The sequence below is a fragment of the Nuphar pumila genome, chromosome 2 (assembly GCF_984573655.1).
Source record: "Nuphar pumila chromosome 2, dmNupPumi1.hap1.1, whole genome shotgun sequence".
Classification (NCBI taxonomy): Eukaryota; Viridiplantae; Streptophyta; class Magnoliopsida; order Nymphaeales; family Nymphaeaceae; genus Nuphar; species Nuphar pumila.
In genome coordinates, this window is record NC_143250.1 from 94683476 (window position 1) to 94755564 (window position 72089).

The 72089-nt window shown below is 37.4% G+C and overlaps 1 protein-coding gene, 1 non-coding gene and 1 pseudogene across 4 annotated transcripts; all 3 read right to left on the reverse strand.

The window, feature by feature from the left end:
- Positions 1 to 19770: 19770 nt before the first annotated feature.
- LOC149846201 (pentatricopeptide repeat-containing protein At1g50270 pseudogene) lies at positions 19771 to 20889 on the reverse strand (annotated as a pseudogene).
- A 1996-nt stretch (positions 20890 to 22885) lies between these two features.
- On the reverse strand, positions 22886 to 22956 carry TRNAG-CCC (transfer RNA glycine (anticodon CCC)). Its single transcript has one exon. It is a non-coding gene; the product is annotated as a tRNA-Gly (tRNA).
- A 1909-nt stretch (positions 22957 to 24865) lies between these two features.
- Positions 24866 to 52732, reverse strand: LOC149846203 (electron transfer flavoprotein subunit alpha, mitochondrial-like). Of its 3 annotated transcripts, none has more exons than XM_089997877.1 (8): positions 52634 to 52732; positions 51501 to 51683; positions 50395 to 50606; positions 48658 to 48809; positions 47731 to 47889; positions 26491 to 26543; positions 26250 to 26390; positions 24866 to 25380 (listed from the first exon to the last, which is right to left on the reverse strand). In XM_089997877.1, the coding sequence occupies exons 1-8, from the start codon at positions 52718 to 52720 to the stop codon at positions 25303 to 25305; spliced, it is 1065 nt and encodes a 354-aa protein (XP_089854003.1). In that variant the 5' UTR covers positions 52721 to 52732; the 3' UTR covers positions 24866 to 25302. The 3 variants fall into 3 exon arrangements, with proteins under 3 accessions (XP_089854003.1, XP_089854002.1, XP_089854004.1); XM_089997876.1 differs by having other exon boundaries at positions 48652 to 48809; XM_089997878.1 differs by lacking the exons at positions 24866 to 25380; positions 26250 to 26390; positions 26491 to 26543 and adding an exon at positions 35407 to 35561 and having other exon boundaries at positions 48652 to 48809.
- Positions 52733 to 72089: the final 19357 nt, after the last annotated feature.

The following is a 72089-nucleotide window of genomic DNA, read 5'->3' on the forward strand; positions in this document are numbered from 1 at the left end:
TACATCTAGAAAGTATCACAATCTTCTTAGAATCTCTATGCCAGACAAACTTGTTGATGAACCTTCCATTTTAGTTGTGTTTGCTCTAAACGCATTCCTTTGTCGTCGGAACGGATGGTCGCTGGGTAGAAATCGACGATGGCAATTAAACCAGCAAGGCTTCCTTTCATGCATCAATCTAAAAGCTTTGGAATCCTCCATGTAGTACGGACATGCCAATCTCTCATGTGTGCTCCAACCAGATAGCATACCATATGCAGGAAAGTCACTGATTGTCCATAGAACAACGACCTTCATATTGAAATTTTGTTTTTTGTGGGCATCATACGTGGTAACACCGTCATCCCACAGTACTTTTAGTTCATCAATCAATGACCTTAAATATACATCAAGATTTTCACCAGGTGAGGTCGAACCAGGGATCAACAACGATAAGAAAAGATTTGAATGTTTCATACACAAGCTTGGTGGAAAGTTGTATGGAGTTACAAATACTGACCAGCATTAGTATGGAGTTGATCTACCCCCAAATGGATTAAATCCATCTGTATATAGACCGAGTCTAACATTTCACACTTTCATTGCGAAGTTCTGATGAGTACGATCAAAGTGCTTCCAAGCTTCAACGTCAACAGGATGTGTGATCTTGTTTTCATCGTGTCAAACTTTATTTGCATGCCATCTCATGTGTTTAGTTGTCTTTGAAAATATATACAATATCGTTGCAATCTAGGAGTGATAGGAAAGTAGCAGAACGACTTGTATGAAACTTCCTTTGATCTTGTGCTACCATTGCCTCTTGTCTTTGACTTGAATCGAGGATGCCCACATGACGGGCATGATATGTTGTTTTTCTGATCCTTGAAATACAACATGCAGTGATTTGGACAAGCATCAATCTTTTTATACCTCATACCTAGAGCGTTGACCATAACTTTCGCATGATAGAAATTTTATGACAATTTCTCATCTTTGGGCAACATACTCTTCACAATCATGCACAAACGGTCAAAACATGATTGACTCAAATTATACTCGGACTTCAAATTCATTAGTTGAAAAACTGCAGACAAGATAGTGTGACTCTCGCAACCGTTCCAAAGTGACTCATCAACATCTCTAAGTAAATTGTAAAATCTACTAGCTGCATCGTTTGATGATTCTTCATCGACGACAATTCTTACATCACTAGGACTCATAGCAGAACCCAGTTCTGTTCCTCTGGCATCAAATATCAAATCCATATATGGATTATTGTGCACCACATTCACTCGTGCATCAAAATTGTTTCTAAATTCTTCTCCATGAAACGTCCAATTCTGATATTCACTCACAAAACCCTTCCTGTATAGGTGATGTCTGACGCCATGAGGTTCTACAAATCAATTATTCTTACAAATCTTACAGGGACACCTAATCTGACCTGTGGGATCCACTGTACTGACACTTATTGTTGCAAATTCAATAAAACCTTCAACACCATCCATATATTCATGCGATAACTCGTTGTCCACTATCCTATGGTACATCCATTCATGGTTTGCAGTCATTTTCGAATGATGTTACGAATAATAATCTAACCAATTAAAAGAGAACCATCAGAATGCTATGATGAAGAAAATATCAAATTTATCATGCAATATATGATTTCATACAATAACAAGAATTATGATGCATGCATTGATAACTTAATATTTTCATGTGCAAACTATTAATGACACGATACATTCATTTGAAGCATGCTTTCATTATACAATTTTACATGGAAGCCATAATCAAATTGAAAGTAACTACATGCAAGCATGGATACAATTACATCAAACATTACAATACACCGAAATCATTCATATCAAACAAATGTCAAACATGTACCTGCAGCAAACACATTTCAATATTTCACTAACTACTACCATGCCTAGCATGGAATCCGTACTCCAAAAATAAGAACACTTTTATTCTCATACATTAAAATCATGCTCAGCATGATCTCCGAACTCCAATAAAGCAACCTTAGATATCAACAACTAAGTAAGTGTGTGAACAATAAAGTGTTACATCTAATAAATTAAATAACATGTGATGTGCTTACATCACTTACTTATCATGGGTATTTACCCGATTTGCATTGTTTTTGTCACTTACTTACCACGGGTGGCTGAGTACAAGCGGGGTTCGTTGAGAAATCTGCAAAAAACACTGCTTTAAAATGAAGTCACCACCTACCGAAAAAAACCCGAGGCAAATGAAAACATCTTGCATAGGCCTTGAGAAGCCCAACACCCAATGACCTACCGAAACGCATGGGGTTGACCCCCTGTCGGAATGCAGGGGGTCGACCCCCTGCCAGAGTTTTAAAATTTACCTGCGCATCTCCGGGTGGCGGCGAAAGGCTGACGGGGATCGACAACCGACGATGGTGAACGGTGGGGGGCGGAGAGAGGCCGACGGGACGGATAGGGCGGCGGGTGGGAGCGGGAGCAGCGAAAGAAGAAAAGAAAAAGAGAGTCGGGATTAGGGGTTATGCGACATTTAGTGATGGATTAATTCTGTCGCTAAGCCGTCGTAAATCAAAACACGAAAATGGCGACAGAATATATTTCGTCGCCAATTCTGCCGCTAAATCGCGACAAAATATTTTCTGTAGCAAAAGACGTTGCTAAATGGTGCGTCCATTACGACAAAATATTCCCTTGCAAAATCTGTCGCTGGGGTCGACCCCCTGCCGAAACAGCAGGGGGTCGACCCCCTGCCGAAACAGCAGGGGGTCGACCCCCTAGTGGAGTTTTAAAATTTACCTAAACGTCTCCAGGCGGCGGCGGAAGGTTGACGGGGATCGACAGTCGGCGACAGTGGACGGTGGGGGCCGGAGAGAGGCCGACGGGACGGATAGGGCGGCGGGAGGGAGAGGGTGGCGGGCGAGAACGGGAACAACGAAAGAAGAAAAGAAAAAAAGGGTTGGGATTAGGGGTTATGCGACATTTAGCGACAGATTAATTTCGTCGCTAAGCCGCCGTAAATCAAAACACGAAAATGGCGACGAAATATATTTTGTCACCAATTCCGTCGCTAAATCACGATGGAATGTTTTCTGTCGCAAAAGTCGTCGCTAAATGGTGCGTCCATTACGGATTTTGCGACGGGATATATTATGTCGCTATTTTTGTAAATTTCATTAATTATAGTGACGGATGTGTTTCTCTCGTTAATCCGTCACTAACTAGCGATGGCATAATTCTGTCACCAAATTTCGTCGCTAATCACCTATTTTCTTGTAGTGTTCTCTGTGAAACATGACCACAATAATCAACATCTTTCACTCGGCCATGTGAAACAAAAACTAGATGCAGGTTTTGGCCTCCCATTATTGGAGTGTTTTTCTTGCATTAAAATCCTGGAATGAGTTATATATATGAGTTTCTCATCCAGACATATGTCTATATTAGACATATCTTAATCCCATACATGATACATGTTTTGAAAACATTTTCTCTTATATACCTTTTGTTAAAGGATCAACAATCATATCAGATGTAGGTAAGTAGCTAACTTTGATTTCATTTCTTTCAATCATATCATGAATGTAATGGTATTTTACCATTATATGTTTACTTTTTGAATTATCAGCTCCACTTTTCATAAGAGAGATGACAACCTAATTATCACAATAAATCTGAATTGGCCCGTTGGTTATTTCCTACTTCAAATCATTAATGAAGTGGCTTATCCAAACAAAAAATGTGGCAGCTACATTGCATGCAATATATTCAGCTTCCTAAGTATGTTGAGCTATGCAACCTTATTTTTTATAAGACCAGGAAACTGCTCTTCCTCCTAGGAGAAAAACATATCCAGAGGTGGATTTACTATCATTCCTGTTGCTTGCAAAGTGAGCATTAGAATATCTAGTTAATTCTAAAGAATCACCTTGGAAACATAATTTTAAATTTATAGTCCCTTTTAAATATCGAAATATTATTTTTACTGCTTGCCAATGTAGCCAACCAGGATTACTCTGGTAGCGATTAACAAGGCCAACAACAAAGCTGATATCCGGCCTAATGCAAAGCATAGCATACATCAAGCTTCCAACAACTTAAGCATAAGGGACATTTAGTCTTTCTTATTCATCACCTAGACTATCATTTTTACTCAACTTGACACCTCTTACTACAGGTGTTTTAACTAGCTTACAATCACTCATTTTAAATTTCTTGAGTATATGATTTAAATATCTTTCTTGACTCAAGCTTAATGATTGGAGCTTCTATTTCGAGTGATTTTAATTTCAAGAACATATGATGCTTCTCCCATGTCTTTCATTTTGAATTGTGAATTTAACCATGACTTGGTTTTGACAATCATATAATTATCGTTTTTAGTAAGAAGAATGTCATCCACATATAGTGAGAGAATAACAAATTTATTTCCACTTTTTCAGACATAAACACAGTGGGCAAACTTATTTGCCACAAATCCTAATGACATAATAGCCTTATGAAACTTTAAGTACCACTAACATGGTGATTGCTTGAGTCCGTATAAAGATTTTTTCAACCTATATACCTTATCTGCTTTGCCTTTTATTATATAACCTTCAGGTTGCTCCATAAAAATGATTTTCTTAAGCTCACCATTAAGAAAAATGGTTTTAACATTCATTTGATGTAGATCTAGGTCATAGTGAGCTACTATCGTAAGAATTATTCTTATCAAGACAAATTTTGCAACCAACGAATATGTGTCAACATAATCTAATCCTTTTTTCTGAGAAAAACCCTTAGCAACTAATCTTGCTTTAAATTTATCAATGATACCATTAGATTTGAACTCCTTCTTTAATATCCATTTACAACCAATGATTTTTCTTTCTTCAGGTAAATCAGTCAATTCGCAAACCTGATTTTTCTCAATGAACTCAATTTTCTTGTCCATGGCTTTTACCTACTCTCTTGACTCATGTGAATTTATTGTTTCACCATATGATAGGTTATCTTCCATGCCATCTAAGTCTAAAGCATAACATAATTCCTCCGATAGATAGACATAATAGTCATCTAAGTAAGACGGAAAAGCTCTAGACCGCTTGTGTCCAACCTGAAACTGTAGAGAAGGAGTGATTTCAGAAGGTCAGTTGTTACTTATATGTTCTTGTATGTCATCAGAATCATATTGTAGATCAAGAGAATCGTCTTTATTTATTTTTTGAATAATTTCTTTTATGTTTTGATCTTACAAGAAGATAACATCTCTACTTTTGATTAAACCCTTATCTGGGTGGTAGAATCTATAGCCTTTAGATCCTTTGGGATATCCGATAAAAATACATCTTATAGATCTGGTATCTAGTTTATCCCTTGATCACTCTATAACTTTTATATGAGTTATAGAACCCCATCTACGAATGTGACTTAGACTAGGTTTTCTTTCTGTCCATAACTCATAAGGGGTTGTGACAATAGCTTTACATGGAACTCTATTTAGGACATATATTGTATGTAAAGCTCTCTTTAAAATACTTTAGGTAATGAAGCGCTAGATAACATACATCTAACCATATAAAAAAGAGTCCTATTAAATCTTTCAAATACACCATTTTGTTGAGGTGTGTCCGAAATAGTAGTTTGTGGTCTGATCTCATTGACTTTGCAATATTCAACAAATTCATTTGAGGTATTATTTTCTCTCCAATCAGATCGTAAAACTCTAATCTTCCTACCAAATTAATTTTCGACTTCTTGATGATATTCTTTAAATTTATCTAATGCTTCAGATTTATAAGTTATAAGATAAACAAAACTGCATCTAGAAAAATCATTAATAAATAATATAAAATACTACATTCCATTATGAGTTGAAGTCCTGAAAGGACCACATATATCTGTGTGTATGATTTCTAATAATTAGAATGCTCTAGTGACATTTTGTGGGAATTGTTTCCTTATCATTTTTCCATAAATACAAGGATCACATCTATTAAATGACGATCCATCAAAGTCAGGTATTAATTATAATTCAACAAGTTTTTTCATCTTTTTTAAGTTAATGTGACCAAGTCTTTAGTGCCATATATTTACATCCACATTAAAGATAATATCAATATAAGCAGAAGTCAAAGTAATTTTATTCATGTCTGAGTCATAAATTTTGAACAATCATTGGTTCTGATCAAAGACCCCATCAAACAGGACTCGACCATGTTTTCCTATAGTGACATTCTCTTATAAAAAATGAATTTCAAAACCCTTGGCAACCAAGGTCGGGACAAACACTAGATTATGTCTCATGGATGATACAAATAGGACATTGGACAACAAAACAATATTTTTAGAGGTTTCAATCTGATAAGTCCCAACACCCATAACATCAAAGTAGGTGTTGTTGCCCATATACCCTCGATGTTTACCAGGTCTATAGTCGATCATGTCCATCATCCCCTCCTTTGTCATAGAAATATGTTGTGTTGCCCCAAAGTTCACCCACCAACTAGAAAGAGCTTGGTCTGCATAAGAGCATTCTGATATCACACAGATAATATCTTGTCTCTCCTTTTGATGATTGCTTCCATTGTTTCTGTCAGAGTTATTATGTGTCCGGCTCCTGCAATCTCTCTTGAAGTGTCCAGGTTTTTCACACTTAAAACACTTCACTTGTGAGGCGGCTGCCTGTGGCTTGCAGAATGTTGGACCATTTTTCTTATCAGATTTGCCATTTTCTTTAAAGTATTTCTTCTTGAATTGTGGGTGTCTAGAAGCGTTATAGCCCTGAGAAGGTCCATCTTTAGCGAAGTGTAATTCGCTCTTTCGATCTTGTTGCATGTGTTGTTGCTCAATTTTTAGTTGAGCAGAAAATTCTTCCAAAGTTAAGTTTTTTGAATTCAACCTAAAAACAGTTTATACCATCTTCCAAGAGGACGGTAAATTATGCAGAATGGTGGATATCTGCATCCGTTCAAGAATTACATTCTCAACAATTGCCAGGTCCTTAGCCATAACCAACATTTTGTTGACATGGTCAACAACATTGTCATTTTCTTGCATACCACATAAGTTGTATTGTTCCAAGAGAAGTTAAATGTGTGTTTCTGAGGTTGTATCATATTTCTTGGATATGGCTTTAAACATTGACTTTGATGTAGGATAATCCTCAAAAACCCTAATGAGATCATCATCCATATATGTTAACATGATGGTTCTGGCCAACATGTTGTTCTTTTTGTATTTGGTCTATGAGGTTTTAACCTCGTCAAAAGCAATGGGACCAGGGTCACTCATCTTAATAGTAAGGGCATTCTCGATGCCCTCCAGGGTCAAAACAAGAGGAATCCTCTTTCAAATATAAAAATTTGTGCCATTGAGTTTATCAGTTTTAGCTAATTTAGTAGCACAAACTCTACTTATCATTTTTTTGTTGTTGGTTATTTAAATATGGCATAACATGATAAGTTTAAGTCAAACAATTAACAACTAGAAAGACAGAAGAATACCAGTCATGAATGCATAAAAAAACATGTTCATAATCAAAAGAAAATTCATGATTAATTTCACTATTTTATGCAAAAAAATGTATGGCAATCAAGCTCTTTGATTTTAACTAAAATTGAGCTAATTTGCACACTTTGACATCGCCAGGCGAGAAGAAAAAGAAAAAAAAATAAAAGTAATAAAATTTTTTTCCTGCTCCTCCCCTTTCTTATCCTTTATTGTCATGGGCAGACCCGAGGCGTAGACCCTAGTTATTTGAAAACGGGAACAGTGGTCGTCGGAATCTGGTGGTCGCCAAAATTCGACGACCTGCAAGATATGTCTAAAAAAGCATTGACTTTTTTTTATCTAATTTTTTCGGTGACGTTTGCTCGGTGATTCAGAGTCGGTGTTGCACACACCACTGAAACTGGCTCTGATACCACTAAAAGATCATGATTACCGAGTCAACATGGGGATTGAGATCAATTTGTAAGTTTCAAAGGGGGTTTTAACTTGTATATCAGTGAGTAATCCCTCATCCAATTTATAGAAGAGGGTTGTTGGGAGTTTACCATCCTCTAGATAGCCGTTTATCCCAGCAACTGTTACGTTGTTTCACTTGGAGCTTATTTAGAATGAGGAGATCATTCTAGATAAAGCCCTGATTCCGGGCAATTTCATTCGTTAAAAGAAGACTGGTCCCTCCTCTTTCTTTAACGGGTGAATGTTCTTCATGAAACATGGCCACAAATATCAACATGCGAGACTGTCGCCCCGAGCGGCCGACGACTCATAGGTGTTGAACCAGATGGAAAAGTTCCATGAGGGGTTCGTGCCGTCCAGGTCGATGAGGTCCTCTGCGGGTCGTTGCTCAGCCATGCCACCACGTAGACGTCCATTTTGCCGATGAGGTTGTCGTCCTTGATATCCTTGACGGAGATCACTGTCAGATCAAGGAGGCGGTACTCAATCTTCGTTGGATCTTGCATCCAACTGTCAGAATCACACGATTGTGTTCATAAGAAGAGAGGGAAACATTGAGAGACGATGAGAAAGGAAATCCGACGATCTTGATGCAGGAAAATAGTAAAATTGGCCTGATTTTTTATAGTTTCAGGCAGAGAGGGCCTTTAATTGCTTGAAAATTATGCAGATCAACTTAAAATTAGATGAAAAAAGAGGACTCTGACGAATTTAGCGCCAAAGCGAGCTTATCTCAAGATTCTCAATGATCTTTTCTGCAAATTCGTCGGAGAATGTATAACTCCGTAGAATGATATACACAACGAAAAAAGATCTCAACTTTGACATCAAATTCATCATGGAACCCTAACTTTCACCTCGAAGCTTCAATGCATGAAATCTTTCTCTATCACTCATCGAAAAAAAGAAGAAAAACCAGAGATTTTCAGGAATAGTGTGGCAGAGAGATCAAAAAATGAGAAAGTAGGTTTTGTGTGCAAAGGAGAAACACGAAGAAGAAACAATCGACTCTTTCAAAATGAAGAGAAGGGGGACTCTTGGTCCAAAATATTTACATGAAGAGATTGAGAATCAAGAGACTGTTAAGAAAATTAAATGTGACCGGATCGACTAAAAATTGAGAACTCAAACAATTACATATAAAGAGATTAACTGGAGGATATAGAAGGATTGTACCTAAATTTGATCACCCTCCTCACCCACTAGAGCGGGGAAACGCGGAGAGGAAGCGTCTGTGAGGAAGGGGACGACCACCCTCCCACTAATCTTAGGAGGCCCCACCGCGAGAATCAAAAGGGGCCTCTGTCCTCCTATATATGATTGTCAAAAGGATCAATGTTTATCCTAGCCATCCAACTGATGCATCTGGGTGGTTAGGATTAGCCCACATTCGCCTGAAAATATGGATTAATACTATTGGTTGGACTACTAAGATTGATTGTAGGATGGATCTAGGGCTGAAACAAAGAGATGAGCAGCTTGTTGTTGGGCGCAGTTCGATTGAGAAATTGAGCTCTGCAAAGCCGAGCTGAGAGCCAACTCGTTTAGATGTCAAACTTGGCTCAACTTGAATAGGCATGTTTTGCATTTATATATTATATATTTACATATATTATTATATTTTGGATATATTATATGTATTTGATATATTATTAAACTTAAAAAAAATGAGTCATCTCATGATCGGCTTGCAAATTTCAGCCCGACTCATAACGAGCTCATGAGTCAGGCCCGAGCATGGGTGTACCCTTAGGTAATGTTTTATGGCTCATCTTGTGCGTCGCATGGGACAAAAAAGACATCAAGAACATGTTTTCTAACAAACATTGGACGTGGCGGACGACATTCCGCACATCCGCCACATTCATGTTAATGTGTTAATTTTTTATCCACCTCCCCCCATTGTTACAAAAGGAACATGAACAGAGGGAACATTAAAAAAAAGCATCGACGGGCGCGGCGAGGCTGGTTGGGTGGTGGTGCTGAGTGGATTTAGAAGGAACCCTCTCTCTTTGTTTGTGTGTTGGGTGGTGGCGCCGACGCCGAAAGATCACTGCTCGTTCTGTGAAACCCTGTCTCCTCTTGTCGAGTTTTAATCTGCACCGATGAGGTTCATATTTTTGTTGAAACATGATGGATGGATGGATGGATGGATGGATTATTGAAATATAGGGTTAGGAAGGATCAGGCGTCTCAGCGCTCTTGTGTCGAGCTTGTTGTCGTCAATGATCCCTTCATCAACACCGATTATATGGTTCGTGAGTATGCAGTTTTGTTTGTGGTGTGATGCGTGAGATTGAGAGCTCTTTGAAGTTTGTCGGTCTAGGGTTTTTATGATACAAATTTTCTTAAAAAGAATAGGAGTTCTGTTTCTTTTATCTATGATAAATTTCTTGGGGTTTATCATGAGAATGAATCTTGTTTAACTGTTTAGATCAGTGCAAGGCATACATGTGGTATGTTATTTAATCAAGCCATCATTCTGAATACTGCATTTATCCTACTTTGGACTTCCCATGATTCTAGCTTACATAGTTTTGTGGTTACAAACTTGATAGCATCAATAGGCATTTTTCAAAAAGAACAGATATATCCTCTTGTGAGTACATGCTAGAACAAATTAAATATGTGTAAAACTTCATTGGTTTAGTAGTCAGACTCATTTCACTATGCTTCTCCTATTTGCTTACTTGTAACTCTATTTCTTAAGCACATATTATTGGTATTGTAGGAGGGGGAGACTTCAAATGGAGTAGGGGTGGGTTTCTGCTACAATTCAGTCATTGAACAAAGCATCACCCTTGAATCTTGAAATTTTCCAGTGATCAGTATGCATTCTTTGAACCCCTTAGCGTAGTTATTTTGCAACACCTTTATGTTCTTCTTTTGAAAAACAACCATGTTATACCAGCCATACTCATATTGTACCAGCCTCACCCTCAAACTCTTATTTTGAAAAGAAATCGTGATACCAGCGATACTCATGTCATGGCACCTAATAGCACTCATATATGTGTGGCATATGTTTGCATTATAATATTTGAGTTCAGTTTAGGAAGATTTTTTAGCTTCTTTTTAGATACCTACTACTGGATACTAATTAAGGTATTTTTGATGTTTAGGATTAAATATTGGTGTTTTTAGGTTGGAAGACAGTTGCCAATTCGATAAATTATCTTAGTTCTCTTATGTCCTTGGTCTGTTCTTCTATGTGTGTATAGCTTAAGAGTTTATACTTTAGTTGATTATTTTCTTTCATGATTAATTGCATATAGTCTTTACTCTTGATTGAATCCATGTGTAATTGGCTAAAAAATCTTGTTTAGTATAATTTGTGGTTTTCTTTTTCAAATTGTTAGGCATTAGTTTGCTACTACATACCAATAGCAGCTTTGACTATTGAATATGTAAACAAGGGCAGCTTGCACGAACCCTCTTCTTAGTAGCACTTGCAACTTAAATTCTGATTGGAAAAACTTCTCCCTCACATTACTTTATGATTGTGTTTCTTTAGAATAACTTTATGTAAAGGTTTATTTTCATAAAGTAATTTTTGCTCTTCTTCAAGAACGGTTGAAATTTGATGTTTGCTTTAGGACCAACTATTCTCTTCTACAAAAACAAACTCATAACTACATGAAAAGTTTTGCATTTTATAGTTAGCCTTTCATATCCAGTTTAGATTGAGACACTTCAGAGTTATGTCACATGGGTGCAGGGGTGCGACTAACATTATAATATATATACATGTGTGTGTTCTAAGGCAAGCCTAAGGATATTTTTCTTGAGGTAATTTTTTGTTGTCATTTTGTAGGTTGTCTAGTTAAGGGAGGTCTCCGATAAAGCTCATAATATAGAGCTGAAGTTGTTCTTTGAGGTTGAACTTTGACCGATAATCACCTTGCTAAAGCAGTTCTGCCATCGATTTTCAAGAATATTTCCTTGTAATTCCTGTTTGTCTTTAGTAATGTTTGTAATTGATCATGTCTCCTTGATTCTCTTGTGGTAAACATGGTTGTGGGGTTTCATGCACCTCCAGCTAGCAATTGATTATTATCTTAAGTGAGTTCTTAAATTACATATTTTATGCTAAAAGTGTTGAGGTTGTACAATAGTTTGCTTCTACAGGCAATTCATATTTAGTCAGCACTGAGCACCATATATGACAGCTAATTATTCTGTTTACATAGCATCAATATATTGTTTGACTGAAATGTATTACAAGTATATTCAGGATCATGGCCGACATTGCTTTTCTTCATTAAGGAAGTGTTTCAATGAACCTATCGATTAGGTTCTTAGTTGGTAACTGATTTGGGTACTAACTAGAATATATGCCAATATTTGTTTGACATATTTGAGATACTTCTAAGCTAAGATTCTTTCATGCCCCCTTATCCATGCTTCATGATTGTCATCATGTGACATGAGCATGTAGATCCTAAACAGGCCTTGGCCATTGTATCCATTTTATTCCAAAAGTGTTTGCCAGTCTTATCAGATGCCAAAGATATGTTGTCCAGTGGTATTTTTGGTCTCAAATTGTTGAGGTGTTGATCTTATCACTGAAAATGGGAGTTTGGCCCCTTTTGGCACTCATCAGGCTTTCATCTTCTGGCTTAGCAACAACCGACCAGTTCAGTTTTTATTAAAATTTATTTGTTTTGATGTATGTTTGTTCTTAGCAAAAACCAACCAATTTAGCTTAATTCAGGAGGCTGGAGTGGGCTTGGACCCCTTTGTTGATTAAACAACTCAAGTATGAACTGAGATAAGATGCCACGGTACATGTTGGAAACCTAATGACCACACCATTGAAATGGATGTATATGAACACGTTTGATAGTTTTTTCTTCTTTTCAACAATAGACAAGAGTGCCATGTTATTGCAGAATTAGCATCCAATCATTAGAAATTAAAAAGAAAAATCAAAGAGTGCAATGGAATTGCCTTCCTAATGATTGGAAATATGTTCTGCAATACATAACCTGCATTCATATCTTACCTTTTTTTTCTTGTATCGCAGAATATTTTAATATGACATGGCTAACTACTTTCCATACTTTTTTGGGGGGTTTGTATGCATCAGTCTATGTGAGGAAACACATGACTACATGTATTTTCTTCCACTATCCGCTTGAAGACTAAATGTTGATGACAATCTTGTGCTGCTATAAACCAATTTGAAAATCATATTCAGGGCAAAAACCAATTTAATATCTATATTCGGAGCAAAATCCAACTAGAAACTCATATTCGGGGCAAAAATCTAATTTAAGATTCATATTAAGGAAAAAAATCTAATTTGAGATCCATATTTGGGGGCAAAAATCTAATTTGAGATCCTTATTTGGAGCAAAAATCTATATTCGAGGCAAAAATCCCATTCGAAATCCATATTTGGGGCAAAAATCTAATTTTAAATCCATATTCAGGGCAAAAATTCATGATTTTAGATATAATTTCGTAATTGGATCCATATCCAGGCAAAAAACCATAATAAACTTGTTAAAACATGTAAAATGGTGGACGGATTGGGTCATACGATCCAAAATATAGTAAATGAACCCATTATCCATGATTGTCCAAGTTGTCCACACATCATCATCAAACATCAGACATTTGGAACATAGCATTTAAGTATGGACCAAATAAACCTTGGACTTGAACAAATGTTACGGAAAGAAAAAAACCAATGTTCTGGTTTGTTCTTTTTGTTCATTTCATCCAACCCTGGACGAGCCATTAAACATACCCTTAACAAGCTAAGCCTGAACAACTTACCAGCCTAGATTGATCCCATGAAAGATGATGGGACCCATTTGGAATAAGAATCTACAAAGTGAGAGAAGAAAGAGGCAAAACTTAAATTGTTTCACTTCATGTCAAGGGGGCACAACATTTTGGTCGTGACAAAGGCAGACACATGGACAGGGACACTGACATGTACGAACAATATTTTAATATTTTAAAGTATGTTTTAATAAAAACGTATTTTGTTAATATTAAAATATCAAAAACCGTTTATTTTGACTTGGACTTAATCAAGCCTGGCATCTGAATCAAGTTGGCTTCATCTAGAATAAAAATTGGACTAGAAGGCTATAGATCAATACCTATGTGTTAATTGATCTGATAACGCAATGGACAGAGAAAAGAATACTCGTAGATGATTGATTTTATTCAGCGTGTAAGTGTATTTATATACAACATTCAGTTACAACGTATAAGTAAATAACAACAAATATGATAAGGATGAAGTATAAAATTCAAAATTTGAATCCTGCGATAATCTTGGATTTCCAAAGATGCTAGTAACTGAAATTCCATCCAAGGATCACGTTCAGGATAGCCCTTTGATAGTTACCATTTCTGACACTCCCCCTCAAGTTGGTGCTCCTATGTCGATGAGGGCCAACTTGCGTGCTAGGTGGGCAAATTGCTCTCGTCCAAGGGACTTGGTAAAAATATCGACAATTTGATCCTTCGATCGTACGAATGTAGTGCAAATCTCTCCTGCCTGAATTTTTTCTCTAATGAGATGACAATCTATCTCAATGTGTTTGGTTCGTTCATGAAAAACTAGATTTTCTGCTATGTGCATTGTTGCTTGATTATCACAGCATAGATTTATTGGGCCTTTATGTCCAATGCCCAAGTCTTTAAGCAAATACCGGATCCATGTTAATTCGCAACATGCTAATGGCATTGCTCTATATTCTGCTTCGGCTGATGATTTTGACATTTTGGTCTGCGTCTTAGTCTTCCAGGATATGGGGCTTTTATCAATCATAATACAGTAACCAGTAGTGGATCGCCGAGTCATTGGGCAAGACGCCCAATCAGAGTCAGAGAAACTCGTTATATTGACCTTGCTTTGTGATGACATCATGATTCCATGTGATATGGTTCCCTTTAAGTATTTGAGGAGTCTGTACATTGCATTTTGGCGGGGAATCCTTGGCTCCTTCATGCACTGACTCAAGATATGAACCAAGTGAACTATATCTGGATGTGTAATGGTCAAATAAATGAGTTTGCCCACTATTCTTATGTATGACGTAGGGTCTTTGAGAATTTCTCCACTTTCATTGTCGAGTTTCAAATTTTGCTCCATGGGAAACTCACATGGTTTTACTCTTGTATATCTAGCGCTTTCTAAGATGCCGAGTGTATATTTTCTTTGGGAAAGGAAGATGCCATCCTTGGATTTGGTAACTTCAATTCCTAGAAAATATTTGAGCTTGCCCAGGTCCTTTAATCAAAATTGCTCATTGATGCGTTCTTTTAGATGTGATATGCCCTGCAAATCATCTCTTGCAATGATGATGTCGTCAACGTAGATTACTAAGAAAATTCTTCCACTGGCCGTGATTTTCGAGAATAGAGAATAGTCGGGTTTGGATTGGAGGAAGCCCACGTTGACGAGAAAATATGAAAGTTTGGCAAACAAGTTTCGTGAAGATTGCTTGAGCCCATATATGGATTTGTTTAGTCGACACACAACGTTCTCCCCCTGTCAACTGAAGCATGGTGGAAGAGTCATATAGAATTCTTCTTGGAGGTCGCCATGCAGGAAGGCATTATTGACATCAACCTGGTAAAGATGCCAATTGTAGATGGCGACAAGGGCTAAAATACAGCGAATGGTGGTGACCTTAGCCACAAGAGCAAATGTTTCATTGTAGTCAACTCCCTTTGTTTGTGTATAGCCCTTAGCAACGAGGCGTGCCTTGTAGCGTTCAACACGTCCATCCGAGTGGTACTTGATCTTGTAAACCCATTTGCATCCAATGGGATATTTGCTGGGAGGTAAAGTCGTGAGGGTCCAAGTATTGTTTTCTTCTAATGCTCGAATCTTAGCTTGCATGGCGTTTTGCCACTGATCATCTTGCATGGCTTGGTGGAAAGTGGATGGCTCAAAATCCTTGATTAGGTTAGTGAGAAAACAACGGTGTTTTAAAGAGTACCTATGTTCATACAAACATGAAACAATCGGATAACGTGTTCCTTTCTGCTTGCAGGGAGCAACACTCTTGTGATTGGTGTCAGCTTCGGGTAAGAGAGCAAGGCAGTGGTAATCCTTGAGATGAGTAGGTGGATAATGATGCCGTGTAGATCGGCGAACGGGTTGAGCCGAGGTTGGAGAATGGGCAGGTTCAGGCGTAGACTCAAAATTGATAGGTTGTGTTGGAGGTTTGATGGGTGTATGGCTTTGGTTGATATTGGTGCCTGTATCTGGAAATGGATTGGAAGCAATTTGTTCATCGAAAGGTAAATGGAGTATAATGTGAGATTCACCTATTTGGGACCCATTATTTTCTTGGTATAGAAATTATTTTCATAAAAACGAACATCTCGACTAGTAAAAATGATGTGGTTTTCTAAGTCATATAATTTGCATGCATTTTGGCCAAATCGGTAACCTATGAATATGCATTTTGGGGCTCTTTTGTCAAACTTATTGGTTTTATGGATGTTGTAGGCATAACAAAGGCAACCAAAAATGCGGAGATGTTCATATTTTGGAGGACGATTATATAAAATTTCATAAGGAACCTTGTTTGAAATCGCATTAGTTGGTAATCGGTTGAGAAGAAAGGTTGTAGTCATGATACTTTCTCCCCAAAATTTAATGGATAGGCCGCTTTGAAAAAGAAGAGCATGAGCAGTGTTCAAAAGGTCGCGATGTTTGCGTTCTACGACTCCATTTTGTTGGGGTGTGGCAACGCAACTATGTTGACGTTCTATCCCCATGTCATTAAAAAATAACTGCATTTCTTGTGAAAAAAACTTGGTTCCATTGTCACTTCGTATTTTCTTGATTCGTACTCCAAATTGGTTTTCAATAAGTTTCACAAAATTTTTAATGATGGAAGAGGTTTCATCTTTGTACTTCATTAAATAAACCCAAATGGCTCTTGAAAAATTGTCAACGGTTGTTAGAAAATAATGAGCACCATTAAGGGATGCAGTCTTATATCCTCCCCATACGTCACAATGAATCAAATCAAACACTTTAGAAGTAGAAACTCCACTGTTGGGAAATAGAAGTCTAGAATCTTTAGCTAGATGGCAAACATGACAATTGTCTATGTGTTTAAAATGTTCAATGAAATTAGTACCAAGTAGAGAAGTGGTTCTAGAATTTGATGAATGGCCGAGGCGACAATGCCATAAACTGGACTTATCAATGATGGAAGTGTTGATGACTTGATCGGCTTGCTCAAGGATATATAGGCCACCTTGCAATTTACCCGTTCCAATCATAATCGTCGAGTGTTGGTCCTGCAAGATACAAGAAATATCATTAAATATTGCATCACATTTGGAGTCAGCACACAACTTGGGTATGAAAATAAGGTTGAATTTGAATTCTGGCACACATAGGACATCTTTAAGAATGAGACTGGGAGTGATAGTTACGGTTCCTGTATAGGTGACATTAGCACGGGTTCCATTAGGGAGGCCGACGGATGGATGGAGGGTTTTTTTTGTGACTCTATCATTGTCAAGTTGTTGCATATGTGGTCGGTGGCTCCGGTGTCCAAAATCCAAAGTTTGTTTGAAACAAGACAACAAGACAAGTTTAGGTTCATACCTGACACATTCGCAAGTGGTTCGGTTTTACCTTGGTTGGCCTTGGTTACGAGTTCAACAAATTGTTTGAGTAGTTCAGGACTCACTTGATTGTTGTTGGGCTCACTTATGGTCTGGTTTGTGTTTGTCGATGTGGTAGCATTTACCTTGGGCCTTGAATGAGCATTAGAAGAATTCGTCCTACTTGGGAACCCCACCAAAAAATAACATTTTGCCTTTGTATGTCCCAATTTACCACAATGCTTGCATTTCATTCGAGGTTTCCCTCATCCTCATCCTTGATATTCTTTGTAATTGTTTGGCAAAGTGATATTGGCAGCAATAGAGTCTGTTACGGGTGTCACCACACTCAGTTCTTTATGCTTTTCTTTCTGCATTAGGAGAGAATAGGCTTTGGCCGTGGTAGGCAATGGCTCCATCAATAGGATTTGGCTTCGAACTTGATTGTAACTTTCATTCAACCCTATTATGAATTGAATTAGTTGATCACGTTGTTGCAATTCATACACTTTCTTCATAGCACTGCAAATACATGCGGGCAAGGATGTGTAGGAAGCGAGTCCGTCCCATAATGCTTTGATCTTGCTGTAATATACGACAATCGATTGTTGCCCTTGTCTACAATTCAAAATTTGATGTTGAATTTGGTACACTAGTGGTGCATCAGCTTGAGTGAATCGTTCACTCAATTTGTCCCATACTTCAGTCGCAGATTGTGCATAGATGACGGTTGCAACAAGATCCTTATGTATGGCATTTAAAATCCAAGACTGAACGAGGTTGTTGCACCAATTTCAGGTTGCAACTAAAGAGTCTGACGAATCTGGTTTTGGGATTGATCCATCAACAAATCCCATTTTGTTTTTGGCGCTTAATGCCATGATCATGGCAATCCGCCATGTGGGGTAGTTATCTTCTGTTAAACAATGAGAAACGAGCATGGAACCTGAGTTGTCTGAATGATGGATGTAATATGGGCTATCTTCCGCAATTTCTTTGTTTTGAGGTTGAAGGTACGTTTCAACGTCTTCGCCTGCCATAGTGCCCTTGGGATGTAGGTAATGCAGCTTCCTTGGTGCAATACGTATCTGTGATCTTGGAGTATGGTGGGCAGATGCCTGATTTCACAGACCTTAGCAGAAAACGTTCTGGGCCGCTGTTGTGATCGCAGCTGAAGCAGTAGAGATGGTTCAGCAACACGCGTAAGATCCAAGATGACGACGGCAGAAAAGGGAGCTCAAAGAACCAGATGCTCTAATACCATGTTAATTGACCTGATAACGCAATGGACAGAGAAAAGAATACTCGTAGATGATTGATTTTATTCAGCGTGTAAGTGTATTTATATACAACATTCAGTTACAGCGTATAAGTAAATAACAACAAATATGATAAGGATGAAGTATAAAATTCAAAATTTGAATCCTGCGATAATCTTGGATTTCCAAAGATGCTAGTAAGTGAAATTCCATCCGAGGATCGCGTTCAGGATAGCCCTTTGATAGTTGCCATTTCTGACACTATGTCACATGGATACTACATTTTGACACTTGTTTTGTATCCCTTTGTATGGTTACATTGAAAACTAAATAAAAATGGCCGAACGTGTCCTTGGAAAATAGGTCAGCAAGAGACACAAAATGAGCACTTGAGCACTTTGGTGTCAAGATTTGATGCAGTGATCAAAAGGATCGCTCATGAACCCTACACGAATCAGCACCCTAACAAGCTAAAAAACATGGAATTAACAAAAAATTTAAAGATCTCTGTGAGCACAGCGAGAAATAAGGAATCCTAGAAAAAAACGATTGAGACTCCCTCCCTAGCAGCGAGTGCAGCCTGTGTAGCCCTTGCTCCACTGCAGGTGTGAGCGAGCTTTTGCACTTTCGTAAGTGCTCACATAGACAACTCCAGCACGGCATTGACCTTCTTTACTCACACGAAACACTAAAAATATATCATAATTCATTCATCTTTGTCTTATATCTTCTCTACAATGAAAATATACAGCAAACAATAAAGCAACCCTAGAAACCTTGATCTTAATATGGATCTAAGATAGATCCAATCTAAAACTATTATGATTCAAATATGACTGAAATAAGATCCAAAACAAGACTCCAAACTAAATAATTACAAAAAAATCTAATAATAAAAAATGGATCCGATAGACCTTATGGAGCGCTCCCGCTCCTGCATCAAAATTTATGATCAGTTATCCGAATCAACATATAGCAGGCATTGTTTTTGCTCCTTCAATGAAGAAGCTGTATCCAGGGTCTTTCACTGATCTCTTCTGGTTCATCAACATCCTCAACTTCTCAGCATCACTCCATCTGCCCATCTCTGCATACAATCTAGACAGAACAGCAATGTATGCACCATTCCACGGCTCCAACTCCACCAGCTTTCTTGCTGCAACTTCACTCAGGTGCAGATCACCATGAGCTTTACACCCCCCAAGCAGTGCTCCCCAAATGACGGTGTTGGGCTCAAAAGGCATGCTCTTTGCAACTTCATAAGCTTCTTTAGTGAAGCCGGCTCGACTAAGAAGATCAACAATGCATCCATAGTGTTTGATCCCCGGGGGCATGCCGTATTTTCTCGCCATTCTTCGGAAAATCAGGCTACCCTCCTGCACCAATCCTGCATGACTACAGGCACACAGAGCTCCAATGAATGTCACTCCGTCTGGTCTGATTCCTTCTTCCTCCATCCTGTAGAACAAAGAAAGCGCTTGCTTCCCGGAATCGGCCATGGCTAGCCCGTTGATAAGCGTGTTATACGTGAAGACGTTCTTCTCCGGCATAGAATTGAAAACCTTCACACCCATCTCAATTTTCCCACACTTTGCATACATATTAACTAAAGAAGTCCCCAAGACCACATCCAGTTCAATCCCTTCTTCTCTTATAAGCTTATGGACCTGGGAACCCATCCACAATTCGCCTGACCGCGCACAGGCAGACAGCACATTCACCATTGCAACCGCATTAGTGGTCACACCAGCAAGCAGCATCATCCTGAAAAGGAACACCGCGTCACAAAACCTCCCGTTCTTGGTGTAGCCAGAAATCAAGGTGGTCCAAGAGACAACATCTCGTTGAGGCATTTCGTCGAACAACTTGCGCGCGGTTTCGATATCACCACAAGAACAGTAAAAATCAATCAATGAATTCTGAATATAGATGTCATTAGCATGGTGGACGGTTTTGATGATGTGGGTATGGACGGAAAGGCCGTGAAAGACCAGTTCGAGGTCGGAACAAGCCTTGAGGACGAAGGGGAAGGTGAAATTGTTCGCCGGAACGCCGTTTCTAAGCATATGAGCGAAGACCAACATGGAGTTTTGGGGTGATGAGCTGTGGGAGAAAGCCTGGATGAGGGTGTTGCAGAGGAAGGCATGGGGTTGGAGGATTTGGAGGAAGAATTTGAGGGCGTGACTCAGAGACTTGAGCGACTCGCAGACTCGAACGAATTGGGAGGTGATTCTTGTGTTGCTTTGGAGATTGTTGGTGATGATTTGGGATTGGATTTGTAGGAGATTTCGAGGGGAGGGAGAAGCGTGCAAGAGATGAAGGATCGTGCCTTCGAGATCGGAAAGAGTAAGGCTCGAGATCGCCTTCGGTGGAAGCAAATGCATGATTTGTCACATATCCATTTTACTAAAGGATTTTTGATGTTTGCCACAAACATATGCACTACTAGAATATGTTAACTGAAAATATATGAACTTTATCGGGGTTTTTTTTTTTTTTCTCAAATTTCACTATAAGAATGTGGATTTTATAAAAACAAACTCTTTGGTAATCTGATAACGATACTATTTTTTAACTTTTACATTGAACCCCCGCCCCCCCGGATCTTAATGGGAACTCGGGTATGGTATGAAATTTCACAAACCATACCCTGCTCAATATATTAATCAGATCTTTTGGGCCTGACCCGGATTCTAATTGGGCCTCCTTTATTACCAAACCCTGACCCTATAAGTAGAGGTGTCAACTGGTTGGGTTTACCCGGACCCGACCTATGCCAAACCCTATAGGGTCCGAGTACGATGATAAATAAGAAGACCCGATTAAGACCCAGGTCTGGACCTGAAGGTCCGATTAATACATGGAGCCGGGTATAGTTTGTGAAATTTTATACCAGAACTGGGCTCCAGTCGAGTTCCAATTAGGACCATGAATTTTTCAATGTAGAAAATGATAAAAAATAGTATTTTACCAATTAGACCCGGATCTGGTTCATGTAATTCTTATTGGGTCTGGATATGGTTTCTCTTGTGGTGGTCCGATTAGATCTGAGTCTGGACCTTATACCATACCAAAAAATTGGGGCCAGGTCTGGTTTCGCCCGGGTCCGAACCAAACCCGACCTGTTGACACTCCCTACCTATACGGTTTGGTACAAATTAGGTCTGGCTCAAACCTGATTCATTGACACCTCTATCTTTTCATATAACTAAAGGAATTCCAATCCATTAACTTGAGTGATGCCAATGGATTGGATTTTATCCAATATCTGACACCCTTTAATCAGATTTGGTAAGCCAAAAAGCATATTTGATTGTAATCGGATGCAGATATGGTTTTGAGTTTTGCTACCTACATATAAAAAAATGGGATTCGGTACGAGTTTTTCACTTGGTTTAGGCAGTATTCGATCAGCCGGATCTGGTATTGGCCACATCCAACCTCATTATGAGTGGTTTACATCCCAAAATATGAGAAAACCCAATATCCATGAAAGCCTGATTGTAGACTCGGCAAGTTCCACAACAAACTGGCCCAACTTGTTGTGGGTCCGAGTATGGCATTATGAATAAAATAGGCATGGGTTGGAGTGGTACCATATACCGGATCCCTATTGGGATCATTACCCAACCCATTCACTGATTACTTAACAAGAAAATTGGTTTTCTTTCTTTCCATTTTTTTTTGTTTTTCCTGAGCGAATTTTGAAGGAAGTGCTGGAAATTTTTTTTTAAGAGGACGTTTAGAACATGCCCATAAATGTCTCCCATATTTTTTGGAAATATCATATGATTATATTATAATATTTGCAAAGGGCAATAAAAACTTGAAGAAAATGATATCATTAAAAGTATTTTTTATATTTAAACGACAACTCCCCTAGGGGCAAGACTAGGTCTCTGATCCCAATGGCGGTTTCCCCGTCCTTCATGAAAAAAAATATTTGAACTTCATGATGTTATCTTGAGGATAATGCTAATTAGTTTCTATATTTTCTTATTTTTTTATACATGTTTTCCTGGGTTTCTGAATTTTATATTTGCCAAAAAAAAAATTACGGGAATAAAAAACTATGACAAATGCGCATCCGGGGAATCGAACCCCGGTCAGTACCGTGGGAGGGTACTATGATACCACTACACCAGATGCGCTTGTTGTTGCTAACTATCAATTGTTTTTATATTGTAATTGTTTTACACATGTGCTAGAGAAGCGAGTGGGAAGCACACTTCAAGTTTCTCACACAGCTTCCCGCTTCGGATTCCCCACCTATAGGGGCGCTTCCCGTAGCTATCTGTTGCACTGTGGAGCAGAATGCAATGGCCCCGAACTTGATTGTCCTAGGTTTCAGGGTGTTTGGATACGCCTACGTATTGGGCAAATTGTGATAAGCTGGAAACTTCTTAACCTTTTGGATAAGTGGGTGCAGTAGACCTCAGGGGTTTTATCAGTGGAGGCCTGCACTAGAGTGGGCTGGGTTCACACCCATCTCGGTCAAAGTCAATGAGAATTCGGTTTTTCCTTGGCCTAGCCGAAAAAAAGGTGTGGTTTTCTCATTTAAAAAGTCATTAAGTAGTGAATCTTTTTGTATCTTCATAGTATGAAAAATAAAAAGTTTTGCAAATTCCATAAAAGATTTACAATCAGCATAACTCACACTGAAGTTTGGGTGTGCATCGCATCAAACACACAAATTGGAAACAATGTCAGCCCAACATGGATATGCTTATCAACAGGGGCTCCGCGTGGTTGGTAGGAGCTGTCAGTGCACGTCTCCTTGTGGTGGGACATTGCAGGTTCAAACCCCAGTGGTACGGTGAATAATAACTGGTGGGGGTCTGCCTAACCCCAGCTTGCCTTTCAAAAAAAAATGGATATGCTTCACACACACATACTGCCACCTTTTTTGTTTTTCTTTGCTTTTTTTGGAAGGGGAAGAATGACGGGTGGCTTAGCCAAGAAAAAACCCACCCACTCCAGTTAGTAAAATCCTTGAAGTTCCCCCGTAACGCCGAGCTTTGATCGCACGACACAGGAAGTCGCCTATGGGTTTCGAACTTGCAACATTTTGCCAATGTAGTGATGTTCACAAGTCGCTCATACCAGATGAGCAGAGCCTTTGTGGCTCATGCTGTTACCTAGTTGATCGAGCTAGTTTCTTATATGCATATAGCCACATCCCTACTAAGGGTGGAAGTAGGGCCCCGTCTTAAGACCCATTGGAGCTCAATCTGCAGTGCAAGGAGGCCTGACCTGCCAATAATCGGGCGCTGCTCTTATGGGCCTTGGACTAGGCTATGCAACACATACTTTGAATTTAACGTGACAAATGCACAAAACGATAAAATCCCAGTGAGATCGTGACAAATTCAAAGTATAAGCCTTTTTCAATATATTATATTTTATCACAATTTCAATGGGGCTCTTAATTTTTATTTTCACCTTTATTTTTACATTTCTCAAACTTTGTATGTGTCTGATGTTTTTTCTGACATTTTCTTGAGCATAACACATTTTTTTTTCATTTATCGTCAGATTATCCTTGCCAAGAAAATCTTAATACCAAGATTTGTGATTTTGGGCCTATGGCTCCCAGTCAGCTAAATGGCAAGCGTATCACTCAGCGAAACATGGTTGAAGACTACCACAAATGAAACCGTAGATGTTCAATATGATGCTACCTAGAGAATTGGTTGTCTAAAACATGCATTTGATTTAACTGATCAACTTGCTATTGGACATTTTCGATTTCGTAATATTTGCAAAAAAATTTAGACCAGTTTTTTATGAGAATCAATCCTTCAACTTCTGGTCCCAGCATTTCTAGGCTTGTGAAAAAAAATTGGAACATATCATTGAAATCATTGACCCAGTACAGGATGTAGTTTTTCCCCCAAGGAAGATGCCTAATATTTTCAGCTCTTTGGTAGTTAAGGGTATACTATACCAAATTAAAAGCCACATTTGGGCACCATAATAACTGAGAAGTTATGAAAATCGAGGGAGGTTCATAAATAAAGACATGCTTTTTCTTTTTCTTGACTCAAACACAAAATTCAAATGCCAATTTCAGTATTCATTGAGAAACACCTTTCATGGCAGAACAGGAGTTGCAATTCACTAATTCTAACAAGAACCATAACTATCAGAATTTCCTCAGGCAGCAGACTTCAAAACCTCATTGTTCTTTTCCTGACTTTTATCAAAACTTCAAGATGACCATTTGCAACTGCCCACTAGTTTCAACTGACACACCTGCTCTTAGTGGTAATGCAATGGAAGGAAAGTCTGGTAAAAGAATTGCACCTCATTGTACATCCACTGAGATGATCAACACTTCAAGATGACATCTTTCAGCTGCTCACTGGTTTCACTTTCAACTGAAACCCAACTTTGATCTTATTAGACTTCTGGTTATTTTTCCAGTTGAATCATATATGGCACCCAATGTGTCCTTTGGTCGAGCATGGAGTTGCATAAGCGAAAATAAAGCTGAACTACTTTCTTTCAGGGAGCTTCTCTATTAACTCAGCTATCACCTGAAATAGGTCTGCTGCAAGTCCATAATCAGCGACCTGTGACCAACACAACCAATTGTGATCAAGCAGAATGAATAGATAGATAAAAAAAAATATAATGAAATGCAATCAATTAAAATGCCAACAGATGTAAAAGGGCCATAAACGCACAAATGGGTTTATAAACACCAGATTAGATAAATAGATGATGATGAATAAAACCGGTTCCAGAACAAGAAAGGTGCATAACCATGCTTGCAGGTGCTATAACACCTATATTTCATAACACAACCAAAAAGGAGCAATATCTCTCTAACCTCCCCAATATTAGATGTAGGCATAATCTCAGATATACACAACCCTTATTGCTTTGATGCATCTGTTACCCATCACTGGTGCATGATTCTTCTTACAGCCAGTTGGTGAACATTCTCCAGATTTTTTTTTTTTAACATTTTTCCACAAGGACAATTAAACTTGTTCTCAAATCCTTGGCAGAAATAGCAACTAAAATATCTGAGTTGATAGACACGTCAAACTAAATAAAAAACTCTTTTATCCTTGCATTTAAGAAACCCAGTGATGTTTGCAAATGAAAACAATGCAGTACCTCCCTTTTAGAAATGAAAGGAGTCCCCACAATTTAGCATCCTTACAACCAATTGAGGTATTCAATCAGTTAACACTAAACTACTTCCAAAAGCGGGCATTTATTTCTTAAAATCTTGGCATTTACGTGACATTGGGATGAAAAGGACCATGTCCATCCTAGAAAAAAAAAATTGTTTAAGTGGAATCCAAAGGATATGATCATGATATCACATAACATCGTGATGTCACAGCTAATAACTTTTTTGTTCATACACTTATTTCCATATCTGCCACAAAGTGATAAAAAAGGGTAGAACAAGAAATTTTGGTCACACCTGAAATATAGGTGCATCTGAATCTTTATTTACAGCAACTATAACCTTAGAATCTTTCATTCCTGCCAAATGTTGGATTGCACCTGAAACTCCAAATGCTAAATACAGCTCAGGAGCAACAATTTTTCCAGTTTGGCCAACCTAAGAGTAAGTTAATAGAAAATTGCCATCAAATAAGAATTAGAAAAACTGAAAAAGCAGTTTTTACTTTTTTCAGAAGAGAAAAACACAACAGGATTACCTGTAGCTCATTTGGAACAAATCCAGCATCCACTGCAGCTCTTGTTGCCCCAACTGTGCAAAATCGGAACCTTAAAGTTAAGATAGTTCTTCCAAACAAGCAGAAAACATAATTCAAGTTAGGATGTTTTCACATACTTTAGGAGAAAAATTAATACTGGTCAAGTTGGTACAAAGCATTATAGGGATTTGTCCAAAAGAATATCAATTTGATATCCTTTTTTCCCAGGTGTAATGAGCTCTATTAATTCAGATAGATCCATAACAGAAAGGGCAAAAATCTCTTTATATTTGGGCTGCATGAAGGGAGTCCAGGGTAGAAAGGAAAATGCTTATTAGATAATGGTATCTTGCAGTAGTTTCAGAGATGCTGCAGAGAAGAGGAAGAGGAGAATAGGGCTGGCCAGATTTCTGAATACATGTTTCCCAATGTGAGAACGTGTGGGTCTTCCTTCTAATTTATATGAACTTTCATTTTAGTAATGTTACAACATTACCCCATCAATACCAAAGGAAAAACACAGCTAATAAGGGTAGTAAAGGAAACATAAGGGAATACTAAAAGCACGTGAATATAGATAACAACCCAGGTTGAGTATATTGGATCTGGAATTGATCCAGATCCAGATCCAAACCCAATCACGTCACAATAGTCTCCCTCAAGTTGTACATGGTCAGCACCATGGACAACTTGTTCTTGAGATACCATAATCTATGTAGTAAGGTCTTTCGTGAACAAATCAGCTATTTGATTATCCGTTCCCATAAACTTTGCTTCTAATTCTCCATCTTCAATTTTTTGTCTGATGAAGTGTTGATCAATCTCAATGTGCTTGGTTCTACCATATTGAACTGGATTTAAAGATATTTGTATAGCACTTTGATTGTCACAAAATAATATCGACCTTGGTACTTTCTCCCTTAGTTCAGTTAAAAGATATCTTATCCAACTCAATTCTAATGTAGTTGTTGCCATAGCCCTATATTCTGCTTCAGTACTTGACCTAGCAACAGCTTGTTGTTTCCGACTACTTTCTCTCCTTGTGATCTCCTATATACCAACTTATCTATTGTTGTGCCCTTCAAGTACCTTAATATCCTTTTTGCTGCCACGATATGATTGACCCTTGGTTCATGCATTAATTGAGATACTTGATTTACAATACATACTATATTTGGCCGAGTAAAAGTGAGGTATTGAAGCATACCCACTATACTTCGTATCCAGTTGGATCATAATACAACTCTCCTTTTGTGCAACTTAATCTCTAGTATATTGGACTTGGTGTGAAGACATGCTTACAATCTTTCATACCAGGTTTAGCAAGCAGATACATAGTATATTTGTGTTGTGTCATAGCAAGGTCGCCATTTTGAAACTGATATACTGCCACCCCTAGAAAATACTTAACTTTCAAAGAACCTTTATTTGAAACTTCATAGCAAGTACAATCTCGATCTCTTTAATATGCTCTTTTGAATTCCCTGTCATCAACATAAATAAGCAATATTGTCATATTTTCTTTCTTGTAGATGAAAAGAGAGTGATCAAGAGGAGATCGTTGAAAAACATGATTCTTGATTTTTGAAGAAAAACACTTAAACCAATATCTGGAGGCTTGCTTCAAACCATATATTGCACTCTTCAAACTGCAAACATGTGTCTTCGGTTCTTCAATATGGTACCATGCAGGTTGTTCCATATACACTTCTTTCAGGCTTTCATATAGGAACACATTTTTCACATCCAATTGATTTAAAGACCAACTGCGGTCAATGACATAGGATAGAATCAATCTTCAATATTGTACCTTTCTATTGAGACATCGGGTTTATATTTTATCTTATAGACCCATTTTGAATCGACCACATTTTTCTCATTAGGCCTTGGTATAACTTCCCATGTTTGACACTCATAAAGGGCCTTCATTCATAGCCTCCATCAGTCTTCGATTTTTGGCAGTTTGATTATATGAACTGGGCTCACCCGAGCTAGGCGCAGGGTAATATTAAGTATTCTCTTATTTATTTGTTGTGTATTGTAGTACCGTGATATGTTCTATGCCCCAAGGACATTCTTGTATTTTTTTCATGTAAGAGTATTAGATATATATATTCAAGAGGCACACCCCAGCAGGGTACGACCTCCTCTTTTGTCCGCTATCCTTTCTTTCTTTTGTTTTCTTTGTGCAACAGGTAATGCTGACAAAAGAGTAGCTGCAGCTTCACATGGTATAAGAGCAGGTCGAGGAGAATCATCAGGTCATGTCCTCCATTCATCTTCGCTTCTATTCCAATCTGAATCTGGTAACGTCAAACCAAATTTAATCCTTTCCCATTCTTTTCAAAAATCGTCTTCCCTTCTTTCCAATCTGAATCTGGTAACGTCAAACCAGATTTAATCTTCTCCCTTTAAAATCGTCTCACTTCTTTAAAACCAAAAAACTGATCACGCATGGATCAGGTTTCTTCCTTTTCTTTATCGTTCTTGTTTCTCTTTCACGTTAAATTAGATCTAATCACATGTAATCAGATTTGATCATTTTCCTGCTCAGCTTTCCCTATTTGTTATTTTTCTTTCATCAATCCAAAACCCGGTCACGTCATACCAGATTCATTTCTTGTTTTAAGCCCTAGTCGATACAGATCTGATCACGTCAAATCAAATCTGGATCTTCCCTCTTGTTTCCTTAAAACTTTTTTAGATCTCGTGACCTAGATCTTCCTGATTCTTAAATTCAGATTTCCTTTGGTTTTACCTTCTTTTACTTTGTTTAATCTAAAGTTATTTGATTCAGATCTGATCAAATAAGATTTCTTTTGCTGCATTTCTCAACTTGTCAACAAATCTCGACCCAACAAGGCTGAATTTTTTCTCTGCTTCAAATTCAGATTCTCATTAGGCTGCACGCATATTTCTGAATCCACAGGTCAAAAAAAAAAGACATGTGTGATCGATTTCAATCTTTTGCATATTCTCAATCTGAATATTTTTTCTTCTAGTTTGGGTCGTCATCCTTGTGTATTTCCAATGTCTTCCTCACATTCCCTCACCTCTTCATTCTTAAACCAACTTGTTTCTGAAAAGTTGGATGAATCTAATTTCATAACCTGAAAAAAAGCAAATTATTTCATTCATTTACAGTCATGGAATTTGTACCTATTACCAAAGAAAAATCAAAAGAAAAGGAATAGGAGATAGTCAAAGAATGTGACTCCAAACAGGTTATATACATTAAAAATCCAAATTACATTGCCTGGTTCAAGAATGATCAGATAATTGTGGCTTTCATCACGGCAACTCTTTCCAGACAGGTTCTATTACACACTCCAACAAGAGTAATAGCAAAAGAACTCTGGGAAGTCCTTCAGAGGTGGTATGAGCAGACCTCCACTCCCAAGGTGTATCATCTTAAGTCTGAGTTTGGTTCCATAAAGAAAGGAAATGAAAATGTGGCAGGTTTCCAAGATCGAGTGAAGTATATCACAAACCAATTGGCAGTTATAGGAAGTCCAGTTGACAGATGAGATGTGTGCAGCCAGACCCTTCGTGGTTTGGAAGATGAGTACAATATGTTTAAAGCGGCGTATATGGGTCTCGAGAAAAGAGGTGATTTTGACAAGCTTAGATCTCAGTTACTTGAATTTGAATCAAATTTTGGTATCTCAACGAAGAAGGAGAAAGCTAATCCTAATCATGATGTAATGATTGTTGCCACCTCGAATCGTGGATGAGGAAGAGGCCGGAATCAATATGACAGCCGAAATCAAGGGATTCTCCCTAATCCCCATACTTCCAACACAAATGACAATCGTCAGAATATTATGTCAGATGTGTGGTAAGTGGGGACATTCATGCTTAAACTGCTATTGGAGGTATGTTCTAACGTATCGTCTACCAACAGTTACTTATCCAACACGTGTTCATCAATTTGCACCACAAGGCAGAGGTATGAGAGGGGGGTGAGGCCCACAACCAGCACCTCTTTAATGCTTCGCCAGGGGCTGATCCTTCTTTTCCTTCAGGGCATAATCAGGATATGGACTTCTTGAGCGCCTCTTTTTCTCAACTTGCATGTGTGGCACTAAAAAACCACATGGTTTTACTTGGTCAGTAGGAACATATCAGCAGCCCACATCACCCATTTATCCACCATGGCCATTCCCTTCAGATCAGCCCACTTGGACAGGCACTTCTACTCCTCATACTCCGTTGTCAGGCGCTTGGTTTTTAAATTTAAGTGTTGCCCACCATGTCACAGGTGATGCAGGACACATATTGTTCCCTATCATGGTAATAGAAGAATAGTCACCAGTGATGGAAAGGCACATACCATTACCCACATTGGAACCGCCACCATCAATACTCCTTATGATCCTTTGTATCTTCCAAATACTTTCCTTGTTCTCAATATTAAACGTAATCTTCTTTCTTTTCTCAACTTTCAAATCAATCTAACTCTTTTATTTCTTTCTCTTCTTCTTTCGCCTCTATGGAGGACCTTCACACAAAATGGAACCTCGCTGAAGGTAAGAGATGCGGAGGGTTGTTTGTTCTCAATGAAGCTCCAGTCAGTCATTCTCAAATTCTAGTGTTAGATAAAGTTATAGTCAATAATGATGTCTTACTGTGACACAAGCGATTTGGTCACTGTAACTTGTCATTCCATGAAATTTTATGTAATAAAGGACTTATTCCTTTAAAGAATAAGTCGATGATTTGTTCCTTGTCATGTGTTCAGTGTCAATTTTGTAAGAGCCATGAGCTCCCCTTTGGTATTTCTAATAAAAGAGCTTTATTTCCCCTTGAGTTGATTCATTCTAATGTTTGGGGTCCTGCCCCCCATGGTGTCCTTGTTTAAATCTTGTTTGTATGTTATATTTTTTGATGATTTTTCTCGGTATACTTGGATCTATTTTTTGAAAAAAGACCAAGTACTCTATTTTTCAAAATTCAAATATCTTGTCGAAAATCAACTTTCCCGCAAAATATTGCGTTATCGTAGTGATGGTGGTGGCGAATATGTGTTCGTGGCCTTTTCAAATTACCTAGATGAGCATGGAATTAAACGTAAATTATCTTGCCCACGAACCTCTCAGTAAAATGGGGTGGCTAAGCGAAAACATAGACACATTTCGGAGACAACCCATACTCTTATGGAAGAGTTCAAAATTCATCCAAGCCTATGGACTAAAGCATTTCACACAGCAGCCTTTGTAATTAACAGAATGCCTCTTACTTCACTTGGAGGGTTTTCTCCTTATTTTATGCTTCATGGATAGCAGTCTGATTACTCTCTTTTACGTACTTTTGGGAGTAGATGTTTTGTGCACATGCATAGTTCATTACGTGCTAGGTTTTCACCCAATGCACAGGTATGCAGATTTGTTGGATATGACGATGTATACAAGGGGTATCGTTGTTTTAAATCTGTTACTGGCAAGCTGATTATTTCAAGACATGTTCCCTTTCATGAGTGAGTTTGATGTTATAACAATGTCAGGAACCACCACATGCTTGTCTGGCCATCATGCGTTTCCCAAAATCAAGAGCAATCAACAGTGCATGGACAACAAAGTAATGCTATAAGTGCCTCGTGTGTTGATCATAATGTTGCACCACCTCCTTCTGATGATGCAAATCGGTCTAAATCTCATGTTCCATTCAATTTCTACCCAAAAACATATCACAGACGTAATCATAGTGCTCCAAATGAAAGTGTTGTTCCTTCTTCTTACACTGGACAGATTGTTTCTGTTGCCCCTTTGCTTACCTTGCAAGAATCAGCCTCTTCTCTGCAACTGAACGTGTAGATGCAACTCAATTGAATCAAATTTAGACGATCTACACGGATTAGACATCCACTGCAACGATGGGTGAGTTATAATGCCTTCTCCGTTGAGTTTCAGGTTTTTGCTGCATCCATTGATTATAGTCAAGAGCCTAAAATTTACCATGAAGCTTGTCATAATCCTAAGTGGATTGAGGCCATGAACGAGGAGATGTCAGCGCTACATGAGTGTGATACTTGGGAAGTAATGCCTAGACCCACTGATAAAAATGCCGTTGGGTCTACAAAATTAAATATAGGGTTGATGGCAGCATTGAAATATATAAAGCATGTTTGATGGCAAAAGGGTATACTCAAGAACACATACTTGATTTTGATGAGACATTCAGTCCTGTTGTTCGAATGGGCACTATTCGTGTGGTGTTATCTCTTGCTACTACGTATGGCTGGACTCTTAGTAAGATGGATGTGAAGAATGTTTTTCTTCATGACACATTACATGAAGAAGTGTACATGGAACACCCTCCAGGGTACCCTGAGGCAGATATCGATTCCACAGTACTTCGCTTACGAAAGGCTATATACGATTTGAAGCAAACCTCTCGGGCATGGTTTGAGACTTTTAGTGTTGTTGTCTGGTCTTTAGGATTTGTTCGAAGTCAATATGATTACTCATTGTTTGTCTATTCTGACCAGTTTCATATCGTTATCATTCTTGTCTATGTGGATGATCTTCCAGGCAGAATCTCACAAGAAGTCCATGCTTAGGAAGCAATTTCGTATGAAGGATTTAGGTCCCCTGAGGTACTTTCTTGGTGTAGAGGTTGATCAAACCAACAGCTCTCTCATTTTATCTCAGCGAAAGTATGCTTTGGATATTCTTTCCCTCTTTGGTATGACCAATTGCAAGCCAGTTCTTACTCCCATTGTTGTCAGTGCGAAGTTGGTTGATGATGAACCAAAGGATTCTCAGTTGTCATCTCTCCAGCTTCACACAGGGCCACCACCTAGGCTTATAGGTCTAGGTGGTAGGGCCTTGTTTCTTCACTTAGATTGTCTCCGCCTAGGTCATAGGGATATGGTTGTTATTTTTTTTTGTCTTCTTCATTTCTTTTTTCTTTTTCTTCTTCCTCCTGCCCCCAAAGCTTTTTTTTCTCATTTTCTTCTTCTTCTTCTTTTGCTTTTCTTTTTTACCTTCTTGTTTTTTTCTTTTTCTCTTCTCTTTTTCTTCTTCTTCCTCCTTTCACCCCTTCACCTTCTCTTTTTCTTCCTCTTCTTCTTCCTTTTTCCTCTTTTCTTTCTTTTTCTCTTTTTTTTTATTTTTTTCTTCTTCTTCCTCCTCCCACCCCTCCACTCTCTTCTTCTTTTTTCATCCTTTTCTCCTTTTTTCCTTTTTTTTTTTACTTTTGTTGTTTACATGTATGCATGCATTTTTGACACACATATAAAATCCATTTTTTAGTTAGAGAACATGGTTCATCTTGTCCCCTTTTTCTTTACGTCATCATTAAGACCCTCCAAACATCAAAGTTTTAAGTGTTTAATTTAAAACATTAGATGTGTTTATCAATACTTATTTATTGAGAAACAAACTTTGTTTTAAAATGATTTGATGTAAAAATGTAAACATTTTATTATAAAATTTTAATACGATATCAACCGATGGAATTTTTACCTCTTTAAAAAATGCATCTGAGTATAAAGAATATTCACTTATCTTTCCCTGACTAGACTCGGGAATCAAATGATTAGAAACAAGTTTTTCAACAAAAACCCTACTACAATGAGCTAAACGATTATGCCATATTTCAAGCTTATTTGACTCATGAATACTTGAAACATAAACAAAAGACGACGATGACAATGACAACTCCAACTTTAATGGAACGTTCAATTTTGGCTTGACAGACTTCATACAACTCTCCCTGAGAAGATACATATTTTTGCATCTTTCCCCTTCAACGAACGGCCTCTTCGTGAGAAGATCCTTCACATAAACATAATCAGGGTAAATACGATGCTAGAATTAGTATTGTCTACAAGTTTGGAAACAAAAATTAAATTTTTCTTGATTTGGAAAACATAAAAGGCATTGGACAAGGAAAGAGACTTGGAATTGGACATGGGAATGAAAACTTGACCAATATATGATATGGGATGTCGAGTTCCATCACCAGTTACAACATTATTTTTTTATGATAAGGAATCAATTCAGAAAACTTACCCACATCACCGTTGATATGATTTACTGCACCAAAATCAATAAAACATATTCTTTGTTCGTTCTATTTCAGATTCAACTCGATAAGTGCTACCAATAACACATTCTTGTCCAAGGTAATATTGTTGGAACTACTAGTCCCACTCGATTGGGCTTTTTGTTGTCCTTGATTTTTACTTTCTTGTTTATTCTGAAACATGTTCCCTTTTGAGTTGTACCTGGGTCATCCTTATACCAACAATTTGTCTTTATGTGACCAGGTTTCTAGAACAAAAAAAAAGTAAGAACACCACGTCCCCCTTGATTATTCGTCAAGGAAGGCATATTGGGTTTGGGCAATAAGACACATCCACCTCTATTGTTCCTTTCTCAACCTTTGCCTCCACGAAAAACATGATCTCTCCCATGAGAGGACCCCGTAGAGAGGACATCAAGTGTATCTCCTTGGCTTTTGTTAGCATTATCGAACTGCCCTTAAGAGACATCTCACAGTCAAGCAACTTAGGTATCAGATACTCAAAGGTTGGAAGCTTCTCAAGGCATGACATGGTGGTACTCTGAAACTAGCCCATTGAGGGCTTGCTGCACTTTGTCTTTATCAAAAACTTCACACCCAATAAGAGCAGACTGATTTGTTATGCTTTTAATCTTGTTCAAATAATCCAGAATGCTGTTATTGTTGTCCTTTTTCAAATTCTAGAATTCACACTTCAAATACATGACTTTAGACTCAGATATATGAGAATAAGTCTGAGCCAAGTGTATCCACAATTGCTGTAACGCCCCAAATATTTAACTTGAAAATTTTGGAAAATTTTTTTTTCTAAACAACAGCGGAAAACTTTATTAAATCCTTATTCAAATTATTTGGGCGGGTTACAAGTAATAGCACAGACTCAAGGCATTTAAGTAAAATAAATTCTTGCATTGAAATACTACAAGTTATCATTTACAACTTGATGATTTATTACAAGTCAGAAATCCTCAGGACATCCGAAGAAGATATGGTCACATAGCACTGTCCGCAGCGACGACCACAATTGCTCGTCATACAGTTTCCTAAAAAACATTAATTCAGAAAGAGTCAGACTACCACGTCTGAGTAAGAAGCATAATATCCATATGAATGTGCACAGTATCATGTGTACAAGTATATGTGCAACAAGTTTAGATAGAACTAATAACCATTTAACAATTGATAAATGTACAGGTCAATAAAGTCAAACATTTCATGTAAAGTGTGCATAAAGCACAAATATCACTATTAAACACATTGTTAATAAGTTATCACAGTTTCCATGTAAAGGAAAACCAATTTGAATCATGCTCTACAGGACTTACTCCAACAATTTCAACATCAAGCAGTATGCAACTACTTGAAGATTTTTCTTAATGCACTAACTTTATGTTTCATCTTGTTAATTACCATGTGGGTACGCACAAGCATTCGACATCGTAGCGGACCGAGACCACACGGGGGTCTATTATTTTATAACCCGTATGACTAGCCGTACGGATATCCAAAGGGGACGGTTCACGACCAAGAGAGTACTCCCCAATGGCTAGAACTAGAATTAGGATGCACCTTGTACTTCTGCAGAAGACTTGGATCTACCACCTAGGACAAATTGGTAGTCCTAGCCCCCTAACTCTGAGGACTGGGGACCGGGTGAGACGTCTCGATCTCACCAAAACAAAAATTGTCCCACGGAGCTTGTACCATCTACCCTCTCCAAGGTAGACCATGGGTCCGGTAACATACACCGTCTTTCAGGCGTACCCAGAGCCCTGAGAAACCAGTAACATATACCGTTTTCAGGTATACCCAGTATCACTTTTCATTATTATTTTTATGTGTGTATTTTTCATTCTTGTTTTGTTTGGATCCACTAACATACACCATCTTTCAGGTGTACCAAACACTTTGGGGAAAATCCAGTAACATCTACCCTCTTTCAGGTATACTCAGAATCCCAAATATATAAACTGGTAACATATACCGTCTTTCAGGTATACCCAGAGTCTGAAGTTTTCATTTATGTCACTGTGTATTAGTTTAACTGTGTTTTTGGTGCTAGGGTATACATATCGTACCTCCCTGGTTGTGCCGCAACATGGCATAAACCAATTTTAACAATTCATAAGTGCTCGTATGACACTATCAGCTTGATGCGAAGCTGCAAGCTCGATTTTAAGCTTTCACATGATCATGACGTGAAAATGTCCTCATGTATGCAAACTTTTGCAGAACGCATAGATCTGCTAGCACGTAAACATGTCCTAACATGAAATCATGATTCAATTATATGCAATTCTCATAGCATCATAGGTGCCTAGATGGCATCACAAGGATTTGACATGCTCAGTTTTAATTTGTAACATTGTGCCATTGTAGTTTTTCTTCTATTAGTGCCATTATAATAAAAATGTGTATTTAACCACAAGCCACATACAAAACCACAGGCGATGTGACTACATCATTGTTATCTTGTCAAATCCTCAATACGTACATTCTTAATACGTACAACCATGTCCCAGTGTGTGTGTACACGGTGATAGCAACAACCATTTGAATTCCCATATTAATTTAGGTAGTCGAACACAAATGAGTATGTATATAAGATTGATGGCTTTCGAATTCAAGCCCTTATTATCTAAAGATTGCATAAAAACCCTCATTGCTCAAAGGGATTTATTATATGTATTTTTATACTCTTGAAACCATCATCTGTATGCGACTATTCATCAACATGTAGTAGCCATGTTATATCTAATATTAGATATTGGAAGGTCTCTATAGAAAATCCCTGTATGAATACATATATTTTTTTTTTACCTAACTCGGGTCAGGTTTAGGCATTACCACATCCGACTTAATGTGCAACTAAGTGAACAACCCAAATTTAATTATCAATCGGATATAAAATTCCTACCAAACCAAGGAAATACATATATTTTGTAAGTCAAGCTAATACCGCAACAACCCCCATAGAGATAACACGTAGTGTTGTAACGGTTTGCAGCTCTCAAGCCAACCTAACACTTACTCTGACTGTGAACCAAAAACATGGCAGCACACCACCCGAGTAGGGTCGATAGAGTCCCATGGCATGTTGGTCGAGCTGATTAGCACAATCGCAAAATCCACCAACTAACACATTCTGTAAGCAGGTTATTCACATGCTGAAATTTGTTTTTTTTTTCTTTTTTTCTTTTTTTTTTCTATCCGGTTTGATGATGTGTGTGCAGGTCGTGGGCTTTCCAGCGGTGCCATTGGCATGAGTGGTGCTGACAACACCAGCAGGAGCAGCATGTGCTGCCCTGCGAAGTGGGTCACGACCTGCCCTTACCACTAGGGTCAGACCCAAGATGGCACTTACTCAGACCATGGATTTACCAAACTGACGTTGGCTATTTCATAGCTAATAGGGTCTCACTTCTCTCAAAAATTTCTGTATACATTTAATCGTACTTACCTTGGTCCAAACGATGCACTTACACCCTGTCAATATTTTTACAAGGGGAATTTGCTTATTCCTAACCGAACGCGTACAGGTCGATTTATCCCGACCTGTGGCCTGCTGTAATATGAGAGCAACTCCTACTTCTAAGCATTTGGACCAGACGTTTTTGGTGTTAAACCCCCCCTTAACCTGTGTCGTGGATATGCATGCTGGGGTGTATAACCACGTAGCCCGATAATAAGAGACAGATATATATATTTTTTTCCACTGGTGAACCCAGATAACTACTATCAAAACAAATCTCATTAAGATGAATGTTGCTGAGATACTATTATGCAACTACAAGAACCAAGTCTCAGTGCAACAAATCTATTGAATACTCACCCACGCACACGTATCGAATTAGAGAGGGAAATATTTTTTTTTCATTAGCGTTAAGATACTTTGGGTCTAGACCTAACAGATCTGAATTTCATTTTTGTATATTGCACATACTCTGTTCATTTATACATTGAAACAGATTTCAATGTCTCGTGCCACCCGTATGTACTCAGTTTAATACATCACTGTATTGGCTTGAGCATTATTTTCTAATAATCATGTTATAAGTTTTGTACTCAATATTATTACGTTGGTGGTTGTTGGGAGATGTCACCATTAATAAATTACAATAAAAATCTGATCTTACCTCTTTATTTCTGATTTTCATAGATATATAATTATTCTCACCCTGATAATATGATAATGTACAATTTATCACCCGATGAGATATGGTCATGCATATCTATTTGCTGTTTGCCCAAATCTAAGTAACCTACATACTAGAAACATAATAGTGCACACACTATGACACTATGAGCATCTAATCATGCATTTTTTTCTACTGGAAAATATCTTGTTTTCTAACATGAACAAATCCATAAGCTTGACTAATAATTTCATCACTAATACGTGCTGATCAAAAATGAAACTTTTAGCAACTTACCACATGGGAAAATCGACAACCACTACACGTTTTATGCCAAACAATGACATGGCTGAATAAAAATGAAAATTCCAGAACTTCAAAACCAATAATGGTATAGAACAAGATTAAGCTATCAAAACAAAAAGACTAGATAATAGCTGTTAAATTCCCTGTTATAGATTCTTTAAGTTAATGGCATTAACAGCTTCTCAGTATGATGATTGTAGATGTTTATTCACCTAGACACTTGCATATTTTCTGCATATGTCTAGCCTCATCCAAGGCCAACTTTTTAGATCACCTATCAGTCTGGAACATGACTAAGCTGATTTGCAGCATAGGCCTTTTTGGAGCTTACAAAAGCGATGGCGCACCAGAAAGTTTTTCACCCATTATTCACTCACGCACAGGCTACAAAGGAAAGACAATCTGAATGCAAGGATCAGCGATAAACATGGGATACATGTAATTGACCATGCAGTAGCCAGTACTGTGCGAGCATCAAGTTAGACTAGCTTATCTCATACCAGATTAGGAACAGTTTGTTCTACATTCTTCTCTGTAGAGAAGTCCAAAAACATCTCAAGTTTCCAAAACATGGGTTTTCTTTTTCCTTTAGTCCACGTATTAATCCACACCTGGCTTCTAACATGAATTTATTCTTTTAAGTTGCACCACTCTACAAGAATAACTTCCAGCCTACCTTGTGAACACCTTGAGTGGATCACTTTCAAGGTACTCTACTCCATCACATTCTAAATGAGACATTTTTTTTTTGAGCTCCAATTCATATGAAATACTGCAAAACCTAATTTAGAACATGAAATAGAAATTTTTGACATTACAATACATTTTACATTTTGTTCCTTTTCCATGTTCTCACAACTACTAGGAATCAGAAGGTAAGCCTAAGTAAGGCGATCTACAACATCCAGTACCTATAATCACAAATAAACTTTAGTCACATATATACTATATAGGGGCATGACGTAATAATAACTAAAACAAATTGAAACTAGTATGACTGCGCATCTCAGGCTAGGCTCAGAGAAAGCTTATCATAATATCTTAGATGCAAATTGAGAGTAAGATGCAATCAACATACGTGTCTCACAAGACACCAAACACATGCATAGTGATACAAGGCCCCTTACCTTGTGAAGATAGAAAAACCTGTATTTGAGCTTTGTTCGACCTCACACATTTTTTTTTCTCTCATAGTGACAGAAACAGCATGGTTCTCGTCTCTAATGGTGGAGGAACGACTCGTTGAAGACCATAGTTCGGAGGTTAACTTGCTTCTACTCCTCACGTGCGTCGAATGATCCCTTGCAAGGTTTCCCTCAGAGCTAATGGAGGTGAGGTTAGAACGAAAATGGAAAAACCTCGGTTGATAATGGAAAACGTGAAGGGATAGAAAGATTGATCTCCAGAAGGTCGAATTTTGTAAAGTCTCACCAACTACCGTTTTTTTTTTTCATTACAGCCTGCCCAAAACGGCAGGCCATCTTCCATTCTTGATGCTGCCTCTTCACCTTCCTCATTAAAGGATTTTCCCAAACGTTCTTTCCCCCTCCCAAGTTCATTATTGATTAAAAATCTTATTAAATTTGGTTGGGGCTTTCCCCTTTGGGAAAAACGCCCAGTCCACTTCGTGTGCCACCCCATTCCACATTTAAAACTGTCTTAAATGGGAATGGGTAACGTCCTCTCTAATTTCAATTTCCAAAAATATAAAAATATATTTTATTTTTATAAAAATAACCCTCTTTGTCGGTGCACAGGGGGAATCGAACTCAGGTCTCCACCATAAGGGCAAATGTTTCCCACCAGTGTACCATGATGTTTTTCGTTGCAATAACTTGCAACATTAATGTATTTAATCTCGTTGTGGCTGAATTATATTACCAACCAAAAACGTTTTCTACATAAAAAGCGTTATGTTACCTAGGGGATTTGAACCTGTAACCTCCACTCTGTAAGCCCATTGTCCTGACCAATGCACCAACTCGTCTTTAGATGTTCTTACTTGCAACTTAATTTCTCTTATCCACTTATGACGCTCCGTCTAAATCATAAACGTTTTTCTTACGCTTTTACCGTGGACAGGGGTCTCGAACCTAAGATGTCTTGCCTCTTGACTCATTAACCTTTAAGTATGGTTTTTTTTTCATGGTCCTCTCGTTCAATTACGACATCGTTCTCTTGGGAGTTCCAAATTCGTACTTACTGCATTTTTGGAACTGATTGCGATTTAACTATTTTTGGATCTTGATTGCAATTTGACAAAATTTGGATCCATTAAGATTCAATTGGATTCTAATTGGATTTCGGATCCATCTAGGATCCGAATCCATACGTCGTATCCAAATCCAAATACTGGATCCATTTGATCCAGTTTGGATTTCAAGATCCATTTGGATCGACTCTATATCATTTTATCGTATTTATTTCAAAGGATTTTATCCTTTACTTAGTTTGATAATTATTGAAATTTTGCGGGTTTTACAATTGCATAGCGGTGCAATCATCCGAATCCCATCAAAACTTCTTGAGAAAGAGTCGAAGTGATATCAGCAACAAGTGCTTGATCCTTTTTCATCCAACTGATAAACGCTAAATTTCTAATCTGCATAGATTTAACAATTTGTCCTTTCTCATTTTTATCTTCCAACAAAACAAACTCTGGTGGGACTGAGACAGAGCCATCCAAGTGTCAGATAGATCTTGACTCATTATAAAAGGAGTAATTTGTTTTTTCCAGATCAATAAATTGAAATTATTCACCTTTTCTAAGACTAACTGAGGAAGGAAATTAGACGAAAGATTTGAAGAAGATTGAAGAGAATCCATGGCATGATATGGGTAATAATGACAGAAATAAAGTAATGCATGGATAATTCAAGAATAGAAGAACAAAAGGCTGAGAAAGAATGAGAAAAATAACCTACTCCATGTGATCCATCATTATACAACAACAACAACAACTACGCCTTCATCCCAAAACAATTGGGGTCGGCGATATGAACCAAAAAAGAAAATCATTCTGGGTCTTTCACATGAATCCTTCTCCTCCAATCATTTCTATCCAATGCCATGTCCTCGGTGAGGTTCAAAGCATTCATATCCTTTCCTATCACCAACATCCATGTCTTCCTAAGCCTACCCCGACCTCTTTTAACTAATATATTTTCCCATTTCTCCATCCTTCTAACTGGAGCATCATTAAGCCTTCGCCGAATATGTCCAAACCACCGTAAATGATTCTCTCTCATCTTATTTTCAATGGGTGCAACGCCTACCTTCTTACGTATCTCCTTGTTCCGAATCTTATCTTTTATTGTATTTTCACACATGCATCTCAGCATACGCATCTCAGCTACACTCATTTTTTGAATATGATATCTCTTGGCAGCCCAACATTCCGTACCATATAGTAAAGCGGGCCTAATAGTCGTCTTATAAAACTTTTCCTTCAACCGCAATGGCATTCTATGATCGCACAACACTCCAGTTGCACTTTTCCATTTCATCCACCCAACCTTTATCCTATGATTTACATCTCCATCAATTTTTTCATACTTTTGAATAATAGATCCCAAATATTTGAAACAATCATCCACTGGTATTTCTTGCTCACCAAGCTTCACTACACTCCCATCACTACTTCGTTGCTTACTAAACCGACATTCCATGTATTTTGTCTTACTCTTACTCAACTTAAAACCTCTTGCTTCCAATGTCTGTCTCCATAATTCTAACTTAGCATTAACCCCAACTCTAGACTCATCAATCAAAACAATATCATCAGCAAACAACATACACCACGGCACATTTTCTTGAATTGATCTCGTAAGCTCAACCATCACTATAGCAAATAGGAAAGTGCTTAATGCAGATCCTTGATATAACCCAACCGTTATAGGAAAATTGGTTGTCACCCCTCCACAAGTGCGGACATTGGTTACTACTCCTTCATACATATCTTTAATTATACTAATGTACTTGATAGAAACACCTTTCTTCATCATTGTCCACCAGAGAACGTCCTTAGGTACTCTATCATATGCCTTCTCCAAATCAATAAAAACCATATGCAAATCTTTGTTCCTCTCTCTATTTCTCTCAATAAGTTGTCTAAGAAGATGTATAGCTTCCATAGTTGATCTTCTAGGCATAAAACCAAATTGATTCTCTGATATCATGACAACCTTCCTCAACCTAGACTCAATCACCCTCTCCCAAAGTTTCATAGTATGACTCATGAGTTTTATACCACGATAGTTTGTGCAATCTTGTATATCACCCTTATTCTTATATAAAATGATTTGCCTCTTCCAAGTCAAGAAATTAGAATTGTTTAATTTTTCAAACACGAGTTGACTGAGGAAGCTTGAAGAAAGACCAGACTGAGTAGGAAATGAATCCATGTTTCACAATAATAAGAATGTGTCCAGCACACAGCCCATCTGCAATTCCTGCAACCTTTTTTTTTTTTGCTTGCAGACAAAACAGTCACGCAGATGACTAAAGTAACTGCAATTCCTGCAACCTCCTTTTTTTTTTGCAGAGTGCACTATATCAGGCTATGTGAGGAACACTAGACAATAGATAAAGAAAAGACTGATTCAATATCTAATTTAAACTAAATATTGAATTCCGTTCAGATCCCTGATTTTCAAGATTTGAATAAACAGTTAACCATTAAATACGAAAACCTAAAAGAACATATGAGTAGAAATCATATCCGATATTGATATAAAGCCTTTCAAGAATGAAAAGAATGAAAGGAATCAAGATGTCAAAGGAAAGGAGAATCCAGATCTGAATCTGATCAGATCTGGTCAAGAAGGGATATGCCGAGATTAATGAACAGCCGATTACGTGATCAGATTCAGACTCTGATCGAAACTGATCAACAAAATAGGTTAGAACCAGATTAAAGGTTAAGAAGGCAACGCAGAAGCGTGATCAGATACGAATCTGATCAGATCTTATCAAGATAGTGATAAAAGTTGAGAATAGCAAGATCGACATACCAAGACAGAATCGGCTTTGACAGAAAACTTGATCATATCTGATTTTAATCAGAACTGATCAAGATCGAGATCCGAGAGATATATTGGGGACAAGATGAGAAGGCAGATAGAAAAGATATTGAGAATCAAAATTCCTTTTTTTTTTACTTGGAAGAGTAAAACGATCAGATTCAGATCTTTTTAGACATACCTTTGGAATCAATCCCAGATCCAGCTCTAGCGTGGCTCTGATACCATGTTAGATTTGTGAAACTCGAGTTCTACCATGATTGAAAAGTGAGGAACAGAGAGAGAGAAGGAGCTGCAAATAAATCCCGATTCCACTCACAGGAGTCGGTTGCTATTCTTATTCATTTATATACAATCACTAATACAAAGTTTAGGGTACTAAAATACCCCTATTACAACAAGAATAAATTACATGCATGCCATTAATGAAACAGCATAATTACGGGTCTGGATCCCCTGACCCGTGACCTATTATAAAGAAGCACGCACGTCTTTTCATAGGGAACTTGCTAAGGAGTCTAGTTGGGGAGAATGTCAAAACATGGGACCTAGTCTTGCCACAAGCTGAGTTCGCCTATAACAGTTTCATCAATCGGTCCATGGGCAAGTCTTCTTTTCAAGTGGTTTATGGTCGGTCACCCACCCATGTAGTATATCTAGCACTTGTGTCCAGTCTCCCAGACCCAGCCCCGGACACATTTGATGTTGTTGAGTACATGCGTGATATCCACAGACAGGTCCGAGTCAAACTTGTTGAAAGCTACAAAGCTTTCGTAGACCAAGGTCGTCAAGATGTCCAGTTTCAAGTCGGTCAGTTAGTATGGGTTTACCTGCGTCCTAAGTGTTTCCCAGTGGGTACTTATGGCAAGTTAAGTCCTAAGACATATGGCTCTTTCAAGATTCTTCGGCGATTAGGTCTGAATGCCTACCTCCTTGAACTGCCTGAAGATTGGCACATCTCGCCTATCTTTAATGTGTCTGATATATATGCTTACTGTGGAGACAACAAGTCGTCAAAGCCGACTTCTTCCCAACCAGGGGAGAATCATAAAGAGCAGGACCGGATCGGGTCTGTACCACGTGACCAAGGCATGGCCAGGGAACCTGATCCAAAGGGGATGGACGATAAGACCCAAGAGTTGGATCCGATCGCAGGTAAGGTGCATCGGCGCAGGGACGTGACCCTGCGTACCTACTCCAGACGAGGAACAACCCAGAACGTCACCGATCCAGCTCCAGAATGAAGACATCTCGAGTCCAGGACCGGACCCGAGACCCGGGTCCACTTGCAGCCTTTAAATAGGCCATTCTAGGGTTGCGTGCATCAGAGAACTTTTGAGATTACCGCAGCCTTTTCTTTTTGAGTTTTTTTCTCTTGTTTTTAGCAGTTTTCCCTTTGAATTCTTATTCTTTTACCTTGTTGATTTATTTTCTCCGTTAGTGCTCATTCTATTATTCGATTGAAGCTTTTATTGAAATAAAGAAACCTGCACTGTTATTTTCGGTGATTTCTCTTCTTACTTCTGCACATCGCACGACCGTGGGGGCCGTTCCCTCATCTTCTGTGATCGAGTCTCATGAAGCTGATTCCCTCGCTGCATCACTGAGTATACTGGATCTGGATCCGGATCCAATCAAGATCCAGACCCAATCACATCACAATAATGTTTAACAATAATACAATTATAGAACACAACTTAAAACTAGAAGGCCATATATTCTTGCTTAGTGCATAATGTACGACCACATCTAGATTATATGAACAATGATGTGATTAGATTTGCCTTCAAACGATCAAGCCCAACAGAACATCAAAAATTTGGTGACAATATCCTATGACTGATACGGAGAGGCTTCACTCAAACGTCTGCAGACCGCAAAGAGAGAAAAAACATTAAAAGGGGAGATGGTACCCTCAAGTTTACACAGTGAACATATCTAAAATCTGCATTCACATTTTCAATCCTCACAAAAAAAGTTAGAAACCTAGTCTTTATAATTCCCAACCATTCTACAAGCAACATTTTCATGTTGACAATGTGCTTTAAAATTTTGAAACACTTAAAAATGACCTTAGAAAGTTCATCCAATTCTAATAAGAATAATATAATGAACTCATGGTGGCTGACAATAAATAAATTTCTCAACGCCCAAATGAAAAGACTAGAAAACAAGACTTGCATTATGTGTTTGTGGTAAAGTCCTTGGGTATGAAGAAGTTTGTTGAGAATTGACAGCCATAGGACGTGCGCCAGCAATTTAACCACATGTTTTGTCAAGAACCAGAATGAAAAGGTATTCAACTGGTAGGACCTGCAGTTGGTGACTTACAAAAAATGCTTCTATCAAACATTTTATGCAGCCCATATGACAATAAAATGAGGGCAACATTGTCATGAGCTAACTTTTTTCAATAAGCCAGTGTGGCGCGACGGTCCTTCCTTACCGCCGCAAGTCTTTCTATCACTCTGTCACGGGCATAGAATGTTTCACAAACCCGCGACGCGCCAAGCTGCCCAAGCTGGTCAGCCTAACGGCCAAAGGTCTCGTACCAACACGTTTTCATGTGCTAAATCGTTTTCATTGGCCCTGCGCACCACCCTGTGCGTAACTGCCTAGCGAAGGTTGATCAAGCGCATTTTCAAATGCGCATTCTATGTAGTTCATGTCGCTTAGTGCATAGTCGTCCTATACCAACTATCACTTCCAAAAGAGGCACAAACTTTGCCTTAGCCTTGCGTGTCATAAAGCGTATTCATGGTAAGCCCTGACTTCAGTCGGGTAGTGGTTGTTCATCCGAAAAGCTGGCTCTCACTTAGGTTTCGTTGTTTCCTTCCATTGCACTAGGTATTTCTTCGCTTCGCCCAAGTAGTTGACCTTGTGACTTACATTGTAAAGTTGTATCTAGAGTCTGTTTTGCTTTTGTTGAATCTGATGTAAATTGCCCGGTTCAGGTGAATCAATACCCCGAAGGAGCAGACCGTATACTTGAATTGTAATGCGTCTGCGGGCAAAATTGTGAATGAATCAAATGCGTTGAGATTTTTTTTGTTCACCCTCGTTGTGATTGCTTCTTGTGATTGCAATTCTTCTCCCTTTATTCTCTCTTGCTCTCTTGCACTTTGATTACAAGCTTCCGCGACTAGCAAGCGAGCGACAAGTAGGCTTGCGGCGGTGAGTAAGGATCGTCGCGCCGAGCTGGCCTATTGAAGAAAATAGGCCTGTGACAAACAGTGTACTTTCAAATTATCAAAAATTGGGCTAGACAGCACAATCGGTTAAAGTCTTGTGCTACATATGATATTATCGATTTCAAGAAAGCCTTGTTGTATTGTGTATAATTCTTCACTAGTAGTGACTGTGCAAATTATCTTGTAAGTTGTAAGGGGTTTTCAGAGAAATGCATGCCAAATAGCAACCATGTAACCATATAGATTTCAACGAATGATTTCAGAAGTTGAATTCAGGGTCATCATTACATAAAAGTTGCAGCAAGAATATTGAAGTGTATCCTTTAAACATCAGAACCAGGATGGTGGGCCAAACAATCATTTCAAATGGAACAAAACCATATATAAGCTTGATGTATAACTATTCTACGTTCAAGAAACAACAAAAAAAAAAACCATAAACTTTTCAACTGTATCTTAAATAGATAACATTTTTCATGTGGAACCAATGTGTGAAACCTTGTTTTATAAGTTCAAAATTATGTGACCTCCACATACAGAAACTAGTAGAGTACATACCAGCTGCACCCAGTTTGTCTGCCAACTTTTCAATTAATTTGAAATTCTCTGCATTTTTCAGACCTCTGCCCCCCGTGACTACTATACGTGCATTACCCAAATCTGGACGTTCTGTATCTTGAGACGTGTGCCTCAACCAGCTTGATTTTGAATGATATTCTGTATAAGAAAATGAAACAGATACACTTACTCCAATTTTCCATATCCAACAGGAAAAGGCTTCAGGCATTAAATATCTCAGCCACACATAACACTTGCAACAAAAAAAGTTACATTACGATTTCAACATAAACGTAAACGTCACATAAGAATTCCAACAGAAGCATAGATATGGCACCAGGTTGTATCCTAGGCTATTCTTCAAATACGACTAGTGCAGCTAAATTTGTTTGGCAAAAAAATGTGATGCCGAATGTACACATAATAAGCATCATATCAAGAAACATAGCAGCAAGTTGAGAAACAGCATCTTGCAAAAATCTCTAAGTCCTGAAAAAAAAATACAAGGATCAAGTGGAACCAAAAAGAGGGATCACAAGTGACCGCAAGGACTGAAAGACAATTCAAATGCATATGTTAATTTTCTGAACCATATGATCACTTATGTGCCTCCAGATTAGAAGTGCACATCAAAGGGAAAAGTTATCAAAACACCACAAGTTTCAGAATCAATTTCATAAAACATAGAGTGCTGCTTGCTAGATAAAAAATGAAACAGAAAAGTGATTCTGTAATTCAATGTGTTGTTAATTGTGAAAATTAGAGCATGTTCAGCAAGCCAGGCCAAAAGGAAAAAGGAAAGAAACAATTGGTTGCTCATACTAGTAGGATGCAAAGCAAAGTAAAAAACAACAAGAGCTAGAAAGAAATTATCTGAAACAAAAGATCTTCATATCCATCTCAATGGAAGTGTAGACAGACCATCACCAAAGATTGAAAGATCAAGGTGAGAGATAGGGGCAGCATCCGGTCTCAGGTCACAGCAAGACAATGGGAATGATGTGGGTCTAACGGTCAGCATACATGGATCTGAGCCAGTGTAACAGACAGTACAAAGAGCATTGCCAGCATAAATTGGCCTGCAAAATATGAAGTCATTGAAGTATATAAACTACAGATTCAAAGACAGTGAAACAAACAGTCAAACACTAGGAAGATTATTGCCAGCATAAATGTGACTGAAAATCAGAAAAATTGCAAAGGAAGCACATAAACCACATCATATTGTGTTTACGGAGTCGAGCAAGAAAGAGTAAAACTATAACATAAAACAGAAAAGGAATGGAAATTAATAAAACAACAGAAATCTTGAAAATGACAATCTCTGCTACTATATCATGACAACGAGGAAACATTTAACTTCAATCTAATGATAATTATATTTTTCTGAACCAGAATATAACCTTAAATCACACCAGGAAAACAGGTTTTACTGTTAGAAATAATATGGATCCAGGTTTAGGTGTGGTTTTTGGATCCAAACTTGTGAAGTCCAATTCAGAGACCAACTTTCCAAAGGAAGAGAAGACCAGCTCAGAGGTCAAAGATAATCTTTCTAAAGAGGAGAAACAGGTTACCTTGGTGACTAAGATTTCTAGAGAAGAAAGAAGACCTTTTGCTAAGGAAAGAGGCTCTTATGATATGCATGAAGGAAGGCAAGTTGTATTGGCAGGTTCATTAGAAAGGAAAGAGGATACTGCCTATCCTTATAATTCATGTAAATTAGAAACTCTTAGAGAGAAGGCCAGATGTGTGGATGAGGCCTTCTCTCAACCACCTCTTGTAATACATATATGAGAATGGAAATCTATGAGCTCCTCAAATCGAGTGTTGAGAGAGTCTCATAGTGGATGTAGGTCAATACCAGACAGAACCATGTAAACAACTTGTGACTCTCGTGTGTTTCTCTGTAAGGAGATCAAGAAGTCTTCACACACCTCACTCAAGAGGCACAGATCACACCCACAAATGGTCCAAAGCATAAAAACCACTAAGGGCTTATGAAGAACACAATCACGAAGTGCACCTGCACAAGTCCACTATGGGACAATCCAAAAAGTACTAAGGTTTACACAAGCACAAGAGTGCATACAATATCAAAAGAAATACAATACTTAAAAAAAAATGAATTTATTCATCAAGGAGCTTCAAAGAAGCTTACAAATACAAGGGGCCTTGAGCCCTTATTTATAGACAAGAAGGGGCCAAGAGGGAGCCTCCAAAATAGATGTTGGGAGGCTCCCAACGACTATATGGAGGCATATTACAATAATTCCCTTACACAAAGAGCTAAAATACAAAAATTGAAAAGAAGAATAAAGAAAACATATTTATCTAACTTGTACAAAATGCCCTTGATGGGCAACCTAAATTACATTATCAATTATAGTTATATATACATATATCTTGAATATATATAACTATATATGGAATTATACATATAACTTAACATTCTCTATTGTCTAAGTCTTATTTACATCTCTATGAGAAAGTACAAATCAAGTAACCATCCCCAAACTAATCCTGCCTTAACAAATATAGGAAAAATATAGATGCCACATAAGTGGATCAGTCACAGCAACTTAAGCATGTGTCACATGAGGTAGAAAATACCCAAAAACTAATGCAGCAAAAAATGAAAGATCAGTATGTGCAGAACAAAACCTTACAAACAATCGAGATGCACGTATTTCTATGACATCTGTAACAGGAGATACATCTAAGAGAGCTGCAGCTCGTGGCAGTACATTCTTTCCAAACGAACATGATGCCGTGACTATATGTGAGTAGGCATGCTTTTCCTGAACTGAATGGATCAGTTTTGCCCAAGGTTCAGCAAGAGGAGGCAGTAGGTTTTCCGTTTCAGCAACTAGCACCTGTACGTGAAAGAACACTTAACAAGCAGTAGGTTGGTAAAAGAAATGGGGAAAGAAAAGAAGATTGATAAGACAACCATTGCTTGCCAAACTACATAAAAATGAAAATTTAGCAACCGCATCAAATCAAAAGAAACCTGTTATGAAAGAATAAAGCATGATAAAGCCAAGGCGCTTTAACAAATGATTTCTATGCATAAACAGTGACATTTCAGTCAAGTGGCACTTGCAGAGACAAATGGTTCCAATAGTTCCAGTCTCCAACAACCACGATTGATTGAACATGATATTTTCAATCTAGAGTAAGATGCCGGTCATTTATATGTTTAGCTTGTTTGTGGTTTCTGATAATCATATTAGGTAGAATTCTAGATGAGAAAAACCAACTGATGATCAAGCATTCCTGTTGCCTGTGGAATCATTTCTTTTACTACGTTGATTGTCCAGTTTAATGGCCAATTCGCCATGTGTTCAAATGCAAATTCCAGAACAGAGCTTAGAAAGTGGCATGTACTGTTACAAGCGTATGATAACGCTCTCAACCATGCATCATATATGTGTAGAAATGTACTAAACATGCAGAAAAGTGAATAGCATCTGCAAGTTTGCAAATGCCGACCTTCTGTATAGCCTGTCCATTATTACTTTATATCTCCTCTGCCTGTTGGACATTGGGCACGATACCCTCTCTCCATAGTCTTCTGTTTGTCATATGTTTTTAAAGGGTATTTGGTCTTGTTATTATCAAAATCTCTGTAAGGCACTATTGAGCATAGGATGGATAGTTATATGCTTCCAAAAGCTAAGACTACTGATACTGATGTTTAATAATATAAAGGCATAAAAGGCTGACGGCTGGATCAAAATGAAGAATGCAAAGCAAAGAAAAACTACCTGAGAGATTGAAGGATGACTTGCAGCAGCATGAGAAGCAGCTGCTTGAATGGATGGACCCGAGCCAGCCAATAACAAGGAAATGGAATTTCCCTCGGCAATAGCCTCAGCAGCAGCCACTGCATTCAAGGATGATGACTTCACCATTCCACCCTCATGTTCAGCTATGACTAAAGTGCTTGCCTATATACAAATTGGAAAAATATGTGGAAAAAATTCATCAGAAAACCCTCGTCACATCCTAGTTGACACGAAACGGAAGCATCAAGATGCCGAGGTCTGGTCTATTGTTTGAATAGATACATGAATCAAACATTTACCTTTAGGTGGTGTTTGGATGCACCAGCTTATCCAAATAAATGGGATAAGGTGGAATGTTCTACTATGAAGCACAATGCAAATTCTCAACTTATCCCATTTATCTGGATAAGTAGGTGCAGCCAAAACACCCCTTATGTTGAGCTAGGAGTTCAGGACTTAAGAGTGCACCCACTTATCCAGGAAAAAGGAAATACCGGGACGTTGCATTGTGAGCTACACACAGTAGAATATCCAAGTAAATCCACTTATCTAGATAGACAGGCGCATCCAAACAACCCTTCGCACCCACTTATCGAAAAAACTCGGATAAATTGGGATATCGTACTATGTTCCGTAATGCGACTACCAAAATTAATCCCGCTTATCTGGATAAATGGTTGCATCGAAATGTCCCAAACAAAAATAAAGAACAAGCTCTAGGCAAAACAATCATTAGATACACAAGTAACTTCACGAAACCACGGAAATCTGGATAGAAAACCAAAATTTGGTTTTCAGGACACAAAAAACGTACTGTTTTCCATGCAATCGCCACCGAAAGTTGCACGCCTTCAGTTCAAGGGGGGCGTTTGAATGCACCCACTTATCCAGAAAACAGTACGTTTTTTGTGTCCATAATGAGATATCCCAACTTATCCTAGTTTTCTGGATAAGTTGGTACATGCAAATTAAACGTTCCGGATATCAAATTTGAGACTGAAAAAGCAATCGGATTAAGAAATCAGTTGATGCCCAAACAACTTCTTCTTTATGGCTAGAGTTTGGCAGAAATCTACCATGCATAGAACGGGAAATTCTCAAGAAAAACTTACGCATCGATGGAGAGGACCGAGAGGAGAAGTCGAGATGGAAGACACGAGTCGTCTCCCGAAAATTCTACTCGCCAACGAGATTGTCATCTTCTCTTCTTCGTTTCCTTCCTCCTCTTTTCTTCTTAATCGATAGCGAACTTTTTCTCTCTCAAGAAATAAAACGGGTCGGATTCGGTTCAGATGTAGGCCGGAATCCAACTTATTCGGAAATTGCAAAACCGGATTGAGAATCGGATCCAGAGTTGGGTGGGAAAACGTGGTACATGATTTGGATCCAATTAGCTAATCATATATATTTTTCTATGTAATTGGATTCAGATGATGTTCGGATTCGGATTCAGATTCGGATGTAAGACTCCCTACTGAATCTGAAACCGGTCATTGGCTGGATGTTGTTTGATCTACTGAATCCGACTAAACAGTTTCAAATTAAATTTGATATGATATTAGATCCAAAATGTTCCAATCTGATAAGACTCTCACCACAATCGCAATTAGCAATATGTGATGGCAAATTCATTAAAAATGACTATACGGTTAAAATTGGTTTGCATCCAAAAGATGGTGAAATGAACACTATAAGAAATAAAAATGAGCCCTGAAAAAAAAGGAGCAAATAATATATATATATATATATATATATGGGTTAATCTAACATTAAACTAGTTGTGTTTAGTATTATATGAATTTAACCTTATTAAAATAACTACATACCTTTCAAAGAATGGTATTTTTTAAAATTCATAGTTATTTTTTTTATTATAGGTTTTTTAAACTTGAAGGTAATTGAAAAGTCACACTTTTTTCTAAAAATGTAACTTTATATGAAGATATCAAAATTATTAGGAAATTGCAAAACCGGATTGAGAATTGGATCCAGAGTTGGGTGGGAAAACGTGGTACATGATTTGGATCCAATTAGCTAATCATATATATTTTTCTATGTAATTGGATTCAGATGATGTTCGGATTCGGATGTAAGACTCCCTACTGAATCTGAAACCGGTCATTGGCTGGATGTTGTTTGATCTACTGAATCCGACTAAACAGTTTCAAATTAAATTTGATATGATATTAGATCCAAAATGTTCCAATCTGATAAGACCCTCACCACAATCGCAATTAGCAATATGTGATGGCAAATTCATTAAAAATGACTATACTGTTAAAAATGTTTTGCATCCAAAAGATGGTGAAATGAACACTATAAAAAATAAAAATGAGTTGTGAGAAAAAGGAGCAAATAATATATATGCATATATATATATATGGGTTAATCTAACATTAAACTAGTTGTGTTTAGTATTATATGAATTTAACCTTATTAAAATAATTAAATACCTTTCAAAGGTATTTTTTAAAATTCATAGTTATTTTTTTTATTATAGGACTTTTAAACTTGAAGGTAATTGAAAAGTCAAAAACTTTTTTCTAAAAATGTAACTTTATATGAAGCTATCAAAATTACCTTTTTAACTTCAAAAAGTAACCTTGTATTTTTAATATATTGTTATTTAAATAATATTTTAGACATTTTTTAAGGTTGAATCCATCTAATTTTAAACACAACTAGCCTCCAACTGCTTTTAAAACCCAACATGGGTTTTTCCTCAATTCTCCTCCCAACAAATGTTTTATAAATTAACCAGATCGACATTGTTTGCTTCCTCCATTCTTCATCTATGTTGCTCCTTCTCAATCATCTGCAGCCAGAGATCATCTGCTTCCTCACTTATTCATTTATGTCGTTCAACATCCAGCTCCTACTTTTTTCATCTGCACAAGGTGAGCTTTCTAATCATCATTTTTTTCTTCTTTTTCTTGCACCTCCTCTTCTTCTTCTCCTTTTTCTTTATTTTTAATTTAATTTTTTTTTTGTTTTTGTTTTTTTGTAAGAATATTTGTATAAAATCATGATCAACCGTGTTTTCTTCCTTTTGTCTTTTCAAATTTGAGTAATTTTCATTCTTTTTTATTGTCTCCTTTTTATAACTAAGAATATATAGGAATCCATCAATAAGCATTGTTAGAAGTGTTTTTTCTTTTTTTGTTTGTAGAGATGCACCATGAGTTGCTCTGTAATGGAATAATTGGTAGTATTTTCTTCTTGTTTTGTTGATGTTGAGGGATTTTATACTCAAATAAAATAAAAACACACATGAATGCTTAGACAAAAAAAGGGGAAAAAAGAGTGAAATAACACACACCAAATGGATTTTGGATACGATCTTCTACTTCTTGCATGACCAATCATATATTCCTCTCTCTCTCTCTCTCTCTCTTTATTTGGCGTTATTTTTTAGTCATTTTGAATTTTTTCTTTTTTTTCTACACCACTTTAGTGGAATTTATGCCACTATTCAAATATATTGTTGATCAACATGATATTTTCATTATAAACTCGTTTTATTTTTGAAATATGTTGAGAGTTCCCAAGAATAAACTGATTATTATTATTAACTTCTCTTAAAAAAATTCTTTGAAGATCATAACAAAATAAATTCCTGCATGCCTCCCTTTTTAAGCATGAACTTTGATATTAGGAACTCTTTGTACTTTGTTAATTTATCCCAAGCATTTTTTTAATATATATGTAATATTGAGTTACATGGATTTTCTGAAGGTCATGGCATTGATCAATTTCAACTCAAAAAGACCATGAGTAGACCAAAGGTATTGTAACATCTAGGATTTTACAAGTATTTCTCTAGAGATTTAATATGAATTTTTAGTTGATTGCTTGGTTTGGATCATTATTTTTGAGTGTTTAAACTGGCCCTCTATACAGGATCCAAACTAGACTGGATACCGATTTAGGATCCAAAACCCTACTTGAAAACCTAAAATAAATTTGAATCTAAATTGAATTCAAAGATATTTTATTCATATTAAAAATAGGCATTCTGTGTACATTTAATTTGAATTTCAGTAGGATTTTAATTTAATTATTTTTGGGATTTAATTTGGAATTAGGTTGATTTAAATTTTAGAGGAATTAGAATTTAAAGTAAGTTTGAATTTCATTTAGAGTTGATTTAAATTGACATTTTAGTGGAATTAACTTAGAGTTTCATTAGAGTTTGAATGTGAGTTAAATTTAGGATTTTTGAATATTAATGGGACGCCCCTTCATGTCTTTTTGGTGTAAAATTAAAACAAGAAAAGCTATTTAAGGCAAATAGGTTAGGTAAAACAAATTAATTTGGTTATAGTCTTGGTCGTTTTAGGGGCTAAGGAAAAATTAGCTTTAGTAATTTTTGGTTTTGGATTCCATCCAATTATATTAGATCTAATCCAATTATATTGGATCTAGAGTTTGGGTATTGGATCTTGGATAAATCCAAAATCTATTTTAGAATTGGATATAGATTTTTGGTTGATCTAAAATAGAATAGAATCCAAATGTGAATTTGGGATAAAATAGGAAACTTAAAATGAGAGTTTTAATTAATGCTAAAAATTAAACATAATTTTTAAAGTTATAGAGGATAGGGTGCATCGCCCCCTAGTGGGACCCACCTACGAAAGAGGGGAAAATCACCCCCCCCCCCCTCCTCTCTCTTATTTTGGCATGTGAGACAAATAAAAAAAAAGATATAGAAAAAAATCACAACAATAATAACAAGAAAATAAATAAAATATAGAAAGAAAATATCCAAGGAGTTAACTTGAGTGTGAGAAATCACACTGGAATGGAAAGGAGGTGGCACCCCTCTCTATTTCCATTTTTCATGAGTGGTCTTCAAGGAAAGGGCCACACTCACCCACTCAACCTACCTCAACTGCATGTATATCATTTTGGAAAGCAAAGTAAGAAATTGAAAACCAAACGTATCTCTCTCGCCCACACATTTTGGAGAGAGAACTTGGAAAGAAACCTAAGTCTTTACAACCTTTCTTTTTTCTCAACTAAGGGGAGGTCCCTTGCCTTGGCCCCCCTTTAGCATTTTCATGAAGAGTTCTCTCATCTCTCATCTCTCATCTCTGTCTCTCTCCTCTTCTTCTTCTCTTTCTATTAATTCTTCTCCTCCCTCCACACGTTTTGGAGGTGTTGTATTAGGTTCAACTTGGAGGAGGGTGATCAACCAATCAATCCAACTCTACCCACAGTTTTGGTTGGAGATTCGGTTCATCGATTGAGGTAAAGACATAGTGTCTCTATGTGTGAACATGATACCATGAGGCACATGTATGTTATACACCATATGAATATATATATATATATATATATGAAAATACATATATTCAACCATGGGTCTTAGCCATGACTGACGTAGAAATACTTTTAACGTAGTGTGTATGCATGGTGCACATACCTGCATACATGTACCTGTAAGACCCACAAAAATTTTGAAACTTTAATCAAAATAAAGATTTTTTTTTGTGTGGGATAATTTATGTTGTGAAAATATTTATTTAATATTCATCCTAGCTAATTAAGTTGTATTCATATTTTTAAAACTAAAAATTAAGGCATTAATTAGTCAAAGTAATTAAATTAGTGTTTATTTGTTAATTAATCATAGCTAATGAAAAACTATATCTAATTAACCTTAATAATTATATTTGAATTATTTATTAAACTATAAATTTAAATTAAGGAAAAATATATTAAAGTGTTATTGTAGAGTTTGTATCGAATTTGGATTTGGACCAGATCCAATTGGGATTGGATCCAACTATAAGATCCAAAGTAAAAAATTTATTATTTGAATTTTTCAAAAAAATAAAATAAGGACCAATATGAAAATTTTATAATTTGAGGTTTCTAAAAGTAATATCAAGAAAAGTGAAACTAGCAAATAATAAAATATATCAAAAAACAATAGGATTGAAACCAACTATAAACTAACCTAGTGGGGGCGATTTTGGCCTAGTCCTTACATTGGTAAATGTAGCCAATAGGATTCTATATGGATCCCAAGGTGGAATCTATACAAATCCTAAGAAAAACAAAATTGGAAAAGGCTAGAAATAATAGCATTATTGTAGATTACCAAATTTGTGAAGGTCCTCACATGACTAGAGGAAGTCAAGACTCATACTTGAGAACTTTTTTTTGAGAACAGGGTTAAACCAATCTCAACCTTCCATCTTTCTACATGTAATCTAAACCTCACATTTCATCTACTCATGGATTTTTGCCTATAAATACCTCTCAAAAAGTAGAAGAGAGGCATTCAAGAGCATTTTCTCCCTCTTCTCTATATTCTCTCTCTCTCCCACGATTTTGGAGTTCTCTTTCTTTTCCCACTTAAGTATAGTATAGGGTTCCTCAGCGAAACTCTATTCTACACCATTTTGTGGTTGAAGAACAAGGTTGAAATTGGATTCACGCTTCTTTGCAAGAAAAAAATTTGTAAGTTGATCTTCATTTTAGCATTTTGATTTTTATTCAAGCTCTTTTCTTCCTTCTCTCCCTCTCCAACCGTAAAAATACGCATTTTTATAGTGAATGTGGGTATGGAGAAGGAATCCTCATGGATCGAACCATGATTTTTCACATATATGCTTATTCTCTTGACACACATATGATTTTGATAAAAACCCACGGTCAAAAATGATGTTCACCAACTCTAATGGTGTTTCATCATTTCGAACCGTGCTTCCTATTAAGAAAAGTGATTTGCATTTTATTTTTGGTTGCTTTATCGTTCTTTGGGATACTTAATATTTTATAGACTTAAAAGTCACATATATACATCAGCCACATACGAGACATTTTTGAAAAAAAAAACAAAGAAAGAAAAAATAAAAATGGGTTTCATAGATTCACCCTGGCTGGACAGACCCAGCCTAAACCGTGCCCACGAGTTAGACTAGGTCTGGTCCATGCATAGATCTGACAGGTTTGAGCCTAGCTGTGGTTCTGACCTGGATTAGGTGGGTCAGCCAGACCGACTTGAACCAAGCCAATCGGTTCAGGCGCAGTCTGCATTGGACTAGGTCAGACCAGCCAGACTGATTGGCTCGGTCCAACCCAGGTCTGAACCCAAGTCTGCCTGCCTGGTCTAACCTAGACACAGTCCACACTGATTGGGCAGACCAGTTGACAGTCCATATAACACCCCCAAAATCCTGAACTTGTAAGTTTTTAGGAAAATTTTGAAAGCTTTGTAATCATTCTTTATTAAGAGTTTAAAATAGCAGTTTAGCGAAAAATGTTGTTTTAAATGACAAGTCAATGGACCTTGGGCGCATTACAGGGGAACCTTCCTTTACACAACGAATTTGTAACTTCGTACATTCATTGAAACCAAATAGATTCAAAATGAGGTTTTAAAGTTTATATGGAAAGTGAAATTTCAAAAAAACCCTTGTACCAAATTATAAAAATATCCTCAGGGGTGAAACATCAGGGAAAGAATCTCATCTTAATATCACCACGTCATTGTTTGTCGTTCTAACCTAATCATCACCTATACTCATGAAACAGGTCAAATTGATAAAAATCTGGTAGGTGCATAGATAACAAAATTCAGAACAAACTAACATATACGTTGTTCCTTTCACAGTGTGCAAGTCAAAATAAGTAAAATGAACATGATAAATTCGTTTCGATATTAATTATCTTGAAGGTACATAGAAGAAACGTAGAAATAACTCAGATTGCTCGAGGGTTTGTTATGCTATGTATTTTGATACCCCAAACAACTAGCTGAGTTTGTTCCAAAGGGGACAGTCAGTGACCGATAGAGAATTTGTTAGAGGCATTTGTGGCAAGAAATGCATCCAACTTCTGTAGAAGTCCATGAGAACTTCCACCTAGAATAATTTTTTGTAGTCTCATCCCCTAACTCTGATGATCGGGGACACTGAGTCAATTGGTACTCGAGGAGTGTAGTTGTTAACAACCTATCCATCTAAGTTTTTGTATCATCACATCCTCTTCCTTGACGAAACCAAGAGACAAATGTGTATGTCAGGTTCTATTTTAACTGACGACTCATTCTACATACTCTAGTCTTTCAAATCAAATCAAGCATCTTACTTGTGAAGGCAATGATCACCATTTATGTGATTTTCTTTTCATCATTATGCATTTATACGCTACGAAGTTACCATAAACCTCTCATCCAATCATCGTAATACTAACATGTCGTGCATGTGTGATAGTATTGTTACGATGAAAAGGGTATCAGTTTCTAAAAAAGAAACCCTAACCTTAATTTAGAGTATCAAAATTTTGATTATCACTATTTATGTGATTCTTTTTTTATCATTTTGTATTTGCACACTACGAAGTTACCATAAACCTCTCATCCAATCATCGTAGTACTAACATGTCGTGCATGTCTGATAGTACCGCTATAATGAAAAGGGTAATGGTTTATCAAAGTCCCGTGCTCTAGGTCGGGGATATTCAAGTTATTTTTGGATATCAAAACAAAAGACCGTACATACCTCTTAGGGCTACGTAGGGCTGAAGGAGAGACTTAGTGGCGAATAAGCAACCTCCAGATATTCATTTTCGCGTTTTGAAACAACAAATATTACAAACATTAAAATCTCAAATGAAATTCGCTTTTTCTTTAAAGACTTGGCGAACATGCGCAATTCTGCATCTTTAAATGCAAGCGTAATGCAAGATAGGCATGAGTACACAAAGTTGCATACCTTACAAAGCTATATATATATATATATATATATATATATATATATATATATATATATATATATATATATATATATATATATATATATATATATATATATATATCAAAACATAAGTATGTGCACATTACAACACGACGATAATGTAAATGACATAAAGCAAGACTCAATGTACAAAACCATATATCAAGCTAAATAAACTGCGTAAGCAATGCACGATTTATGCAACCATACATCGATTAAATAAATTGCATAAGCAGTACACGATGTACAAAATCATACATCGACCAAATAAATTGCATAAGCAGTAGCCTATGCATGTAATAGCGCGGCAACAAAGTAAATGACATAAAGCCAGACTCGATGTGCAAAACCATACATCGAGCTAAATAAAATGTATAAGCCATGCATGATGTATAAAACCATACATCGACTAAATAAATTGCATAAGTAGTAGCCTGTGCACGTAACTGCTTGGCGACAGAGTAAATGACATAAATTTAAATGGACAAGAATACGCAAAATTGCATTCTTAAATTAAAAGCATATATATATACATGTATACATATACGTTAGAAGTGTTCTGCCATTGTCCATATATGCAACTTTTCCCTACCTCAGAGATGGTCGAATTCGCTAATAATTTTGAGTGTAGGTTATCACTGGTTCATGCCTTGATATGTGTGTCATGTTCATTGCGTTGATGGGATGCGCTAAAAGTTATATTATTATGCTGCAAAGTAAATGATAAAACCTTTTTAAATTCATTGAAGTAAGAAATACTTATGTTGTAGGGATCAAATCCAAACATGGTTCGAGCTGACCTGGTTGAGCTGGGCTCAGTACCAGAGTGAACCGAGCTAGGGCCTAGTGTTAATCGGGCTCAGCTCAGCTGCATCCAGCCAACAAAAGGTGGGGACCCAGCTAGGCTCAATAATGACCAAACTCAACTCGATCGAGCCTACCCAACATGGTTGGGCTGGCCATAATCGGGCTAGGCTCGGTTGGACCCTACTGAGCAAGACTCGGGTCTGGACAAAGGGGAAACAAAAAGGGGGCTCGGTGTTCAGGCCGAGCCTGGCCTGGCCCCAAACCTAGACGGGATTGAGCCTAGGCTCGGTCCTCTGGTTTAGAGAACCAGGTTGGGCTTGATCATCTGGTTCAGAGAACCGGGGTGGGCTTGGTTCAAATCGAGCCCAGCTCAGTGGCGTGCCTCAGCTGCAGCATCCTGTTGCAGCTAAAGAGCACATGAAAAAGGGAAGTAGGAGGGTGCAACCCTCCTACATTTGTCAAACGAGAGAGATAGAGAGGATAGGAGGGCGCTGCCCTCCTACATCTGTCAAAGAAGAGGGAGAGGGTAAGAGGGCATTGCCCTCCTGCACCTATAAAAAAAGAGAGGAAGCAGGGTGGGGCGGCGCCCCTCCTTTGCTGGAAAAAGAGAAAGAGGGAGTAAGGAGGAGCGACGTCCCTCCTTTGTTGGGTTAACAGGGAGGCAGGAGGGGCGGCACCCCTCCTCTGCCTCATTTTAAATAGAGAGATGGAAAGAAAGAAGGTAGGAGGGGCAGTGCCCCTCCTCTGCCTTGGTTTACAGGGAGACAGTGAAGGCAGGAGGGTCGTCCCTCTTGCCTGCCGTTTAAAACAAAGAGAGGGCGTAGGAAGGGCGGAACCCCTCCTCCACCTCTGTTTTAACAGGGCGATAGGAGAGGGCAGGAGGGTTGGAGCCCTCCTGCCAGCGTCATTCTGTGAGAAGGGAAGGGGGGAGAACATGTTGGAGGGGCATACCTGAGGGGGGGGGGAGGAAGAAGGCAAGAGTTGGGAGGGGGATTTCGTCAGGTGGTCGGAGGGTTTTCTGGTGAGGGAAGGAAACGAGGCATCGGGGGGGTTTCAGGTTTTCTTAAAAGAGGCATCGAACGACGAGGAGGGAGAGAGAGATGAGCACAGGGGAGCTCGAGTTCTTGAGGGCTCTTAAAAAGAAAACCCTTCTGTGGGGTTTAAATAGAAACACGCGGGGGGGGGGGGGGGGGTTGAGACCCGAATCCGGTTGGATCCAAAACACCTTTTTTTTTTAAAGAATGTGGGTCTTATAGTCCAAAACCTACAAAAAGAAGAAGAAGAAGAGGAAATCTGTTTCAAAAATAGAATTCACAGCAAATAGAGTAAATTCCTATGAATCCAAATTGGTACAACAGAGCATATGTAGTATGCTTACCTGTTTATTGATCTAAGTGTTACATATACAAGCATATACGTGATATGCTCATGTGTCTTAGCAAAACCGTCTTACGCACATACTTGTAAAATCTATGAGTAGGTAAAAACTTTCATACGTGAACCATTAAAACATCCTCGTATTGGGCGTGTAGTGAGCTATGCTACGGAATGCTCATGCACATGAATGTTTGCTAAAAAAACTAAAAAAAAAAATGCATATGAAATATTTTATGCCAAAGGCAAATTGTGACAAACTGCTTAGTGATACTTGCATATTAAATTTCTATGCTTATGATAAAGGCAATATGACCATTGCACATGAAATAATCATGTTAGGCTTATGCTTATGCTTGTGATAAATGCAATGTGATCATCGCACATGAAATAATTATGTTTTGCTTATGCTTATGCTTGTGATAAATGCAATATATCGAAAATGCATAGGAAATATCTATGTTAGTGTCGAGTGTCATATGACATAAAATGCTTATATTTATGCTAAATGCATTATGTCAAATTGCATATGAAATATCTAAGGCTATTCGAAAATGCAATGAGATAAAATGCATATGACATGAAGGTTATGTGTGTTTTAAAGAAATTGCATAAGCTCACATAAGTAGCATATGATGCATAAAAGCTTGTGATAATGATGTTCTTTGTTTCTGATATGAATTGTTTATGTAGTATATTGCCTCATGAATTGGCCATGAAGCCTACATATAAATGAAGTACATAGCATGCTGTAAAATATACATCTATATGCATTTGAAAGTTATGATTTGATATAAAATATTGAGGCATGTATGAACATCATTGGACTTGTGTGTGGATATTATTTAAAATATGAACTAACTGTTGAAATGCATTGTTGGATAATGCTATCTTGTGAGCTTGGGTGGGTTGCGACCCCATATTTGTGAGAAGAAGTCTCACTTCGCATGCATACGTCCATACATTAAAGATCCTTATTGTTGCCTTCACTGGTGTGGTGCTTGTATGGGCTAAAGGCGCCAAAGCACATGAATTGTGTTGAGCAAAACTACGTCACGACATGTATATTGCTCTGAGAGAAGTATGAAGGCTATTGAGCTTATTTGCCTCAGAAAGTGAGGGCATGGAGTACTAGCTCCTTTAATAAAGATGAAATTGCCCATGCAACCCATTAACACCATGGTCCACCTTAGAGAGTGTGGAACGGTACAACTTCGAGTGACGATGTCGCATGTAGGTTTGAGTTATATATCATACCGACAGTCACTCAGAGTTAGGAAAGTCGAGGTTGCCCCAAAATGGTATACCTTAGTTACTGTAGTAATAGAAGATTGCAATCCGGTTTTTCCTTGCGCAAAAAATCTCTCGATCATCGACCACGGGCTTCGGTGTGTTCATCCGGTCTATAGGTACTACAACAAAAATACAATTTGCATAATGAACATTGTAGTATACTCTAGCAAACATAATGACAATTACCTCTACATACCCAAAAAATATTGAAACAAAAGTTACTAACACTGCTAGTTGACTAACATGGTTATTGTTTCTTTATGTTATCCATGATGTTTATGTACTTAAGATTCTATGTTATGATGTTTGAACTTACATATTGAATTATCTATAATTATATGACAATTATAAAGCATGTTATGATATCCGTGATAGATGTATGTTTAATTATCATTATGCATGTTATGTAGATTTGCTTATCAGCTCACAAGAGTTTTGACATTGTTTCATGGGGATAAATGAAGATACAGTGAGAAAGTGAAGTGTGCATCAAGGCCAAAAACCATCATTTTCTAATAGTCTTAGCAATCCTTGGACAACTCTTGGGTGTCTCATTTCAATTAAGATGTTCTAATTTTATTTTGAAACTTGTATTTAAATATTCTAAACTATGTGATAAAGATGGAATGGAAATTGTTTCTTTCAATTTGGGAGTTAGGGATGGATCTGATTCTAATAAGAATTGGATCCAGCCTCATGCAATTATTTTATTTTTGTAACCCATCAAAATTGTCCGACTTTTTAAAACCTAATTATATCCATTATGCTATCTCTATTTCAAAAAAAAAATCAATCAAAATTCTACATTTTCAAAGTTAAAATTTTTGTGGCTTTACATGTTTGGTATCAAAGCAAGATTGGGAAAAATGGTTCAAGTCTCATCAAGCATTGGCAATCACACTGTAAATATCACCAGTTTTAAGTTCATTACTTTGTTCTATGTTAAATAATTGTGATTTACTTATGATGAACTCTGTAGATTAACTTGTGTTTAGATGTCTTGGGAGGAGTGATGCAATATTATGATAGAGGCACTACAAGACCTAGCTCGAGGAGTTGAACACTTAAACAAGTCATCTAAACAGTCTCATACAACATCCAAATGCTCTTATAGGAGGCACAATCCTGTAGAAGGTACAATGTGGACCACGTGAGACAAATTTGTTTGCGCAAATTAAGTGATTGTATATATTGTGATAGGATGGGACACATAATAGATGAATGCCAACTAAAGACAACATGAAAAGTGGAAAGGTAATGCAGGAGGGAGTACTATCCTAAGTTAGTTTAGTACCAGTACCTCTAGTGGTAGAGGATCCAAATCTCATGGTTTGGGAAGCAGGACCAGAGTCACCCATCTACACTCTGACATCCCTTGAGTACTCCCCAACATCATTTACCGCTCCTCCTGGATCTCCACAGCACACACCAGCATCACCACCACAGTCTCCTATGCCTAAGCAAAGGTATACCATGAACAAGCTAGAATACCACAGGCACTACACCAGGCGTCCATAGGATGTAGAGATATCTAGTTTTCTTTTTATAGGAGTTGAAAGCTCCTAAATTTTGTGATGAAATAGGTTTCAAGTTTTACAAGCATTGTTGGGTATTTTTTGACTTTTTGTGAACCTATCAAGGTATAGTAATATATATAACTATTTTGCTTCTTACTGGTGTAAGTAATTGTCTGTTATGAGAGCAACTTTATCGAATGCACAACACTAAGATAAAAACCGACTTAACTTCTAAAAACACTTTCTTATATGATCCTTAGATGGCGTGGTAAGGAAGATGCAACACCATCATGGACACTCTGAACAACCTTGCAAGGGTTGTAGGGTAGTAAGTTCAAGTTATGTGCATGATGAGGGAAACCTCCAAGGAAGTAGTACATGATCGCATGGCACCTGTGCCATTAGTGATTAGCGGAGCTTCGTACAAAAGGTTCATGAATATGAATCATTCCTCTTTTACTGAAAAGTCCAACCTTGAAGTGGCGAAAAACTAGATTCGAGAGATTGAAAGGATCTTTAGAGTTCTAAAAGTCACTGATGATAGCAAAGTAGACTTTGGAATGTACTGACTCAAAGAAAATGCGGAAAGATGGTAGGATACAACCCTAGAAGTCAAATTCCTCAATGGACCAGTGCTATGAGAACAATTCATCAAAGTATTCTATGCACCTTACTTTTTTAATCACGAAAAAAGCAAAAAGATACAAGAATTCTTGGACCTACAACAAAGAGGATCCACACTGGTAGACTATATCACTAGATTCCAGGGTTTAGAGTGATATTGCCCCAATGTTTACACCAAAGAGGAGGAATGTACGATGAAGTTTGCACATGAGCTTAAACTAGTTCTGAGAACTAAGGTCTATACTGATGGACCAAAGACATTGGATGAGGCCATCAAGGTGGCTACCCTCCTAGATCACGACTGGATAGAATCTCAAAAAACCCAACCTAACTGAGGGGTACAACACTTAATAGGTTAGAGGAGCTGACCTAAGAAAAGATTTTTTCATAAGTACTCAGGTGGTATAAAGTTCACTTCACCAACCAAGAAGTCGAGACCACAAAAAGGCATGAGGCCTTAACAACAAAGACAAACACAATCTTGCCCAAATTGTAGAGTCGACCATCCAAGGAAACTTTGTCCCTGTGAGACTAACAGATGTTTGCATTGTAGCAAAATGGGTCACTATGTCAAGGACTGTCTCAAGAAGCAATATAATGAATGGATGAAGGGTCCTAGAACATCGCAGCAACCGTCTCAGCGGCCACCTCAACAACATTAGAAGTCAGTCAGACAAAAAGTAGTGGCAAGACACGTTTATGCCACTATTATGGAGCAATTAACCAAAGGAAAATTGGTGCAAGGTACCTTTACAATCGCTGGAGAAGCAACTCTTACTTTTTTCGATTGTGGTGTCACTCATTCTTTCATTTCAGAGAAATTCGTAAGACAACTGCATAATCTGTCGAAACTCTGAACTACTCGTTGGAGGTATATACTCTGACTGATAAACGTTCCTTGTGCATAACTTGTGTGCCAAACATAAAAGTGCTGATAGCATAAAAAAAATTACATGTTGATATGATCCTACTCAATATGACTGACTTTGATGTCATATTGAGCATGGATTGGTTGTTCGAGTACCATGCACGGATCGTGTGTCGAGAAGAAAAAGTTATTTTGACTAGACCTGAGTGTCCAATAGTAGAATTTAAACTTTTTAGGCCTATACTGAAGGGTAGAGTGATTTCTTCTTTGAAAGCACAGTACATACAGAAAAGGGTGTATTATTTTTCTTGTCAGTATCACCCTAGTTGAAACAAAAATTATGTCAATAGAGGAGATAGACGTAGTAAGAGAATTCTCAGATGTATTTCTGGAGGAGTTACATGGACTCCCTCTGCATCGAGAAGTGAAGTTCAATATCGAGTTGTTGCCTAGAACAATGTCGATTTTCAAAGCACCAAACCGTATGACATCAATTGAACTTGAGGAGTTGAAGAAACAACTACAAGAGCTTGTGAATCGAGGATTCATTCAACCAAGTGTATTTTCTTGGGGTGCACCGGTATTGTTCATGAAGAAGAAAGACGGAACAATGTTATTGTGTATTGACTACAGAGTGCTCAATCAGACTACCATAAAAAACAAGTATCTGTTACTACATATCAAGGATTTATTCAATCAATTGCAGAAGACTAAAGTATTTTTTAAGATTGACCTTAGGATCGGGTACCATCAACTTAGAATTAAGGATAAGGATATCCCAAAACTGTCTTTTGAACAAGGTATGAACATTATGAACTCGTAGTGATGCCTTTCAGACTCACTAATATGCCAACAACCTTCATGAATCTCATGAATAGAGCGTTTTGACCTTATATGGATACGTTTATGGTCATATTCATCGATGACATCTTGATTTATTCTGAGAATTCAGAACAACATAGAGAGCATTTGCTGATCATATTAGGAGTCTTTAGGGAGCACCAGTTGTTTACTAAGTTCTCTAAGTGTGAATTTTGGCCCGAGGAAGTCATGTTTTGGGGTCACGTGATATCTAGGGGTGAAGTATTCGTAGATCCAGCCGAAGTGGAAGGTGTACTAGATTTAAAGCAACCCAAGAATGTTAGCGACATTAGGAGTTTTCTTACTCTAGCAGGATACTATCGGCAATTCATTTAAGACTTTTCCAGAATTGTTTTACCTATGACTAAACTCTTGCTCAAAGGAATCAAGTTTGAATGGATACACAAATGCGAAGAGAGTTTCCAGATTTTGAAGACAAAGCTCATGACAGCTCCTGTCTTAGCTTTGCCTTCCGGTCGAGGTGGTTTCGTGATGTACATAGACGCCTCTGAAATAGGGTTGGGTTGTGTGCTGATACAGAACAATAAGATTATAGTATATGCATCTCGTCAATTGAAGATTCATGAACACAACTATCCAACCCATAGCTTGGAGCTAGCAACAGTAGTGTTTGCACTGAAGATTTGACGACACTACTTATATAGAGACAAGTTTAAAGTCTTTTTGAATAATAAGAGTTTCAAATATTTATTCTCTCAGAAGGAATTAAACATGAGACATTGGTGTTGGTTAGAGTTTATCAAAGACTACGAATTTACCTTATCCTACCACCCAAGAAAGGCAAATGTCATAGCAAATATGATTAGTCGCAAGTCTGGTAGTGTTCTGGTCAGTCTTATGAGGAGTTGGAAGCTTATGGAGGATTTCATTGCTTGAAAACCATTTTCAGATGGTCATGGAGTTATTTAGTTGTCTGGTTTGACCATACAATCAGATATTCTATAGAGAATCATTGTAGAACAAAAGCAAGATGCTTGGTATAAAAAACTGAAAGCACGAGCGCAAGAAGAAGGTATATCTTTTTGTATTAAAGATGATGGAAGTATCTAAATAGAATGACTACTTTGGGTGCTAGATAACTCTGAGTTGAGGAAAAAAATTCTCGATGAAGCCCATAAGACCAAATACACCATCCATCTTGAAGGTACTAAGATATTCAAGGATCTGCAACAAAAATATTGGTAGTGACATATATCTCAAGATGCTTGACTTGCCAGTAGATTAAGATTGAGCACCATAGACCTGGTGGGACAATGTAGAGAATTGAGATTCCTCAACGAAAATGAGAAGATATTACCTTGGACTTTGTTGTAAGTCTACCAAGGACCCGTAAGAAACACAATACGATTTGGGTTATAATTTACAGGCTCACTAAGTCTGCTCATTTCTACCCATCAGGATCAATCAGCCTTTGGAGAGTCTGGCTGATTTATATGTCAAGGAGAACATGAGGTTACACAGAATACTAATGTCGATAATTTCGGACCATGATCCATATTTTACATCGCAATTTTGGGGACAACTACAACAAGCCTTAGGTATGAAACTTAAATTTAGTATCGCGTTTCACCTACAAATGAATGGTCAGTCAAAAAGAATGCATCAAACCTTAGAAGACATGTTGCATATGCTCGAATGGAAGGGTGACTGGAATGTGCATTTGAGTTTGGTGGAATTTGCATATAACAACAATTATCACGTAAGTATTAGGATGTCTCCATATGAAGTTTTGTATGGAAGGTTATGTAGATCACCAACTTACTAAGATGATATTGGTGAGCGATCGACCGAATCACCAATGATATTGTAGCACTACACTCAACAAGTTCAAAAAATTCAAGATAGGTTGAAAGTTGCCCAGGACCGGCAGAAGAGTTGTGTCGACCAGCGACGTCAGGAGCTCACTATTGCTAAAAGAGATATTGTATTTGTTAAAGTGTCTCCTACTAAGAGCGTGTTCAGATACAGGAAAAAGGAAAAGTTAAGTCTAAGACTCGTTGGACCGTTCAAAAACCTGGAACGCATTGACAAAGCAATATATCATGTGGAGTTACCACCACAATATGCCCAGATTCATAACATTTTTCATATATCTATGTTGTGGAAATACATTCATGACTCTTCTCACGTCATCAAATATGAGGATGTGGAGGTGCAAGAGGATCTAACCATGTCAGAATGACCGGTAGAAATCATTGATCGCCGAGATCAAGTTTTGCGATCAAAGACGATCTCGTTAGTCAAAGTACGTTGGCAAAATCATGACATTAAGGAATGTACATGGGAACCTGAAGCTAGTATGAGAGAAAAATATCCTAACATTTTTGCTTAGCTATGTAATAAGATTTTGTGGACGAAATCCTTTTTAAGAGGGGTAGTATGTAAGACCCATAAAATTTCTGAATTTTTAATCAAAATAAAGAGAATCTTTGGTGTAAAAAAATCTAAGTTGTAAAAATATTGATTTAATATTTATCCTGGCTAATTAAGATTTATTCAAATTTTTAGAACTAGAAATTAAGGCATTAATTAATCAAAGTAATTAAATTAGTATTTATTTATTAATTAATCACAGTTAATAAGAAACTATGTCTAATTAACCTTAAGCGAATAATTACATTCAAATTATTCATTAAACTATGAATTTAAATTAAGAAAAAATCTATTAAAGTGTTATTATAGAGTTTGGATCTAATTTGGATTTGGATCAGATCCAATTGAGATCAGATCCAACTAGAAGATTCAAAGTAAAAATTTTATGATTTAGACTTTTCAAAAAAATAAAATAAGGATCAATATGAAAATTTTATAAATTGAGGTTCCTAAAAGTAATATCAAGAAAAAGTGAAACTAGTAAATAATAAAATATATCAAAAAGCAACTAAGTAGTTAGAACTAGTTGAAATAAAACCAATTAGAAGCTAACCAAGTGGGGGAGATTTTGGCCTAGTCCCTACCTTGGTAATTGTAGCAAATAGGATTTCACATGGATCCCAAGGTAGAATCTCTACAAATCCTAGAAAAATTAAAAATAGAAAAGGCTAGAAATAATTGTATTATTGTAGATTATCAAATTTGTGAAAGTCTTCAAATAACTAGAGGAAGTCAAGGGTCATACTTGAGAACTTTTTTTTGAGAACAGGGTTAGACCAATCTCAACCCTCCATCTTCTTACATGTAATCTAAAATACACATCTCATCTACTCATGGATTTTTGCCTATAAATACCTCTCAAAAAGTAGAAGAGGTATTCAAGATCATTTTCTCTCTCTCTCTCTCCCATAATTTTGGAGTTCTCTCTCTTTTCCCACTTGAGTGTAGTGTAGGGTGCCTTGGAGGAACTTTATTCTACACAATTTTGTGGTTGAAGAACAAGGTTGAAATCATATTCAAGCTTCTTTGCAAGGAAAAAATTGTAAGTTGATCTTTATTTTAGCATTTTGATTTTTATTCAAGCTCTTTTCTTCTCTATCCCTCCCCAATCGTACAAACATGCATTTTCATAGTGCATATGGGTATGGAGAAGGAATCCTCATGGATCGAACTATGATTTTCATATATATGCTTACTTTCTTGACCCATATATGATTTTGATAAAAAACCATAGTCGAAAATGATGTTCACCAACTCTAATGGTTTTTCATCATTTTGAACCATGCTTCATATTAAGAAAAGTGATTTGCATTTTATTTTTGGTTGCTTTATCATTCTTGAAGGAATTATTTGGGTATCTCACGAATCATATTTCCTTCCTCTAACGCATTCATGCTTAGAAATGTGATTCTCATTATTGATGAGATTTTTTCAACTCTTTCATAAATGAATATGTGATTTTTTCATATGTCAAGCATTCTAGTAAACTCATGTGATTATAATAAGGTTTATGCTTAAGGTTTGTGTTTTTCCACAAAAAGAAAAGTGATTCTTATAGCTAGTTCATGGATAGTAATGTTAGCTCAAAATGATTCATGGATAAAATACAAATACCTCAAGTGTTAGGTATTTTTGCAAACTCATCCATGATCAAGAAAGTGTTTTATACCTAATATCAAATTTTTGAAAAGAAAAATGATTTTGGAAATATAGGCATAAAATTTTGTCTCACACATGAGTGGTAGGTGCAAGCTAACTCATGGTTAAAAAGATGCTTCATTTTCAAAAATAGACGTCATATAGTCCATTTAAACCTTCTCACTACTTGGTAATTATTTTTCGAGAACTTGAAACACATGGGATACTTAATATTTTCTAGACTTAAAAGTCATATATATGCATAAGCCATATACGAGACGTTTTTGAAAACAAAAATAAAGAAACAACAAAACAAATGGGTTCCATATATTCACCTTGGTTGGACAGACCCAGCCTGAACCGTGCCCACGGTTCAGACTAGGTCTGATCCATGCACAGACCAGATAGGTCTGAAACCAGTTATGGTTCAGACTTGGATCAA

What these genes read in the sequence shown, in the direction of transcription:
- LOC149846203 (XM_089997876.1), bottom strand. Translation starts at nt 52,720, where the DNA reads ATGACAATCTCGTTGGCGAGTAGAATTTTCGGGAGACGACTCGTGTCT. An exon ending in TTGTTCCAAATGAGCTACAG is followed by an intron (nt 26,391 to 26,490) that starts GTAATCCTGTTG and finishes ACTTACTCTTAG; the next exon opens with GTTGGCCAAACTGGAAAAAT. An exon ending in CAGATGCACCTATATTTCAG is followed by an intron (nt 25,381 to 26,249) that starts GTGTGACCAAAA and finishes TGTTGGTCACAG; the next exon opens with GTCGCTGATTATGGACTTGC.